This window comes from Calliopsis andreniformis, unplaced genomic scaffold (genome assembly GCF_051401765.1).
Source record: "Calliopsis andreniformis isolate RMS-2024a unplaced genomic scaffold, iyCalAndr_principal scaffold0015, whole genome shotgun sequence".
Classification (NCBI taxonomy): Eukaryota; Metazoa; Arthropoda; class Insecta; order Hymenoptera; family Andrenidae; genus Calliopsis; species Calliopsis andreniformis.
Window position 1 is genome coordinate 7,281,527 of NW_027480428.1, and position 72,089 is coordinate 7,353,615.

A 72,089-nucleotide genomic window follows, 5' to 3' on the forward strand; every position below is an offset into this window, starting at 1 on the left:
AGAATAAAATACAATATAAACATAACAGTTTTTCTATCGAATAACACGAATAATAGCAACCTGTGTGAAAGTTATGGTCATTTCAACGTTCCGGGCAATCTAGGCTTCACTTTAGGGCGTTGGTCCACCAGATCAATCAGTTAGGGCCTTAGAAGTCAACGCTCGAACCATAAAATGCAAAATAAATAGAACAGTTTTTCCATTGCATAAAACGAATAATTGCTACCAGTGTAAAAGTTATGGTCATCTCTACGTTCCGGGCAACCTAGGCTTCACTCTAGGGCGTTGCTCCACCAGATCGACTAGTTAGGGCCTTCGAAATCCACGCCAGAAGCGTAAAATACGATAAAGATGCAACAGTTTTTCCATCGTATAAAACGAATGATTGCAACCAGTGTGAAATTTATGGTCATTCCTACATTCCGAGCAGCCTAGGCTTCACTCTAGAGCGTTGCTCCACAAGGTCGAATAGTTAGGTCCTCAGACGTCAACGCCAGAAGCATAAAATACGATATAAATACAACAGTTTGTCCATCGTAGAACAGGAATAATTGCAACCAGTGTGAAAGTTATGGTCATTTCTGCGTTCCGGGCAACCTAGGCTTCACCCTAGGGCGTTGCTCCACCTGATCAAACAGTTAGGGCCTTAGAAGTCAATGCCCGAAGCATAAAATACAATATAAATACAACAGTTTTTCCATCGAATAAAACGAATAATTGCAACCAGTGTGAAAGTTAACGTCATTTCTACTTTCCGGGCAACCTAGGCTTCACCCTAGGGCGTTGCTCCAACAGATTGAATAGTTAGGGCCGTAGAAGTCAATGCCCGAAGAATAAAATGCAATAAATATACAACAGCTTTTCCATCATATAACAGGAATAATTGCAACCAGTGTGAAAGTAATGGTCATTTCTACGTTCCGGGCAACCTAGGCTTCACCCTAGGGCGTTGTTCCACCAGATCGAATAGTTAGGGCCTAAGAAGTGAGCGCCAGAAGCATAAAATACAATATAAATACAACAGTTTTTCCATCATATAAAACGAATAATTGCAACCAGTATGAAAGTTATGGTCATTTCTACTTTCCGGGAAACCTAGGCTTCACCCTAGGGCGTTGCTCGAACCGATGGAATAGCTAGGGCCTTAGAAGTCAATGCCCGACGCATAAAATGCAATAAAAATACAACAGATTTTACATCCTATAACAGGAATAATTGCTACCAGTGTGAAAGTTATGGCCATTTCTACGTTCCGGCCCACCTAGGCTTCACTCTAAGGCGTTGCTCGACCAGATCGAATAGGTAGGGACTTAGAAGTCAACGCCCGAAGCATAAAATACAAAATAAATAGAACAGTTTTTCCATCATATAAAACGAATAATTGCTACCAGTGTGAAAGTTATGGTCATTGCTACGTTCCGCGGAACCTAGGCTTCACCCAAGGTCGTTGTTCCACCAGATGGAATAGCTAGGGCCTAAGAAGACAACGCCAGAAGCATAAAATACGATATAAATGCAACAGCTTTTCCATAGTATAAAACGAATAATTGCAACCAGTGTTAATGTAATGGTCATTTCTACGTTCCGGGCAACCTAGGCTTCACTCTAGGGCGCTGCTCCACCACATCGAATAGTTAGGGCCTTAGAAATCAACGCCAGAAGCATAAAATACAATAAAGATGCAACAGTTTTTCCATCCTATAACAGGAATAACTGCAAACAGTGTGAAAGTAATGGTCATTTCTACGTTCCGGGCAACGTAGGTTTCACTCTAGGGCGTTGATCCACAAGAGGGAATAGTTAGGGCCCAAGGAGTCAACGCCAGAAGCATAAAATACAATATAAATACAACAGCTTTTCAATCGTATAGAACGAATAATTGCAACCAGTGTGAAATTTATGGTCATACCTACATTCCGAGCAACCTAGACTTCACTCTAGAGCGTTTCTCCACCAGATCGAATAGTTAGGTCCTTAGTAGTCAACGCCAGCAGCATAAAATACGATATAAATACAACAGTTTGTCCATCGTAGAACAGGAGTAATTGCAACCAGTGTGAAGGTAATGGTCATTTCTGCGTTCCGGGCAACCTAGGCTCCACTCTAGGCCGTTGCTCCACCAGATCGAATAGTTAGGGCCTTCGAAGTCCACGCCAGAAGCGTAAAATACGATAAAGATGCAACAGTTTTTCCATCGTATAAAACGAATGATTGCAACCAGTGTGAAATTTATGGCCATTCCTACATTCCGAGCAACCTAGGCTTCACTCTAGGGCGTTGTTCCGCCAGATCGAATAGTTAGGGCCTAAGAAGTCAACGCCAGAAGCATAAAATACAATACAAGTATAACAGTTTTTCCATCGTAGAAAACGAATAATAGCAACCAGTGTGAAAGTTATGGTCATTTCTACGTTCAGGGCAACCTAGGCTTCACTCTAGGGCGTTGCTCCACCTGATCAAACAGTTAGGGCCTTAGAAGTCAACGCCCGAAGCATTAAATACAAAATAAATAGAACAGTTTTTTCATTGTATAAAACGAATAATTGCTACCAGTGTAATAGTTATGGTCATTTCTACGTTCCGGGCAACCTAGGCTCCACCCTAGGCCGTTGTTCCACCTGATCGCATAGTTAGGGCCTAAGAAGTGAACGCCAGAAGCATAAAATACAATATAAATACAACAGTTTTTCCATCATATATAACGAATAATTGCAACCAGTATGAAAGTTATGGTCATTTTTACTTTCCGGGCTACCTAGGCTTCACCCTAGGGCGTTGCTCCAACAGATTGAATAGTTAGGGCCTTAGAAGTCAATGCTCGAAGCATAAAATGCAATAAAAATACAACAGTTTTTCCATTATATAACAGGAATAATTGCAACCAGTTCGAAAGTGATGGCCAATTCTACGTTCCGGGCAAGCTAGGCTTCACTCTAGGGCATTGCTCCACCAGATCGAATAGTTAGTGCCTTAGAAGTCAACGCCAGAAGCATAAAATACAATATAAATACAACAGCTTTTCCATCGTATAAAACGAATAATTGCAACCAGTAAGAAACGTATGGTCATTTCTACTTTCCGAGCAACCTAGGCTTCACCCTAGGGCGTTGCTCCACCAGACCGAATAGTTACGGCCTAAGAAGTCAACGCCAGAAGCATAAAAAACGATATAAATACAACAGCTTTTCCATCGTACAAAACGAATAATTGCAACCAGTGTGAAAGTAATTGTCATTTCTACGTTCCGAGCACCCTAGGCGTCACTCTAGGGCGTTGCTCCACCACATCTAATAGCTACGGCCTTAGAAGTCAACGCCAGAGGCATAAAATACAATATAAATACAACTGCGTTTCCATCGTATAAAACGAATAATTGCAACCAGTGTGAAAGTTATGGTCATTTCTACATTCCGAGCAACCTAGGCTTCACTCTAGGGCGATGCTCCACCAGATCGAATTGTTAGGTCCTTGGAAGTAAACGCCAGAAGCATAAAATACGATATAAGTACAACAGCTTTTCCATCGTATAAAAGGATTAATTGCAACCAGTTTGAAAGTGATGGTCATTTCTCCTTTCCGGGCAACCTCGGCTTCACTCTAGGGCGTTGCTCCACCAGATCGAATAGTTAGTGCCTTAGAAGTCAACGCCAGATGTATAAAATACAATATAAGTACAACAGTTTTTCCATCGTACAAAACGAATAATTGTAACCAGTTTGAAGGTGATGGCCAATTCTACCTTCCGGGCAACCTAGGCTTCACTCTAGGGCGTTGCTCCACCAGATCGAATAGATAGTGCCTTAGAAGTCAACGCCAGAAGCATAAAATACAATATAAATGCGACAGTTTTTCCATCGTATAAAACGAATAATTGCAACCAGTATGAAACTTATGGTCATTTCTACTTTCCGAGCAACCTAGGCTTCACCCTAGGGCGTTGCTCCAACAGATTGAATAGTTAGGGCCTTAGAAGTCAACGAACGAAGCATAAAATTGCAATAAAAATGCAACAGTGTTTCCATCATATAACAGGAATAATTGCGACCAGTTTGAAAGTGATGGCCAATTCTACGTTCCGGGCAACCTAGGCTTCACTCTAGGGCGTTGCTCCACCAGATCGAATAGTTAGTGCCTTAGAAGTCAACGCCAGAAGCATAAAATACAATATAAATCCAACAGTTTTTCCATCGTATGAAACAAATAATTGCATCCAGTATGAAACTTATGGTTATTTCTACTTTCCGAGCAACCTAGGCTTCACCCTAGGGCGTAGCTCCAACGGATTGAATAGTTAGGGCCTTAGAAGTCAACGCCCGAAGCATAAAATACGAAATAAATAGAACAGTTTTTTCACTGTATAAAACGAATAATTGCTACCAGTGTAAAAGTTATGGTCATTTCTACGTTCCGGGCAACCTAGGCTCCACCCTAGGCCGTTGTTCCACCTGATCGAATAGTTAGGGCCTAAGAAGTGAACGCCAGAAGCATAAAATACAATATAAATACAATAGTTTTTCCATCATATATAACGAATAATTGCAACCAGTATGAAAGTTATGGTCATTTTTACTTTCCGGGCAACCTAGGCTTCACCCTAGGGCGTTGCTCCAACAGATTGAATAGTTAGGGCCTTAGAAGTCAATGCTCGAAGCATAAAATGCAATAAAAATACAACAGTTTTTCCATCATATAACAGGAATAATTGCAACCAGTTTGAAAGTGATGGCCAAATCTACGTTCCGGGCAACCTAGGCTTCACTCTAGGCCGTTGCTCCACCAGATCGAATAGTTAGTGCCTTAGAAGTCAACGCCAGAAGCATAAAATACAATATAAATACAACAGTTTTTCCATCGTATAAAACGAATAATTGCAACCAGTATGAAACTTATGGTCATTTCTACTTTCCGAGCAACCTAGGCGTTCACCCTAGGGCGTTGCTCCAACAGATTGAATAGTTAGGGTCTTACAAGTCAACGCCCGAACCATAAAATGCAAAAAAAATACAACAGTGCTTCCATCATATAACAGGAATAATTGCAACTAGTTTGAAAGTGATGGCCAATACTACGTTCCGGGCAACCTAGGCTTCACTCTAGGGCGTTGCTCCACCAGATCGAATAGCTAGTGCCTTAGAAGTTAACGCCAGAAGCATAAAAAACACTATAAATGCAACAGCTTTTCCATCGTATAAAACGAATAATTGCAACCAGTATGAAACTTATGGTCATTTCTACTTTCCGAGCAACCTAGGCTTCACCCTAGGGCGTTGCTCCAACGGATTGAATAGTTAGGGCCTTAGAAGTCAACGCCCGAACTATAAAATTCAAAAAAAATACAGCAGTGTTTCCATCATATAACAGGTATAATTGCAGCCAGTTTGAAATTGATGGCCAATTCTACGTTCCGGGCAACCTAGGCATCACTCTCTTGCGTTGCTGCACCAGATCGAATAGTTAGTGCCTAAGAGGTCAACGCCAGAAGCATAAAATAGGATATAAATACAACAGCTTTTCCATCGTATAAAACGAATAATTGCAACCAGTATGAAACTTATGGTCATTTCTACTTTCCGAGCAACCTAGGCTTCACGCTAGGGCGTTGCTCCAGCAGATCGAATAGTTACGGCCTAAGAAGTCAACGCCAGAAGCATAAAAAACGATATAAATACAACAGTGTATCCATCATATAACAGGAATAATTGCAACCAGTGTGAAAGTAATGGTCATTTCTACGTTCCGAGCACCCTAGGCGTCACTCTAGGGCGTTGCTCGACCACATCTAATACCTACGGAATTAGAAGTCTACGCCACAGGCATAAAATACAATATAAATACAACAGCGCTTCCATCGTATAAAACGAATAATTGCAACCAGTGTGAAATTTATGGTCATTTCTACATTCCGAGCAACCTAGGATTCACTCTAGGGCGTTGCTCCACCAGATCGAATAGTTAGGTCCTTAGAAGTAAACGCCAGAAGCATAAAATACGATATAAATACAACAGCTTTTCCATCGTATAAAAGGATTAATTGCAACCAGTTTGAAAGTGATGGTCATTTCGACGTTCCGGGCAACCTAGACTTCACTCTAGGGCGTTGCTCCACTAGATCGAATAGCTAGGGCCTTAGAATACAACGCCATAGGCATAAAATACAATATAAATACAACAGCTTTTCCATTGTAAAAAACGAATAATTGCAACCAGTGTGAAACTTATGCTTATTTCTACATTCGGAGCAACCTAGGCTTCACTCTAGGGCGTTGCTCCACCAGATCGAATAGTTAGGTCCTTAGAAGTCAACGCCAGAAGCATAAAATACGATATAAATACAACAACTTTTGCATCGTTTAAAAGGAATTATTGCAAACAGTGTGAAAGTAATTGTAATTTCTACGTTCCGGGCAACCTAGGCTTCACCCTAGGGCGTTGTTCCACCAGATCGAATAGTCAGGGCCTAAGAAGTGAACGCCAGAAGCATAAAATGCAATAAAAATACAACCGTCTTTCCATCCTATAAAAGGAATAATTGCAACCCGTGTGAAAGTGATGGTCATTTGTACGTTCCAGGGAACCTAGGCTTCACTCTAGGGCGTTGCTCCACCAGATCGAATAGTTAGGGCCAAAGAAGTCAACGCCCGAAGCATAAAATACAAAATAAATAGAACAGATTTTCCATTGTATAAAACGAATAATTGCAACCAGTTTGAAAGTGATGGCCAATTCTACCTTCCGGGCAACCTAGGCTTCACTCTAGGGCGTTTCTCCACCAGATCGAATAGTTAGTGCCTTAGAAGTCAACGCCAGAAGCATAAAATACAATATAAATACAACAGTTTTTCCATCGTATAAAACGAATATAGCAACCAGTATGAAACTTATGGTCATTTCTACTTTCCGAGCAACCTAGGCTTCACGCTAGGGCGTTGCTCCAGCAGATTGAATAGTTAGGGCCTTAGAAGTCAACGCCCGAACCATAAAAAGCAATAAAAATACAACAGTGTATCCATCATATAACAGGAATAATTGCAACCAGTTTGAAAGTGATGGCCAATTCTACGTTCCGGGCAACCTAGGCTTCACTCTAGGGCGTTGCTCCACCAGATCGAATAGTTACGGCCTAAGAAGTCAACGCCAGAAGCATAAAAAACGATATAAATACAACAGCTTTTCCATCGTATAAAACGAATAATTGCAACCAGTGTGAAAGTAATGGTCATTTCTACGTTCCGAGCACCCTAGGCGTCACTCTAGGGCGTTGCTCGACCACATCTAATACCTACGGAATTAGAAGTCTACGCCACAGGCATAAAATACAATATAAATACAACAGCGCTTCCATCGTATAAAACGAATAATTGCAACCAGTGTGAAATTTATGGTCATTTCTACATTCCGAGCAACCTAGGATTCACTCTAGGGCGTTGCTCCACCAGATCCTATAGTTAGGTCCTTAGAAGTAAACGCCAGAAGCATAAAATACGATATAAATACAACAGCTTTTCCATCGTATAAAACGAATAATTGCAACCAGTGTGAAAGTAATGGTCATTTCTACGTTCCGAGCACCCTAGGCGTCACTATAGGGCGTTGCTGCACCACATCTAATAGCTACGGCCTTAGAAGTCAACGCCAGAGGCATAAAGTACAATACATATACAACAGCGTTTCCATCGTATAAAACGAATAATTGCAACCAGTGTGAAAGTTATGGTCATTTCTACATTCCGAGCAACCTAGGATTCACTCTAGGGCGTTGCTCCACCAGATCGAATAGTTAGGTCCTTAGAAGTAAACGCCAGAAACATAAAATACGATATAAATACAACAGCGTTTCCATCGTATAAAACGAATAATTGCAGTCAGTGTGAAAGTTATGGTCATTTCTACATTCCGAGCAACCTAGGATTCACTCTAGGGTGTTGCTCCACCAGATCGAATAGTTAGGTCCTTAGAAGTAAACGCCAGAAGCATAAAATACGATATATATACAACAGCGTTTCCATCGTATAAAACGAATAATTGCAACCAGTGTGAAAGTTATGGTCATTTCTCCTTTCCGGGCAACCTAGGCTTCACTCTAGGGCGTTACTCCGCTAGATCGAATAGCTAGGGCCTTAGAAGTCAACGCCAGAAGCATAAAATACAATATAAATACAACAGTTTTTCCATCGGATAAAACGATTAATTGCAACCAGTATGAAACTGATGGTCATTTCTACTTTCCGAGCATCCTAGGCTTCACCCTAGGGCGTTGCTCCACCAGATCGTATAGTTAGGTCCTTAGAAGTAAACGCCAGAAGCATAAAATACGATATAAATACAACAGCTTTTCCATTGTATAAAACGAATAATTGCAACCAGTGTGAAAGTAATGGTCATTTCTACGTTCCGAGCACCCTAGGCTTCACGCTAGGGCGTTGCTCCAGCAGATTGAATAGTTAGGGCCTTAGAAGTCAACGCCCGAACCATAAAAAGCAATAAAAATACAACAGTGTATCCATCATATAACAGGAATAATTGCAACCAGTTTGAAAGTGATGGCCAATTCTACGTTCCGGGCAACCTAGGCTTCACTCTAGGGCGTTGCTCCACCAGATCGAATAGTTACGGCCTAAGAAGTCAACGCCAGAAGCATAAAAAACGATATAAATACAACAGCTTTTCCATCGTATAAAACGAATAATTGCAACCAGTGTGAAAGTAATGGTCATTTCTACGTTCCGAGCACCCTAGGCGTCACTCTAGGGCGTTGCTCGACCACATCTAATACCTACGGAATTAGAAGTCTACGCCACAGGCATAAAATACAATATAAACACAACAGCGCTTCCATCGTATAAAACGAATAATTGCAACCAGTGTGAAATTTATGGTCATTTCTACATTCCGAGCAACCTAGGATTCACTCTAGGGCGTTGCTCCACCGGATCGTATAGTTAGGTCCTTAGAAGTAAACGCCAGAAGCATAAAATACGATATAAATACAACAGCTTTTCCAACGTATAAAACGAATAATTGCAACCAGTGTGAAAGTAATGGTCATTTCTACGTTCCGAGCACCCTAGGCGTCACTATAGGGCGTTGCTGCACCACATCTAATAGCTACGGCCTTAGAAGTCAACGCCAGAGGCATAAAGTACAATACATATACAACAGCATTTCCATCGTATAAAACGAATAATTGCAACCAGTGTGAAAGTTATGGTCATTTCTACATTCCGAGCAACCTAGGATTCACTCTAGGGCGTTGCTCCACCAGATCGAATAGTTAGGTCCTTAGAAGTAAACGCCAGAAGCATAAAATTCGATATATATACAACAGCGTTTCCATCGTATAAAACGAATAATTGCAACCAGTGTGAAAGTTATGGTCATTTCTCCTTTCCGGGCAACCTAGGCTTCACTCTAGGGCGTTACTCCGCTAGATCGAATAGCTAGGGCCTTAGAAGTCAACGCCAGAAGCATAAAATACAATATAAATACAACAGTTTTTCCGTCGGATAAAACGATTAATTGCAACCAGTATGAAACTGATGGTCATTTCTACTTTCCGAGCATCCTACGCTTCACCCTAGGGCGTTGCTCCAACAGATTGAATAGTTAGGGCCTGAGAAGTCAACGCCCGAAGCATAAAATGCAATAAAAATAAAACAGTGTTTCCATCGTATAAAACGAATAATTGCAACCAGGATGAAACTTATGGTCATTTCTACTTTCCGAGCAAGCTAGGCTTCACCCTAGGGCGTTGCTCCAAAAGATTGAATAGCTAGGACCTTAGAAGTGATCGCCCGAACCATAAAATGCAAAAAAAATACAACAGTTTTTCCATCATATAAAAGGAATAATTGCAACCAGTTTGAAAGTGATGGCCAATTCTACGTTCCGGGCAACCTAGGCTTCTCTCTAGGGCGTTGCTCCACCAGATCGAATAGATAGTGCCTTAGAAGTCAACGCCAGAAGCATAAAATACAATATAAATACAACAGTTTTTCCATCGTATAAAGCGAATAATTGCAACCAGTATGAAACTTATGGTCATTTCTACTTTCCGAGCAACCTAGGCTTCACCCTAGGGCATAGCTCCAACGGATTGAATAGTTAGGGCCTTAGAAGTCAACGCCCGAGCCATAAAATGCAAAAAAAATACAACAGTGTTTCCATCATATAACAGGAGTAATTGCAACCAGTTTGAAAGTGATGGCCAATTCTACGTTCCTGGCAACCTAGGTTTCACTCCAGGGCGTTGCTCCACCAGACCGAATAGTTACGGCCTAAGAAGTCAACGCCAGAAGCATAAAATACGATACAAATACAACAGCTTTTCCATCGTATAAAACGAATAATTGCAACCAGTGTGAAAGTAATGGTCATTTCTACGTTCCGAGCACCCTAGGCGTCACTATAGGGCGTTGCTGCACCACATCTAATAGCTACGGCCTTAGAAGTCAACGCCAGAGGCATAAAGTACAATACATATACAACAGCCTTTCCATCGTATAAAACGAATAATTGCAACCAGTGTGAAAGTTATGGTCATTTCTACATTCCGAGCAACCTAGGATTCACTCTAGGGCGTTGCTCCACCAGATCGAATAGTTAGGTCCTTAGAAGTAAACGCCAGAAACATAAAATACGATATAAATACAACAGCGTTTCCATCGTATAAAACGAATAATTGCAGTCAGTGTGAAAGTTATGGTCATTTCTACATTCCGAGCAACCTAGGATTCACTCTAGGGTGTTGCTCCACCAGATCGAATAGTTAGGTCCTTAGAAGTAAACGCCAGAAGCATAAAATACGATATATATACAACAGCGTTTCCATCGTATAAAACGAATAATTGCAACCAGTGTGAAAGTTATGGTCATTTCTCCTTTCCGGGCAACCTAGGCTTCACTTTAGGGCGTTACTCCGCTAGGTCGAATAGCTAGGGCCTTAGAAGCCAACGCCAGAAGCATAAAATACAATATAAATACAACAGTTTTTCCATCGGATAAAACGATTAATTGCAACCAGTATGAAACTGATGGTCATTTGTACTTTCCGAGCATCCTAGGCTTCACCCTAGGGCGTTGCTCCAACAGATTGAATAGTTAGGGCCTGAGAAGTCAACGCCCGAAGCATAAAATGCAATAAAAATAAAACAGTGTTTCCATCGTATAAAACGAATAATTGCAACCAGGATGAAACTTATGGTCATTTCTACTTTCCGAGCAAGCTAGGCTTCACCCTAGGGCGTTGCTCCAAAAGATTGAATAGCTAGGACCTTAGAAGTGATCGCCCGAACCATAAAATGCAAAAAAAATACAACAGTGTTTCCATCATATAAAAGGAATAATTGCAACCAGTTTGAAAGTGATGGCCAATTCTACGTTCCGGGCAACCTAGGCTTCTCTCTAGGGCGTTGCTCCACCAGATCGAATAGATAGTGCCTTAGAAGTCAACGCCAGAAGCATAAAATACAATATAAATACAACAGCTTTTCCATCGTATAAAACGAATAATTGCAACCAGTATGAAACTTACGGTCATTTTTACTTTCCGAGCAACCTAGGCTTCACCCTAGGCCGTTGCTCCAACAGATTGAATAGTTAGGGCCTTAGAAGTCAACGCCCGAAGCATAAAATGCAATAAAAATACAAGAGTGTTTCCATTGTATAACAGGAATAATTGCAACCAGTTTGAAAGTGACGGCCAATTCTACGTTCCGGGCAACCTAGGTTTCACTCCAGGGCGTTGCTCCACCAGACCGAATAGTTACGGCCTAAGAAGTCAACGCCAGAAGCATAAAATACAATATAAATACAACAGCTTTTCCATCGTATAAAACGAATAATTGCAACCAGTGTGAAAGTAATGGTCATTTCTACGTTCCGAGCACCCTAGGCGTCACTCTAGGGCGTTGCTCGACCACATCTAATACCTACGGAATTAGAAGTCTACGCCACAGGCATAAAATACAATATAAATACAACAGCGCTTCCATCGTATAAAACGAATAATTGCAACCAGTGTGAAATTTATGGTCATTTCTACATTCCGAGCAACCTAGGATTCACTCTAGGGCGTTGCTCCACCAGATCGAATAGTTAGGTCCTTAGAAGTAAACGCCAGAAGCATAAAATACGATATAAATACAACAGCGTTTCCATCGTATAAAACGAATAATTGCAACCAGTGTGAAAGTTATGGTCATTTCTACATTCCGAGCAACCTAGGATTCACTCTAGGGCGTTGCTCCACCAGATCGAATGGTTAGGTCCTTAGAAGTAAACGCCAGAAACATAAAATACGATATAAATACAACAGCGTTTCCATCGTATAAAACGAATAATTGCAGTCAGTGTGAAAGTTATGGTCATTTCTACATTCCGAGCAACCTAGGATTCACTCTAGGGTGTTGCTCCACCAGATCGAATAGTTAGGTCCTTAGAAGTAAACGCCAGAAGCATAAAATACGATATATATACAACAGCGTTTCCATCGTATAAAACGAATAATTGCAACCAGTGTGAAAGTTATGGTCATTTCTCCTTTCCGGGCAACCTAGGCTTCACTCTAGGGCGTTACTCCGCTAGATCGAATAGCTAGGGCCTTAGAAGTCAACGCCAGAAGCATAAAATACAATATAAATACAACAGTTTTTCCGTCGGATAAAACGATTAATTGCAACCAGTATGAAACTGATGGTCATTTCTACTTTCCGAGCATCCTAGGCTTCACCCTAGGGCGTTGCTCCAACAGATTGAATAGTTAGGGCCTGAGAAGTCAACGCCCGAAGCATAAAATGCAATAAAAATAAAACAGTGTTTCCATCGTATAAAACGAATAATTGCAACCAGGATGAAACTTATGGTCATTTCTACTTTCCGAGCAAGCTAGGCTTCACCCTAGGGCGTTGCTCCAAAAGATTGAATAGCTAGGACCTTAGAAGTGATCGCCCGAACCATAAAATGCAAAAAAAATACAACAGTTTTTCCATCATATAAAAGGAATAATTGCAACCAGTTTGAAAGTGATGGCCAATTCTACGTTCCGGGCAACCTAGGCTTCTCTCTAGGGCGTTGCTCCACCAGATCGAATAGATAGTGCCTTAGAAGTCAACGCCAGAAGCATAAAATACAATATAAATACAACAGTTTTTCCATCGTATAAAGCGAATAATTGCAACCAGTATGAAACTTATGGTCATTTCTACTTTCCGAGCAACCTAGGCTTCACCCTAGGGCATAGCTCCAACGGATTGAATAGTTAGGGCCTTAGAAGTCAACGCCCGAGCCATAAAATGCAAAAAAAATACAACAGTGTTTCCATCATATAACAGGAGTAATTGCAACCAGTTTGAAAGTGATGGCCAATTCTACGTTCCTGGCAACCTAGGTTTCACTCCAGGGCGTTGCTCCACCAGACCGAATAGTTACGGCCTAAGAAGTCAACGCCAGAAGCATAAAATACGATACAAATACAACAGCTTCTCCATCGTATAAAACGAATAATTGCAACCAGTGTGAAAGTAATGGTCATTTCTACGTTCCGAGCACCCTAGGCGTCACTATAGGGCGTTGCTGCACCACATCTAATAGCTACGGCCTTAGAAGTCAACGCCAGAGGCATAAAGTACAATACATATACAACAGCCTTTCCATCGTATAAAACGAATAATTGCAACCAGTGTGAAAGTTATGGTCATTTCTACATTCCGAGCAACCTAGGATTCACTCTAGGGCGTTGCTCCACCAGATCGAATAGTTAGGTCCTTAGAAGTAAACGCCAGAAACATAAAATACGATATAAATACAACAGCGTTTCCATCGTATAAAACGAATAATTGCAGTCAGTGTGAAAGTTATGGTCATTTCTACATTCCGAGCAACCTAGGATTCACTCTAGGGTGTTGCTCCACCAGATCGAATAGTTAGGTCCTTAGAAGTAAACGCCAGAAGCATAAAATACGATATATATACAACAGCGTTTCCATCGTATAAAACGAATAATTGCAACCAGTGTGAAAGTTATGGTCATTTCTCCTTTCCGGGCAAACTAGGCTTCACTTTAGGGCGTTACTCCGCTAGGTCGAATAGCTAGGGCCTTAGAAGCCAACGCCAGAAGCATAAAATACAATATAAATACAACAGTTTTTCCATCGGATAAAACGATTAATTGCAACCAGTATGAAACTGATGGTCATTTCTACTTTCCGAGCATCCTAGGCTTCACCCTAGGGCGTTGCTCCAACAGATTGAATAGTTAGGGCCTGAGAAGTCAACGCCCGAAGCATAAAATGCAATAAAAATAAAACAGTGTTTCCATCGTATAAAACGAATAATTGCAACCAGGATGAAACTTATGGTCATTTCTACTTTCCGAGCAAGCTAGGCTTCACCCTAGGGCGTTGCTCCAAAAGATTGAATAGCTAGGACCTTAGAAGTGATCGCCCGAACCATAAAATGCAAAAAAAATACAACAGTGTTTCCATTGTATAACAGGAATAATTGCAACCAGTTTGAAAGTGACGGCCAATTCTACGTTCCGGGCAACCTAGGTTTCACTCCAGGGCGTTGCTCCACCAGACCGAATAGTTACGGCCTAAGAAGTCAACGCCAGAAGCATAAAATACAATATAAATACAACAGCTTTTCCATCGTATAAAACGAATAATTGCAACCAGTGTGAAAGTAATGGTCATTTCTACGTTCCGAGCACCCTAGGCGTCACTCTAGGGCGTTGCTCGACCACATCTAATACCTACGGAATTAGAAGTCTACGCCACAGGCATAAAATACAATATAAATACAACAGCGCTTCCATCGTATAAAACGAATAATTGCAACCAGTGTGAAATTTATGGTCATTTCTACATTCCGAGCAACCTAGGATTCACTCTAGGGCGTTGCTCCACCAGATCGAATAGTTAGGTCCTTAGAAGTAAACGCCAGAAGCATAAAATACGATATAAATACAACAGCTTTTCCATCGTATAAAAGGATTAATTGCAACCAGTTTGAAAGTGATGGTCATTTCTCCTTTCCGGGCAACCTCGGCTTCACTCTAGGGCGTTGCTCCACTAGATCGAACAGTTAGGGCCTTAGAAGTCAACGCTAGAAGCATAAAATACAATATAAATACAACAGCTTTTTCCATCGTATAAAACGAGTAATTGCAACCACTATGAAACTTATGGTCATTTCTACATTCCGAGCAACCTAGGCTTCACCTTAGGGCGTTGCTCCAACAGATTGAGTAGTCAGGGCCTTAGAAGTCAACGCCCGAAGCATAAAATGCAATAAAAATACATCAGTGTTTCCATCATATAACAGGGATAATTGCAACCAGTTTGAAAGTGATGGCCAATTCTACGTTCCGGGCAACCTAGGCTTCACTCTAGGGCGTTGCTCCACCAGATCGAATAGTTAGTGCCTTAGAAGTCAACGCCAGAAGCATAAAATACAATATAAATACAACAGTGTTTCCATCGTATAACAGGAATAATTGCAACCAGTTTGAAAGTGACGGCCAATTCTACGTTCCGGGCAACCTAGGTTTCACTCCAGGGCGTTGCTCCACCAGACCGAATAGTTACGGCCTAAGAAGTCAACGCCAGAAGCATAAAATACAATATAAATACAACAGTTTTTCCATCGTATAAAACGAATAATTGCAACCAGTATGAAACTTATGGACATTTCTACTTTCCGAGCAACCTAGGCTTCACCCTAGGGCGTTGCTCCACATGATCAAACAGTTAGGGCCTTAGAAGTCAACGCCCGAAGTATAAAATACAATAAAAATACAGCAGTGTTTCCATCATATAACAGGTATAATTGCAGCCAGTTTGAAATTGATGGCCAATTCTACGTTCCGGGCAACCTAGGCATCACTCTCTGGCGTTGCTGCACCAGATCGAATAGTTAGTGCCTAAGAAGTCAACGCCAGAAGCATAAAAAACGATATAAATACAACAGCTTTTCCATCGTATAAAACGGATAATTGCAACCAGTGTGATAGTAATGGTTATTTCTACGTTCCGAGCACCATAGGCATCACTCTAGGGCGTTGCTCCACCACATCTAATAGCTACGGCCTTAGAAGTCAACGCCAGAGGTATAAAATATAATATAAATACAACAGCGTTTCCATCGTATAAAACGAATAATTGCAAGCAGTGTGATAGTTATGGTCATTTCTACATTCCGAGCAACCTAGGCTTCACTCTAGGGCGTTGCTCCACCAGATCGAATAGTCAGGTCCTTAGAAGTAAACGCCAGAAGCATAAAATACGATATAAATACAACAGCTTTTCCATCGTATAAAACGAATAATTGCAACCAGTGTGAAAGTAATTGTCATTTCTACGTTCCGAGCACCCTAGGCGTCACTCTAGGGCGTTGCTCCACCACATCTAATACCTACGGCCTTAGAAGTCAACGCCAGAGGCATAAAATACAATATAAATACAACTGCGTTTCCATCGTATAAAAGGATTAATTGCAACCAGTTTGAAAGTGATGGTCATTTCTCCTTTCTGGGCAACCTCGGCTTCACACTAGGGCGTTGCTCCAACAGATTGAATAGTTAGGGTCTTAGAAGTCAACGCCCGCACCATAAAATGCAAAAAAAATACAACAGTGTTTCCATCATATAACAGGAATAATTGCAACCAGTTTGAAGGTGATGGCCAATTCTACGTTCCGGGCAACCTAGGTTTCACTCCAGGGCGTTGCTCCACCAGACCGAATAGTTACGGCCTAAGAAGTCAACGCCAGAAGCATAAAAAACGATATAAATACAACAGCTTTTCCATCGTATAAAACGAATAATTGCAACCAGTGTGAAAGTAATGGTCATTTCTACGTTCCGAGCACCCTAGGCGTCACTCTAGGGCGTTGCTCGACCACATCTAATAGCTTCGGAATTAGAAGTCTACGCCAGAGGCATAAAATACAATATAAATACAACAGCGTTTCCATCGTATAAAACGAATAATTGCAACCAGTGTGAAATTTATGGTCATTTCTACATTCCGAGCAACCTAGGATTCACTCTACGGCGTTGTTCCACCAGATCGAATAGTTAGGTCCTTAGAAGTAAACGCCAGAAGCATAAAATACGATATAAATACAACAGCTTTTTCCATCGTATGAAACGAGTAATTGCAACCAGTATGAAACTTATGGTCATTTCTACTTTCCGAGCAACCTAGGCTTCGCCCTAGGGCGTTGCTCCAACGGATTGAATAGTTAGGGCCTTAGAAGTCAACGCCCGAACTATAAAATTCAAAAAAAATACAGCAGTGTTTCCATCATATAACAGGTATAATTGCAGCCAGTTTGAAATTGATGGCCAATTCTACGTTCCGGGCAACCTAGGCATCACTCTCTTGCGTTGCTGCACCAGATCGAATAGTTAGTGCCTAAGAGGTCAACGCCAGAAGCATAAAATAGGATATAAATACAACAGTTTTTCCATCGTATAAAACGAATAATTGCAACCAGTATGAAACTTATGGTCATTTCTACTTTCCGAGCAACCTAGGCTTCACGCTAGGGCGTTGCTCCAGCAGATTGAATAGTTAGGGCCTTAGAAGTCAACGCCCGAACCATAAAAAGCAATAAAAATACAACAGTGTATCCATCATATAACAGGAATAATTGCAACCAGTTTGAAAGTGATGGCCAATTCTACGTTCCGGGCAACCTAGGCTTCACTCTAGGGCGTTGCTCCAACAGATCGAATAGTTACGGCCTAAGAAGTCAACGCCACAGGCATAAAATACAATATAAATACAACAGCGCTTCCATCGCATAAAACGAATAATTGCAACCAGTATGAAACTTATGGTCATTTCTACTTTCCGAGCAACCTAGGCTTCGCCCTAGGGCGTTGCTCCAACAGATTGAATAGTCAGGGCCTTAGAAGTCAACGCCAGAAGCATAAAATACGATATAAATACAACAGCTTTTCCATCGTATAAAAGGATTAATTGCAACCAGTTTGAAAGTGATGGTCATTTCTACTTTCCGAGCAACCTAGGCTTCACCCTAGGGCGTTGCTCCAACAGATTGAATAGTTAGGGTCTTAGAGGTCAACGCCCGAAGCATAAAATGCAATAAAAATACAACAGTGTTTCCATCATATAACAGGAATAATTGCAACCAGTTTGAAAGTTATGGCCAATTCTACGTTCCGGGCAAGCTAGGCTTCACTCTAGGGCGTTGCTCCACCAGATCGAATAGTTGGTGCCTTAGAAGTCAACGCCAGAAGCATAAAATACGATATAAATACAACAGCTTTTCCATCGTATAAAACGAATAATTGCAACCAGTGTGAAAGTAATTGTCATTTCTACGTTCCGAGCACCCTAGGCGTCACTCTAGGGCGTTGCTCCACCACATCTAATACCTACGGCCTTAGAAGTCAACGCCAGAGGCATAAAATACAATATAAATACAACTGCGTTTCCATCGTATAAAACGAATAATTGCAACCAGTGTGAAAGTTATGGTCATTTCTACATTCCGAGCAACCTAGGCTTCGCTCTAGGGCGATGCTCCACCAGACCGAATAGTTACGGCCTAAGAAGTCAACGCCAGAAGCATAAAATACAATATAAATACAGCAGTTTTTCCATCGTATAAAACGAATAATTGCAACCAGTTTGAAAGTGATGGCCAATTCTACCTTCCGGGCAACCTAGGCTTCACTCTAGGGCGTAGCTCCACCAGATCGAATAGATAGTGCCTTAGAAGTCAACGCCAGAAGCATAAAATACAATATAAATACAACAGCTTTTCCATCGTATAAAACGAATAATTGCAACCAGTATGAAACTTACGGTCATTTCTACATTCCGAGCAACCTAGGCTTCACCCTAGGGCGTTGCTCCAACAGATTGAATAGTTAGGACCTTAGAAGTCAACGCCCGAACCGTAAAATGCAAAAAAAATACAACAGTGTTTCCATCATATAACAGGAATAATTGCAACCAGCTTGAAAGTGATGGCCAATTCTACGTTCCGGGCAAGCTAGGCTTCGCTCTAGGGCGTAGCTCCACCAGATCGAATAGATAGTGCCTTAGAAGTCAACGCCAGAAGCATAAAATACAATATAAATACAACAGCTTTTCCATCGTATAAAACGAATAATTGCAACCAGTATGAAACTTACGGTCATTTTTACTTTCCGAGCAACCTAGGCTTCACCCTAGGCCGTTGCTCCAACAGATTGAATAGTTAGGGCCTTAGAAGTCAACGCCCGAAGCATAAAATGCAATAAAAATACAAGAGTGTTTCCATTGTATAACAGGAATAATTGCAACCAGTTTGAAAGTGACGGCCAATTCTACGTTCCGGGCAACCTAGGTTTCACTCCAGGGCGTTGCTCCACCAGACCGAATAGTTACGGCCTAAGAAGTCAACGCCAGAAGCATAAAATACAATATAAATACAACAGCTTTTCCATCGTATAAAACGAATAATTGCAACCAGTGTGAAAGTAATGGTCATTTCTACGTTCCGAGCACCCTAGGCGTCACTCTAGGGCGTTGCTCGACCACATCTAATACCTACGGAATTAGAAGTCTACGCCACAGGCATAAAATACAATATAAATACAACAGCGCTTCCATCGTATAAAACGAATAATTGCAACCAGTGTGAAATTTATGGTCATTTCTACATTCCGAGCAACCTAGGATTCACTCTAGGGCGTTGCTCCACCAGATCGAATAGTTAGGTCCTTAGAAGTAAACGCCAGAAGCATAAAATACGATATAAATACAACAGCTTTTCCATCGTATAAAAGGATTAATTGCAACCAGTTTGAAAGTGATGGTCATTTCTCCTTTCCGGGCAACCTCGGCTTCACTCTAGGGCGTTGCTCCACTAGATCGAACAGTTAGGGCCTTAGAAGTCAACGCTAGAAGCATAAAATACAATATAAATACAACAGCTTTTTCCATCGTATAAAACGAGTAATTGCAACCACTATGAAACTTATGGTCATTTCTACATTCCGAGCAACCTAGGCTTCACTCTAGGGCGTTGCTCCACCAGATCGAATAGTTAGTGCCTTAGAAGTCAACGCCAGAAGCATAAAATACAATATAAATACAACAGTGTTTCCATCGTATAACAGGAATAATTGCAACCAGTTTGAAAGTGACGGCCAATTCTACGTTCCGGGCAACCTAGGTTTCACTCCAGGGCGTTGCTCCACCAGACCGAATAGTTACGGCCTAAGAAGTCAACGCCAGAAGCATAAAATACAATATAAATACAACAGTTTTTCCATCGTATAAAACGAATAATTGCAACCAGTATGAAACTTATGGACATTTCTACTTTCCGAGCAACCTAGGCTTCACCCTAGGGCGTTGCTCCACATGATCAAACAGTTAGGGCCTTAGAAGTCAACGCCCGAAGTATAAAATACAATAAAAATACAGCAGTGTTTCCATCATATAACAGGTATAATTGCAGCCAGTTTGAAATTGATGGCCAATTCTACGTTCCGGGCAACCTAGGCATCACTCTCTGGCGTTGCTGCACCAGATCGAATAGTTAGGTCCTTAGAAGTAAACGCCAGAAGCATAAAATACGATATAAATACAACAGCTTTTCCATCGTATAAAACGAATAATTGCAACCAGTGTGAAAGTAATTGTCATTTCTACGTTCCGAGCACCCTAGGCATCACTCTAGGGCGTTGCTCCACCACATCTAATACCTACGGCCTTAGATGTCAACGCCAGAGGCATAAAATACAATATAAATACAACTGCGTTTCCATCGTATAAAAGGATTAATTGCAACCAGTTTGAAAGTGATGGTCATTTCTCCTTTCTGGGCAACCTCGGCTTCACACTAGGGCGTTGCTCCAACAGATTGAATAGTTAGGGTCTTAGAAGTCAACGCCCGCACCATAAAATGCAAAAAAAATACAACAGTGTTTCCATCATATAACAGGAATAATTGCAACCAGTTTGAAGGTGATGGCCAATTCTACGTTCCGGGCAACCTAGGTTTCACTCCAGGGCGTTGCTCCACCAGACCGAATAGTTACGGCCTAAGAAGTCAACGCCAGAAGCATAAAAAACGATATAAATACAACAGCTTTTCCATCGTATAAAACGAATAATTGCAACCAGTGTGAAAGTAATGGTCATTTCTACGTTCCGAGCACCCTAGGCGTCACTCTAGGGCGTTGCTCGACCACATCTAATAGCTTCGGAATTAGAAGTCTACGCCAGAGGCATAAAATACAATATAAATACAACAGCGTTTCCATCGTATAAAACGAATAATTGCAACCAGTGTGAAATTTATGGTCATTTCTACATTCCGAGCAACCTAGGATTCACTCTACGGCGTTGTTCCACCAGATCGAATAGTTAGGTCCTTAGAAGTAAACGCCAGAAGCATAAAATACGATATAAATACAACAGCTTTTTCCATCGTATGAAACGAGTAATTGCAACCAGTATGAAACTTATGGTCATTTCTACTTTCCGAGCAACCTAGGCTTCGCCCTAGGGCGTTGCTCCAACGGATTGAATAGTTAGGGCCTTAGAAGTCAACGCCCGAACTATAAAATTCAAAAAAAATACAGCAGTGTTTCCATCATATAACAGGTATAATTGCAGCCAGTTTGAAATTGATGGCCAATTCTACGTTCCGGGCAACCTAGGCATCACTCTCTTGCGTTGCTGCACCAGATCGAATAGTTAGTGCCTAAGAGGTCAACGCCAGAAGCATAAAATAGGATATAAATACAACAGTTTTTCCATCGTATAAAACGAATAATTGCAACCAGTATGAAACTTATGGTCATTTCTACTTTCCGAGCAACCTAGGCTTCACGCTAGGGCGTTGCTCCAGCAGATTGAATAGTTAGGGCCTTAGAAGTCAACGCCCGAACCATAAAAAGCAATAAAAATACAACAGTGTATCCATCATATAACAGGAATAATTGCAACCAGTTTGAAAGTGATGGCCAATTCTACGTTCCGGGCAACCTAGGCTTCACTCTAGGGCGTTGCTCCAACAGATCGAATAGTTACGGCCTAAGAAGTCAACGCCAGAAGCATAAAAAACGATATAAATACAACAGCTTTTCCATCGTATAAAACGAATAATTGCAACCAGTGTGAAAGTAATGGTCATTTCTACGTTCCGAGCACCCTAGGCGTCACTCTAGGGCGTTGCTCGACCACATCTAATACCTACGGAATTAGAAGTCTACGCCACAGGCATAAAATACAATATAAATACAACAGCGCTTCCATCGCATAGACGAATAATTGCAACCAGTATGAAACTTATGGTCATTTCTACTTTCCGAGCAACCTAGGCTTCGCCCTAGGGCGTTGCTCCAACAGATTGAATAGTCAGGGCCTTAGAAGTCAACGCCAGAAGCATAAAATACGATATAAATACAACAGCTTTTCCATCGTATAAAAGGATTAATTGCAACCAGTTTGAAAGTGATGGTCATTTCTACTTTCCGAGCAACCTAGGCTTCACCCTAGGGCGTTGCTCCAACAGATTGAATAGTTAGGGTCTTAGAGGTCAACGCCCGACGCATAAAATGCAATAAAAATACAACAGTGTTTCCATCATATAACAGGAATAATTGCAACCAGTTTGAAAGTTATGGCCAATTCTACGTTCCGGGCAAGCTAGGCTTCACTCTAGGGCGTTGCTCCACCAGATCGAATAGTTGGTGCCTTAGAAGTCAACGCCAGAAGCATAAAATACGATATAAATACAACAGCTTTTCCATCGTATAAAACGAATAATTGCAACCAGTGTGAAAGTAATTGTCATTTCTACGTTCCGAGCACCCTAGGCGTCACTCTAGGGCGTTGCTCCACCACATCTAATACCTACGGCCTTAGAAGTCAACGCCAGAGGCATAAAATACAATATAAATACAACTGCGTTTCCATCGTATAAAACGAATAATTGCAACCAGTGTGAAAGTTATGGTCATTTCTACATTCCGAGCAACCTAGGCTTCGCTCTAGGGCGATGCTCCACCAGACCGAATAGTTACGGCCTAAGAAGTCAACGCCAGAAGCATAAAATACAATATAAATACAGCAGTTTTTCCATCGTATAAAACGAATAATTGCAACCAGTTTGAAAGTGATGGCCAATTCTACCTTCCGGGCAACCTAGGCTTCACTCTAGGGCGTAGCTCCACCAGATCGAATAGATAGTGCCTTAGAAGTCAACGCCAGAAGCATAAAATACAATATAAATACAACAGCTTTTCCATCGTATAAAACGAATAATTGCAACCAGTATGAAACTTACGGTCATTTTTACTTTCCGAGCAACCTAGGCTTCACCCAAGGGCGTTGCTCCAACAGATTGAATAGTTAGGGCCTTAGAAGTCAACGCCCGAAGCATAAAATGCAATAAAAATACAAGAGTGTTTCCATTGTATAACAGGAATAATTGCAACCAGTTTGAAAGTGACGGCCAAGTCTACGTTCCGGGCAACGTAGGTTTCACTCCAGGGCGTTGCTCCACCAGACCGAATAGTTACGGCCTAAGAAGTCAACGCCAGAAGCATAAAATACAATATAAATACAACAGTTTTTCCATCGTATAAAACGAATAATTGCAACCAGTTTGAAAGTGATGGCCAAATCTACCTTCCGGGCAACCTAGGCTTCACTCTAGGGCGTTTCTCCAGCAGATCGAATAGTTAGTGCCTTAGAAGTCAACGCCCGAAGCATAAAATGCAATAAAAATATAACAGTGTTTCCATCGTATAAAACGAATAATTGCAACCAGGATGAAACTTATGGTCATTTCTACTTTCCGAGCAAGCTAGGCTTCACCCTAGGGCGTTGCTCCAAAAGATTGAATAGCTAGGACCTTGGAAGTGATCGCCCGAACCATAAAATGCAAAAAAAATACAACAGTGTTTCCATCATATAACAGGAACAATTGCAACCAGTTTGAAAGTGATGGCCAATTCTACGTTCCGGACAACCTAGGTTTCCCACCAGGGCGTTGCTCGTCCAGACCGAATAGTTACGGCCTAAGAAGTCAACGCCAGAAGCATAAAATGCAATAAAAATACAACAGCTTTCCCATCGTATAAAACGAATAATTGCAACCAGTATGAAACTTATGGTCATTTCTACTTTCCGAGCAAGCTAGGCTTCACCCTAGGGCGTTGCTCGAACAGATTGAATAGTTATTGCCTTAGAAGTCAACGCCCGAACCATAAAACGCAAAAAAAATAAAACAGTGTTCCCACCATATATCAGGAATAATTGCAACCAGTTTGAAAGTGATGGCGAATTCTACGTTCCGGGCAACCTAGGTTTCACTCCAGGGCGTTGCTCCACCAGACCGAATAGTTACGGTCTAAGAAGTCAACGCCAGAAGCATAAAATACGATATAAATACAACAGCTTTTCCATCGTATAAAACGAATAATTGCAACCAGTATGTAACTTATGGTCATCTCTACTTTCCGAGCAAGCTAGGCTTCACCCTAGGGTGTTGGTCCAACAGATTGTATAGTTAGGGCCTTAGAAGTCAACACCCGAAGCATAAAATGCAATAAAAATACAACAGTGTATCCATCATATAACAGGAATAATTGCAACCAGTTTGAAAGTGATGGCCAATTCTACATTCCGGGCAACCTAGGCCTCACACTAGGGTGATGCTCCACCAGATCGAATAGCTAGTGCCTTAGAGGTCAACGCCAGAAGCATAAAATACAATATAAATACAACAGTTTTTCCATCGTATAAAACGAATAATTGCAACCAGTATGAAACTTATGGTCATTTCTACTTCCCGAGCAACCTAGGCTTCACCCTAGGGCGTTGCTCCAACAGATTGAATAGTTAGGACCTTAGAAGTCAACGCCCGAACCATAAAATGCAAAAAAAATTCAACAGTGTTTCCATCATATAACAGGAATAATTGCAACCAGTTTGAAAGTGATGGCCAATTCTACGTTCCGGGCAACCTAGGTTTCACTCCAGGGCGTTGATCCACCAGACCGAATAGTTACGGCCTAAGAAGTCAACGCCAGAAGCATAAAATACGATATAAATACAACAGCTTTTCCACCGTATAAAACGACTAATTGCAACCAGTATGAAACTTATGGTCATTTCTACTTCCCGAGCAAGCTAGGCTTCACCCTAGGGCGTTGCTCCAACAGATTGAATAGCTGGGTCCTTAGAAGTAAACGCCAGAAGCATAAAATACGATATAAATACAACAGCGTTTCCATCGTATAAAACGAATAATTGCAATCAGTGTGAAAGTTATGGTCATTTCTACATTCCGAGCAACCTAGGATTCACTCTAGGGTGTTGCTCCACCAGATCGAATAGTTAGGTCCTTAGAAGTAAACGCCAGAAGCATAAAATACGATATAAATACAACAGCGTTTCCATCGTATAAAACGAATAATTGCAACCAGTGTGAAAGTTATGGTCATTTCTACATTCCGAGCAACCTAGGATTCACTCTAGGGCGTTGCTCCACCAGATCGAATAGTTAGGTCCTTAGAAGTAAACGCCAGAAGCATAAAATACGATATAAATACAACAGCTTTTCCATCGTATAAAAGGAATAATTGCAAACAGTGTGAAAGTAATGGTCATTTCTACGTTCCCGGCAAGCTAGGCTTCACCCTAGGCTGTTGTTTCACCAGATCGAATAGTTAGGGCCTAAGAAGTGAACGCCAGAAGCATAAAATGCAATAAAAATACAACAGATTTTCCATCGTATAACAGGATTAATTGCAACCAGTTTGAAAGTGATGGCCAATTCTACGTTCCGGGCAACCTAGGTTTCACTCCAGGGCGTTGCTCCACCAGACCGAATAGTTCCGGCCTATGAAGTCAACGCCAGAAGCATAAAATACGATATAAATACAACAGCTTTTCCATCGTATAAAACGAATAATTGCAACCAGTATGAAACTTATGGTCATCTCTACATTCCGAGCAAGCTAGGCTTCACCCTAGGGCGTTGGTCCAACAGATTGAATAGTTAGGGCATTAGAAGTCAGCGCCCGAAGCATAAAATGCAATAAAAATACAACACTGTATCCATCATATAACAGAAATAATTGCAACCAGTTTGAAAGTGATGGCCAATTCTACGTTCCGGGGAACCGAGGCCTCACTCTAGGGCGTTGCTCCACCAGATCGAATAGCTAGTGTCTTAGAAGTCAGCGCCAGAAGCATAAAATACAATATAAATACAACAGTTTTTCCATCGTATAAAACGAATAATTGCAACCAGTATGAAACTTATGGTCATTTCTACATTCCGAGCAACCTAGGCTTCACCCTAGGGCGTTGCTCCAACAGATTGAATAGTTAGGACCTTAGAAGTCAACGCCCGAGCCATAAAATGCAAAAAAAATACAGCAGTGTTTCCATCATATAACAGGAATAATTGCAACCAGCTTGAAAGTGATGGCCAATTCTACTTTCCGAGCAACCTAGGCTTCACCCTAGGGCGTTGCTCCAACGGATTGAATAGTTAGGGCCTTAGAAGTCATCGCCCGAACCATAAAATGCAAAAAAAATACAACAGTGTTTCCATCATATAACAGGAATAATTGCAACCAGTTTGAAAGTGATGGCCAATTCTACGTTCCGGGCAACCTAGGCTTCGCTCTAGGGCGTTGCTTCACCAGATCGAAAAGATAGTGCCTTAGAAGTCAACGCCAGAAGCATAAAATGCGATATAAATACAACAGTTTTTCCATCGTAAGAAACAAATAATTGCAACCAGTGTGAAAGTAATGGTCATTTCTACGTTCCGAGCACCCTAGGCGTCACTCTAGGGCGTTGCTCCACCACATCTAATAGCTACGACCTTAGAAGTCAACGCCAGAGGCATAAAGTACAATACAAATACAACAGCGTTTTCATCGTATAAAACGAATAATTGCAACCAGTGTGAAAGTTATGGTCATTTCTACATTCCGAGCAACCTAGGATTCACTCTAGGGCGTTGCTCCACCAGATCGAATAGTTAGGTCCTTAGAAGTATACGCCAGAAACATAAAATACGATATAAAAACAACAGCGTCTCCATCGTATAAAACTAATAATTGCAATCAGTGTGAAAGTTATGGTCATTTCTACATTCCGAGCAACCTAGGATTCACTCTAGGGCGTTGCTCCACCAGATCGAATAGTGAGGTCCTTAGAAGCAAACGCCAGAAGCATAATATACGATATAAATACAACAGCTTTTCCATCGTATAAAAGGAATAATTGCAAACAGTGTGAAAGTATTGGTCATTTCTACGTTCCCGGCAAGCTAGGCTTCACCCTAGGCCGTTGTTTCACCGGATCGAATAGTTAGGGCCTAAGAACTGAACGCCAGAAGCATAAAATGCAATAAAAATACAACAGTTTTTCCATCGTATAACAGGATTAATTGCAACCAGTTTGAAGGTGATGGCCAATTCTACCTTCCGGGCTACCTAGGCTTCACTCTAGGGCGTTGCTCCACCAGATCGAATAGATAGTGCCTTAGAAGTCAACGCCAGAAGCATAAAATACAATATAAATACAACAGTGTTTCCATCGTATAAAACGAATAATTGCAACCAGGATGATACTTATGGTCATTTCTACTTTCCGAGCAAGCTAGGCTTCACCCTAGTGCGTTGCTCCAAAAGATTGAACAGTTAGGACCTTAGAAGTGATCGCCCGAACCATAAAATGCAAAAAAAATACAACAGTGTTTCCATCATATAACAGGAATAATTGCAACCAGTTTGAAAGTGATGGCCAATTCTACGTTCCGGGCAACCTAGGCTTCGCTCTAGGGCGTTGCTTCACCAGATCGAAAAGATAGTGCCTTAGAAGTCAACGCCAGAAGCATAAAATGCGATATAAGTACAACAGTTTTTCCATCGTAAGAAACAAATAATTGCAACCAGTATGAAACTTATGGTCATTTCTACCTTCCGAGTAACCTAGGCTTCACCCTAGGTCGTAGCTCCAACGGATTGAATAGTTAGGGCCTTAGAAGTCTACGCCCGAACCATAAAATGCAAAAAAAATACAACAGTGTTTCCATCATATAACAGGAATAATTGCGACCAGTTTGAAAGTGATGGCCAATTCTACGTTCCGGGCAACCTAGGTTTCACTCCAGGGCGTTGCTCCACCAGGCCGAATAGTTACGGCCTAAGAAGTCAACGCCAGAAGCATAAAATACGATATAAATACAACAGCTTTTCCATCGTATAAAACGAATAATTGCAACCAGTGTGAAAGTAATGGTCATTTCTACGTTCCGAGCACCCTAGGCGTCACTCTAGGGCGTTGCTCCACCACATCTAATAGCTACGACCTTAGAAGTCAACGCCAGAGGCATAAAGTACAATACAAATACAACAGCGTTTTCATCGTATAAAACGAATAATTGCAACCAGTGTGAAAGTTATGGTCATTTCTACATTCCGAGCAACCTAGGATTCACTCTAGGGCGTTGCTCCACCAGATCGAATAGTTAGGTCCTTAGAAGTAAACGCCAGAAGCATAAAATACGATATAAATACAACAGCTTTTCCATCGTATAAAAGGAATAGTTGCAAACAGTGTGAAAGTAATGGTCATTTCTACGTTCCCGGCAAGCTAGGCTTCACCCTAGGCCGTTGTTTCACCAGATCCAATAGTTAGGGCCTAAGAAGTGAACGCCAGAAGCATAAAGTGCAATAAAAATACAACAGTTTTTCCATCGTATAACAGGATTAATTGCAACCAGTTTGAAAGTGATGGTCATTTCTCCTTTCCGGGCAACCTAGGCTTCACTCTAGGGCGTTACTCCACTAGATCGAATAGCTAGGGCCTTAGAAGTCAACGCCAGAAGCATAAAATACAATATAAATACAACAGTTTTTCCATCGGATAAAACGATTAATTGCAACCAGTATGAAACTGATGGTCATTTCTACTTTCCGAGCAAGCTAGGCTTCACCCTAGGGCGTTGCTCGAACAGATTGAATAGTTATTGCCTTAGAAGTCAACGCCCGAACCATAAAACGCAAAAAAAATACAACAGTGTTTCCATCATATAACAGGAATAATTGCAACCAGTTTGAAAGTGATGGCCGATTCTACGTTCCGGGCAACCTAGGTTTCACTCCAGGGCGTTGATCCACCAGACCGAATAGTTACGGCCTAAGAAGTCAACGCCAGAAGCATAAAATACGATATAAATACAACAGCTTTTCCACCGTATAAAACGACTAATTGCAACCAGTATGAAACTTATGGTCATTTCTACTTTCCGAGCAAGCTAGGCTTCACCCTAGGGCGTTGCTCCAACAGATTGAATAGTTAGGTCCTTAGAAGTAAACGCCAGAAACATAAAATACGATATTAATACAACAGCGTTTCCGTCGTATAAAACGAATAATTGCAATCAGTGTGAAAGTTATGGTCATTTCTACATTCCGAGCAACCTAGGATTCACTCTAGGGTGTTGCTCCACCAGATCGAATAGTTAGGTCCTTAGAAGTAAAAGCCAGAAGCATAAAATACGATATAAATACAACAGCGTTTCCATCGTATAAAACGAATAATTGCAACCAGTGTGAAAGTTATGGTCATTTCTACATTCCGAGCAACCTAGGATTCACTCTAGGGCGTTGCTCCACCAGATCGAATAGTTAGGTCCTTAGAAGTAAACGCCAGAAGCATAAAATACGATATAAATACAACAGCTTTTCCATCGTATAAAAGGAATAGTTGCAAACAGTGTGAAAGTAATGGTCATTTCTACGTTCCCGGCAAGCTAGGCTACACCCTAGGCCGTTGTTTCACCAGATCGAATAGTTAGGGCCTAAGAAGTGAACGCCAGAAGCATAAAATGCAATAAAAATACAACAGTTTTTCCATCGTATAACAGGATTAATTGCAACCAGTTTGAAAGTGATGGTCATTTCTCCTTTCCGGGCAACCTAGGCTTCACTCTAGGGCGTTACTCCACTAGATCGAATAGCTAATGCCTTAGAAGTCAACGCCAGAAGCATAAAATACAATATAAATACAACAGTTTTTCCATCGGATAAAACGATTAATTGCAACCAGTATGAAACTGATGGTCATTTCTACTTTCCGAGCAAGCTAGGCTTCACCCTAGGGCGTTGCTCGAACAGATTGAATAGTTATTGCCTTAGAAGTCAACGCCCGAACCATAAAACGCAAAAAAAATACAACAGTGTTTCCATCATATAACAGGAATAATTGCAACCAGTTTGAAAGTGATGGCCAATTCTACGTTCCGGGCAACCTAGGCTTCACTCTAGGGCGTTGCTCCACCAGATCGAATAGTTAGTGCCTTAGAAGTCAACGCCAGAAGCATAAAATACAATATAAATACAACAGCTTTTCCATCGTATAAAACGAATAATTGCAACCAGTATGAAACTTACGGTCATTTCTACTTTCCGAGCAACCTAGGCTTCACCCTAGGGCGTTGCTCCAACAGATTGAATAGTTAGGGCCTTAGAAGTCAACGCCCGAAGCATAAAATGCAATAAACATACAACAGTGTTTCCATCGTATAACAGGAATAATTGCAACCAGTTTGAAAGTGACGGCCAATTCTACGTTCCGGGCAACCTAGGTTTCACTCCAGGGCGTTGCTCCACCAGACCGAATAGTTACGGCCTAAGAAGTCAACGCCAGAAGCATAAAATACAATATAAATACAACAGTTTTTCCATCGTATAAAACGAATAATTGCAACCAGTTTGAAAGTGATGGCCAATTCTACCTTCCGGGCAACCTAGGCTTCACTCTAGGGCGTTTCTCCACCAGATCGAATAGTTAGTGCCTTAGAAGTCAACGCCAGAAGCATAAAATACAATATAAATACAACAGTTTTTCCATCGTATAAAACGGATAATTGCAACCAGTATGAAACTTATGGTCATTTCTACTTTCCGAGCAACCTAGGCTTCACCCTAGGGCGTTGCTCCAACAGATTGAATAGTTAGGGCCTTAGAAGTCAACGCCCGAACCCTAAAATATAAAAAAAATACAGCAGTGTTTCCATCATATAACAGGAATAATTATAACCAGTTTGAAAGTGATGGCCAATTCTACGTTCCGGGCAACCTAGGTTTCACTCCAGGGCGTTCCTCCACCAGACCGAATAGTGACGGCCTAAGCAGTCAACGCCAGAACCATAAAAAACGATATAAATACAACAGCTTTTCCATCGTATAAAACGAATAATTGCAACCAGTGTGAAGGTAATGGTCATTTCTACGTTCCGAGCACCCTAGGCGTCACTGTAGGCCGTTGCTCCACCACATCTAATAGCTACGGCCTTAGAAGTCAACGCCAGGGGCATAAAATACAATATAAATACAACAGCGTTTCCATCGTATAAAACGAATAATTGCAAGCAGTGTGAAAGTTATGGTCATTTCTACATTCCGAGCAACCTAGGCTTCACTCTAGGGCGTTGCTCCACCAGATCGAATAGTTAGGTCCTTAGAAGTAAACGCCAGAAGCATAAAATACGATATAAATACAACAGCTTTTCCATCGTATAACAGGATTAATTGCAACCAGTTTGAAAGTGATGGCCAATTCTACGTTCCGGGCAACCTAGGTTTCACTCCAGGGCGTTGCTCCACCAGACCGAATAGTTCCGGCCTATGAAGTCAACGCCAGAAGCATAAAATACGATATAAATACAACAGCTTTTCCATCGTATAAAACGAATAATTGCAACCAGTATGAAACTTATGGTCATCTCTACATTCCGAGCAAGCTAGGCTTCACCCTAGGGCGTTGGTCCAACAGATTGAATAGTTAGGGCATTAGAAGTCAGCGCCCGAAGCATAAAATGCAATAAAAATACAACACTGTATCCATCATATAACAGAAATAATTGCAACCAGTTTGAAAGTGATGGCCAATTCTACGTTCCGGGGAACCGAGGCCTCACTCTAGGGCGTTGCTCCACCAGATCGAATAGCTAGTGTCTTAGAAGTCAGCGCCAGAAGCATAAAATACAATATAAATACAACAGTTTTTCCATCGTATAAAACGAATAATTGCAACCAGTATGAAACTTATGGTCATTTCTACATTCCGAGCAACCTAGGCTTCACCCTAGGGCGTTGCTCCAACAGATTGAATAGTTAGGACCTTAGAAGTCAACGCCCGAGCCATAAAATGCAAAAAAAATACAGCAGTGTTTCCATCATATAACAGGAATAATTGCAACCAGCTTGAAAGTGATGGCCAATTCTACTTTCCGAGCAACCTAGGCTTCACCCTAGGGCGTTGCTCCAACGGATTGAATAGTTAGGGCCTTAGAAGTCATCGCCCGAACCATAAAATGCAAAAAAAATACAACAGTGTTTCCATCATATAACAGGAATAATTGCAACCAGTTTGAAAGTGATGGCCAATTCTACGTTCCGGGCAACCTAGGCTTCGCTCTAGGGCGTTGCTTCACCAGATCGAAAAGATAGTGCCTTAGAAGTCAACGCCAGAAGCATAAAATGCGATATAAATACAACAGTTTTTCCATCGTAAGAAACAAATAATTGCAACCAGTATGAAACTTATGGTCATTTCTACCTTCCGAGTAACCTAGGCTTCACCCTAGGTCGTAGCTCCAACGGATTGAATAGTTAGGGCCTTAGAAGTCTACGCCCGAACCATAAAATGCAAAAAAAATACAACAGTGTTTCCATCATATAACAGGAATAATTGCGACCAGTTTGAAAGTGATGGCCAATTCTACGTTCCGGGCAACCTAGGTTTCACTCCAGGGCGTTGCTCCACCAGGCCGAATAGTTACGGCCTAAGAAGTCAACGCCAGAAGCATAAAATACGATATAAATACAACAGCTTTTCCATCGTATAAAACGAATAATTGCAACCAGTGTGAAAGTAATGGTCATTTCTACGTTCCGAGCACCCTAGGCGTCACTCTAGGGCGTTGCTCCACCACATCTAATAGCTACGACCTTAGAAGTCAACGCCAGAGGCATAAAGTACAATACAAATACAACAGCGTTTTCATCGTATAAAACGAATAATTGCAACCAGTGTGAAAGTTATGGTCATTTCTACATTCCGAGCAACCTAGGATTCACTCTAGGGCGTTGCTCCACCAGATCGAATAGTTAGGTCCTTAGAAGTATACGCCAGAAACATAAAATACGATATAAAAACAACAGCGTCTCCATCGTATAAAACTAATAATTGCAATCAGTGTGAAAGTTATGGTCATTTCTACATTCCGAGCAACCTAGGATTCACTCTAGGGCGTTGCTCCACCAGATCGAATAGTGAGGTCCTTAGAAGCAAACGCCAGAAGCATAATATACGATATAAATACAACAGCTTTTCCATCGTATAAAAGGAATAATTGCAAACAGTGTGAAAGTATTGGTCATTTCTACGTTCCCGGCAAGCTAGGCTTCACCCTAGGCCGTTGTATCACCGGATCGAATAGTTAGGGCCTAAGAACTGAACGCCAGAAGCACAAAATGCAATAAAAATACAACAGTTTTTCCATCGTATAACAGGATTAATTGCAACCAGTTTGAAGGTGATGGCCAATTCTACCTTCCGGGCTACCTAGGCTTCACTCTAGGGCGTTGCTCCACCAGATCGAATAGATAGTGCCTTAGAAGTCAACGCCAGAAGCATAAAATACAATATAAATACAACAGTGTTTCCATCGTATAAAACGAATAATTGCAACCAGGATGATACTTATGGTCATTTCTACTTTCCGAGCAAGCTAGGCTTCACCCTAGTGCGTTGCTCCAAAAGATTGAACAGTTAGGACCTTAGAAGTGATCGCCCGAACCATAAAATGCAAAAAAAATACAACAGTGTTTCCATCATATAACAGGAATAATTGCAACCAGTTTGAAAGTGATGGCCAATTCTACGTTCCGGGCAACCTAGGCTTCGCTCTAGGGCGTTGCTTCACCAGATCGAAAAGATAGTGCCTTAGAAGTCAACGCCAGAATCATAAAATGCGATATAAATACAACAGTTTTTCCATCGTAAGAAACAAATAATTGCAACCAGTATGAAACTTATGGTCATTTCTACCTTCCGAGTAAGCTAGGCTTCACCCTAGGTCGTAGCTCCAACGGATTGAATAGTTAGGGCCTTAGAAGTCTACGCCCGAACCATAAAATGCAAAAAAAATACAACAGTGTTTCCATCATATAACAGGAATAATTGCGACCAGTTTGAAAGTGATGGCCAATTCTACGTTCCGGGCAACCTAGGTTTCACTCCAGGGCGTTGCTCCACCAGGCCGAATAGTTACGGCCTAAGAAGTCAACGCCAGAAGCATAAAATACGATATAAATACAACAGCTTTTCCATCGTATAAAACGAATAATTGCAACCAGTGTGAAAGTAATGGTCATTTCTACGTTCCGAGCACCCTAGGCGTCACTCTAGGGCGTTGCTCCACCACATCTAATAGCTACGACCTTAGAAGTCAACGCCAGAGGCATAAAGTACAATACAAATACAACAGCGTTTTCATCGTATAAAACGAATAATTGCAACCAGTGTGAAAGTTATGGTCATTTCTACATTCCGAGCAACCTAGGATTCACTCTAGGGCGTTGCTCCACCAGATCGAATAGTTAGGTCCTTAGAAGTAAACGCCAGAAGCATAAAATACGATATAAATACAACAGCTTTTCCATCGTATAAAAGGAATAGTTGCAAACAGTGTGAAAGTAATGGTCATTTCTACGTTCCCGGCAAGCTAGGCTTCACCCTAGGCCGTTGTTTCACCACATCGAATAGTTAGGGCCTAAGAAGTGAACGCTAGAAGCATAAAATGCAATAAAAATACAACAGTTTTTCCATCGTATAACAGGATTAATTGCAACCAGTTTGAAAGTGATGGTCATTTCTCCTTTCCGGGCAACCTAGGCTTCACTCTAGGGCGTTACTCCACTAGATCGAATAGCTAGGGCCTTAGAAGTCAACGCCAGAAGCATAAAATACAATATAAATACAACAGTTTTTCCATCGGATAAAACGATTAATTGCAACCAGTATGAAACTGATGGTCATTTCTACTTTCCGAGCAAGCTAGGCTTCACCCTAGGGCGTTGCTCGAACAGATTGAATAGTTATTGCCTTAGAAGTCAACGCCCGATCCATAAAACGCAAAAAAAATACGACAGTGTTTCCATCATATAACAGGAATAATTGCAACCAGTTTGAAAGTGATGGCCGATTCTACGTTCCGGGCAACCTAGGTTTCACTCCAGGGCGTTGATCCACCAGACCGAATAGTTACGGCCTAAGAAGTCAACGCCAGAAGCATAAAATACGATATAAATAGAACAGCTTTTCCACCGTATAAAACGACTAATTGCAACCAGTATGAAACTTATGGTCATTTCTACTTTCCGAGCAAGCTAGGCTTCACCCTAGGGCGTTGCTCCAACAGATTGAATAGTTAGGTCCTTAGAAGTAAACGCCAGAAACATAAAATACGATATTAATACAACAGCGTTTCCGTCGTATAAAACGAATAATTGCAATCAGTGTGAAAGTTATGGTCATTTCTACATTCCGAGCAACCTAGGATTCACTCTAGGGTGTTGCTCCACCAGATCGAATAGTTAGGTCCTTAGAAGTAAAAGCCAGAAGCATAAAATACGATATAAATACAACAGCGTTTCCATCGTATAAAACGAATAATTGCAACCAGTGTGAAAGTTATGGTCATTTCTACATTCCGAGCAACCTAGGATTCACTCTAGGGCGTTGCTCCACCAGATCGAATAGTTAGGTCCTTAGAAGTAAACGCCAGAAGCATAAAATACGATATAAATACAACAGCTTTTCCATCGTATAAAAGGAATAGTTGCAAACAGTGTGAAAGTAATGGTCATTTCTACGTTCCCGGCAAGCTAGGCTACACCCTAGGCCGTTGTTTCACCAGATCGAATAGTTAGGGCCTAAGAAGTGAACGCCAGAAGCATAAAATGCAATAAAAATACAACAGTTTTTCCATCGTATAACAGGATTAATTGCAACCAGTTTGAAAGTGATGGTCATTTCTCCTTTCCGGGCAACCTAGGCTTCACTCTAGGGCGTTACTCCACTAGATCGAATAGCTAGGGCCTTAGAAGTCAACGCCAGAAGCATAAAATACAATATAAATACAACAGTTTTTCCATCGGATAAAACGATTAATTGCAACCAGTATGAAACTGATGGTCATTTCTACTTTCCGAGCAAGCTAGGCTTCACCCTAGGGCGTTGCTCGAACAGATTGAATAGTTATTGCCTTAGAAGTCAACGCCCGAACCATAAAACGCAAAAAAAATACAACAGTGTTTCCATCATATAACAGGAATAATTGCAACCAGTTTGAAAGTGATGGCCAATTCTACTTTCCGAGCAACCTAGGCTTCACCCTAGGGCGTTGCTCCTACAGATTGAATAGTTAGGGTCTTAGAGGTCAACGCCCGAAGCATAAAATGCAATAAAAATACAACAGTGTTTCCATCATATAACAGGAATAATTGCAACCAGTTTGAAAGTTATGGCCAATTCTACGTTCCGGGCAAGCTAGGCTTCACTCTAGGGCGTTGCTCCACCAGATCGAATAGTTGGTGCCTTAGAAGTCAACGCCAGAAGCATAAAATACGATATAAATACAACAGCTTTTCCATCGTATAAAACGAATAATTGCAACCAGTGTGAAAGTAATTGTCATTTCTACGTTCCGAGCACCCTAGGCGTCACTCTAGGGCGTTGCTCCACCACATCTAATACCTACGGCCTTAGAAGTCAACGCCAGAGGCATAAAATACAATATAAATACAACTGCGTTTCCATCGTATAAAACGAATAATTGCAACCAGTGTGAAAGTTATGGTCATTTCTACATTCCGAGCAACCTAGGCTTCGCTCTAGGGCGATGCTCCACCAGACCGAATAGTTACGGCCTAAGAAGTCAACGCCAGAAGCATAAAATACAATATAAATACAACAGTTTTTCCATCGTATAAAACGAATAATTGCAACCAGTTTGAAAGTGATGGCCAAATCTACCTTCCGGGCAACCTAGGCTTCACTCTAGGGCGTTTCTCCACCAGATCGAATAGTTAGTGCCTTAGAAGTCAACGCCAGAAGCATAAAATACAATATAAATACAACAGTTTTTCCATCGTATAAAACGAATAATTGCAACCAGTATGAAACTTATGGTCATTTCTACTTTCCGAGCAACCTAGGCTTCACCCTAGGGCGTTGCTCCAACAGATTGAATAGTTAGGGCCTTAGAAGTCAACGCCCGAACCCTAAAATATAAAAAAAATACAGCAGTGTTTCCATCATATAACAGGAATAATTATAACCAGTTTGAAAGTGATGGCCAATTCTACGTTCCGGGCAACCTAGGTTTCACTCCAGGGCGTTCCTCCACCAGACCGAATAGTGACGGCCTAAGCAGTCAACGCCAGAACCATAAAAAACGATATAAATACAACAGCTTTTCCATCGTATAAAACGAATAATTGCAACCAGTGTGAAGGTAATGGTCATTTCTACGTTCCGAGCACCCTAGGCGTCACTCTAGGGCGTTGCTCCACCACATCTAATACCTACGGCCTTAGAAGTCAACGCCAGAGGCATAAAATACAATATAAATACAACTGCGTTTCCATCGTATAAAACGAATAATTGCAACCAGTGTGAAAGTTATGGTCATTTCTACATTCCGAGCAACCTAGGCTTCGCTCTAGGGCGATGCTCCACCAGATCGAATTGTTAGGTCCTTAGAAGTAAACGCCAGAAGTATAAAATACGATATAAATACAACAGCTTTTACATCGTATAAAAGGATTAATTGCAACCAGTTTGAAAGTGATAGTCATTTCTCCTTTCCGGGCAACCTCGGCTTCACTCTAGGGCGTTGCTCCACCAGATCGAATAGTTAGTGCCTTAGAAGTCAACGCCAGATGTATAAAATACAATATAAGTACAACAGTTTTTCCATCGTATAAAACGAATAATTGCAACCAGTTTGAAGGTGATGGCCAATTCTACCTTCCGGACAACCTAGGCTTCACTCTAGGGCGTTGCTCCACCAGATCGAATAGATAGTGCCTTAGAAGTCAACGCCAGAAGCATAAAATACAATATAAATACAACAGTTTTTCCATCGGATAAAACGATTAATTGCAACCAGTATGAAACTGATGGTCATTTCTACTTTCCGAGCATCCTAGGCTTCACCCTAGGGCGTTGCTCCAACAGATTGAATAGTTAGGGCCTGAGAAGTCAACGCCCGAAGCATAAAATGCAATAAAAATAAAACAGTGTTTCCATCGTATAAAACGAATAATTGCAACCAGGATGAAACTTATGGTCATTTCTACTTTCCGAGCAAGCTAGGCTTCACCCTAGGGCGTTGCTCCAAAAGATTGAATAGGTAGGACCTTAGAAGTGATCGCCCGAACCATAAAAAAAAAAAAAATACAACAGTGTTTCCATTATATAGAAGGAATAATTGCAACCAGTTTGAAAGTGATGGCCAATTCTACGTTCCGGGCAACCTAGGCTTCTCTCTAGGGCGTTGCTCCACCAGATCGAATAGATAGTGCCTTAGAAGTCAACGCCAGAAGCATAAAATACAATATAAATACAACAGTTTTTCCATCGTATAAAGCGAATAATTGCAACCAGTATGAAACTTATGGTCATTTCTACTTTCCGAGCAACCTAGGCTTCACCCTAGGGCATAGCTCCAACGGATTGAATAGTTAGGGCCTTAGAAGTCAACGCCCGAGCCATAAAATGCAAAAAAAAATACAACAGTGTTTCCATCATATAACAGGAATAATTGCAACCAGTTTGAAAGTGATGGCCAATTCTACGTTCCTGGCAACCTAGGTTTCACTCCAGGGCGTTGCTCCACCAGACCGAATAGTTACGGCCTAAGAAGTCAACGCCAGAAGCATAAAATACGATACAAATACAACAGCTTTTCCATCGTATAAAACGAATAATTGCAACCAGTGTGAAAGTAATGGTCATTTCTACGTTCCGAGCACCCTAGGCGTCACTATAGGACGTTGCTGCACCACATCTAATAGCTACGGCCTTAGAAGTCAACGCCAGAGGCATAAAGTACAATACATATACAACAGCGTTTCCATCGTAGAAAACGAATAATTGCAACCAGTGTGAAAGTTATGGTCATTTCTACATTCCGAGCAACCTAGGATTCACTCTAGGGCGTTGCTCCACCAGATCGAATAGTTAGGTCCTTAGAAGTAAACGCCAGAAACATAAAATACGATATAAATACAACAGCGTTTCCATCGTATAAAACGAATAATTGCAACCAGTGTGAAAGTTATGGTCATTTCTCCTTTCCGGGCAACCTAGGCTTCACTCTAGGGCGTTACTCCGCTAGATCGAATAGCTAGGGCCTTAGAAGCCAACGCCAGAAGCATAAAATACAATATAAATACAACAGTTTTTCCATCGGATAAAACGATTAATTGCAACCAGTATGAAACTGATGGTCATTTCTACTTTCGGAGCATCCTAGGCTTCACCCTAGGGCGTTGCTCCAACAGATTGAATAGTTAGGGCCTGAGAAGTCAACGCCCGAAGCATAAAATGCAATAAAAATAAAACAGTGTTTCCATCGTATAAAACGAATAATTGCAACCAGGATGAAACTTATGGTCATTTCTACTTTCCGAGCAAGCTAGGCTTCACCCTAGGGCGTTGCTCCAAAAGATTGAATAGCTAGGACCTTAGAAGTGATCGCCCGAACCATAAAATGCAAAAAAAATACAACAGTGTTTCCATCATATAAAAGGAATAATTGCAACCAGTTTGAAAGTGATGGCCAATTCTACGTTCCGGGCAACCTAGGCTTCTCTCTAGGGCGTTGCTCCACCAGATCGAATAGATAGTGCCTTAGAAGTCAACGCCAGAAGCATAAAATACAATATAAATACAACAGTTTTTCCATCGTATAAAGCGAATAATTGCAACCAGTATGAAACTTATGGTCATTTCTACTTTCCGAGCAACCTAGGCTTCACCCTAGGGCCTTGATCCTGCAGATTGAATAGTTAGGGCCTTAGATGTCAACGCCCGAACCATAAAATGCAAAAAAAATACAACAGTGTTTCCATCATATATCAGGAATAATTGCAACCAGTTTGAAAGTGATGGCCAATTCTACGTTCCGGGCTACCTAGGTTTCACTCCAGGGCGTTGCTCCACCAGACCGAGTAGTTACGGCCTAAGAAGTCAACGCCAGAAGCATAAAATACGATATAAATACAACAGCTTTTCCATCGTATAAAACGACTAATTGCAACCAGTATGAAACTTATGGGCATTTCTACTTTCCCAGCAAGCTAGGCTTCACCCTAGGGCGTTGCTCCAACAGATTGAAAAGTGAGGGCCTTAGAAGTCAACGCCAGAAGCATAAAATACAATATAAATACAACAGCTTTCCCATCGTATAAAACGAATAATTGCAACCAGTATGAAACTTATGGTCATTTCTACTTTCCGAGCAAGCTAGGCTTCACCCTAGGGCGTTGCTCGAACAGATTGAATAGTTAGGGCCTTAGAAGTCTACGCCCGAACCATAAAATGCAAAAAAAATACAACAGTGTTTCCATCATATAACAGGAATAATTGCAACCAGTTTGAAAGTGATGGCCGATTCTACGTTCCGGGCAACCTAGGTTTCACTCCAGGGCGTTGATCCACCAGACCGAATAGTTACGGCCTAAGAAGTCAACGCCAGAAGCATAAAATACGATATAAATACAACAGCTTTTCCACAGTATAAAACGACTAATTGCAACCAGTATGAAACTTATGGTCATTTCTACTTTCCGAGCAAGCTAGGCTTCACCCTAGGGCGTTGCTCCAACAGATTGAATAGTTAGGTCCTTAGAAGTAAACGCCAGAAACATAAAATACGATATGAATACAACAGCGTTTCCATCGTATAAAACGAATAATTGCAATCAGTGTGAAAGTTATGGTCATTTCTACATTCCGAGCAACCTAGGATTCACTCTAGGGTGTTGCTCCACCAGATCGAATAGTTAGGTCCTTAGAAGTAAAAGCCAGAAGCATAAAATACGATATAAATACAACAGCGTTTCCATCGTATAAAACGAATAATTGCAACCAGTGTGAAAGTTATGGTCATTTCTACATTCCGAGCAACCTAGGATTCACTCTAGGGCGTTGCTCCACCAGATCGAATAGTTAGGTCCTTAGAAGTAAACGCCAGAAGCATAAAATACGATATAAATACAACAGCTTTTCCATCGTATAAAAGGAATAGTTGCAAACAGTGTGAAAGTAATGGTCATTTCTACGTTCCCGGCAAGCTAGGCTTCACCCTAGGCCGTTGTTTCACCAGATCGAATAGTTAGGGCCTAAGAAGTGAACGCCAGAAGCATAAAATGCAATAAAAATACAACAGTTTTTCCATCGTATAACAGGATTAATTGCAACCAGTTTGAAAGTGATGGTCATTTCTCCTTTCCGGGCAACCTAGGCTTCACTCTAGGGCGTTACTCCACTAGATCGAATAGCTAGGGCCTTAGAAGTCAACGCCAGAAGCATAAAATACAATATAAATACAACAGTTTTTCCATCGGATAAAACGATTAATTGCAACCAGTATGAAACTGATGGTCATTTCTACTTTCCGAGCAAGCTAGGCTTCACCCTAGGGCGTTGCTCGAACAGATTGAATAGTTATTGCCTTAGAAGTCAACGCCCGAACCATAAAACGCAAAAAAAATACAACAGTGTTTCCATCATATAACAGGAATAATTGCAACCAGTTTGAAAGTGATGGCCGATTCTACGTTCCGGGCAACCTAGGTTTCACTCCAGGGCGTTGATCCACCAGACCGAATAGTTACGGCCTAAGAAGTCAACGCCAGAAGCATAAAATACGATATAAATACAACAGCTTTTCCACCGTATAAAACGACTAATTGCAACCAGTATGAAACTTATGGTCATTTCTACTTTCCGAGCAAGCTAGGCTTCACCCTAGGGCGTTGCTCCAACAGATTGAATAGTTAGGTCCTTAGAAGTAAACGCCAGAAACATAAAATACGATATTAATACAACAGCGTTTCCGTCGTATAAAACGAATAATTGCAATCAGTGTGAAAGTTATGGTCATTTCTACATTCCGAGCAACCTAGGATTCACTCTAGGGTGTTGCTCCACCAGATCGAATAGTTAGGTCCTTAGAAGTAAACGCCAGAAGCATAAAATACGATATAAATACAACAGCGTTTCCATCGTATAAAACGAATAATTGCAACCAGTGTGAAAGTTATGGTCATTTCTACATTCCGAGCAACCTAGGATTCACGCTAGGGCGTTGCTCCACCAGATCGAATAGTTAGGTCCTTAGAAGTAAACGCCAGAAGCATAAAATACGATATAAATACAACAGCTTTTCCATCGTATAAAAGGAATAATTGCAACCAGTATGAAACTTATGGTCATCTCTACATTCCGAGCAAGCTAGGCTTCACCCTAGGGCGTTGGTCCAACAGATTGAATAGTTAGGGCATTAGAAGTCAGCGCCCGAAGCATAAAATGCAATAAAAATACAACACTGTATCCATCATATAACAGGAATAATTGCAACCAGTTTGAAAGTGATGGCCAATTCTACGTTCCGGGGAACCGAGGCCTCACTCTAGGGCGTTGCTCCACCAGATCGAATAGCTAGTGCCTTAGAAGTCAACGCCAGAAGCATAAAATACAATATAAATACAACAGTTTTTCCATCGTATAAAACGAATAATTGCAACCAGTATGAAACTTATGGTCATTTCTACTTTCCGAGCAACCTAGGCTTCACCCTAGGGCGTTGCTCCAACAGATTGAATAGTTAGGACCTTAGAAGTCAACGCCCGAACCATAAAATGCAAAAAAAATACAACAGTGTTTCCATCATATAACAGGAATAATTGCAACCAGTTTGCAAGTGATGGCCGATTCTACGTTCCGGGCAACCTAGGTTTCACTCCAGGGCGTTGATCCACCAGACCGAATAGTTACGGCCTAAGAAGTCAACGCCAGAAGCATAAAATACGATATAAATACAACAGCTTTTCCACAGTATAAAACGACTAATTGCAACCAGTATGAAACTTATGGTCATTTCTACTTTCCGAGCAAGCTAGGCTTCACCCTAGGGCGTTGCTCCAACAGATTGAATAGTTAGGTCCTTAGAAGTAAACGCCAGAAACATAAAATACGATATGAATACAACAGCGTTTCCATCGTATAAAACGAATAATTGCAATCAGTGTGAAAGTTATGGCCATTTCTACGTTCCGAGCACCCTAGGCGTCACTCTAGGGCGTTGCTCCACCACATCTAATAGCTACGACCTTAGAAGTCAACGCCAGAGGCATAAAGTACAATACAAATACAACAGCGTTTTCATCGTATAAAACGAATAATTGCAACCAGTGTGAAAGTTATGGTCATTTCTACATTCCGAGCAACCTAGGATTCACTCTAGGGCGTTGCTCCACCAGATCGAATAGTTAGGTCCTTAGAAGTATACGCCAGAAACATAAAATACGATATAAAAACAACAGCGTCTCCATCGTATAAAACTAATAATTGCAATCAGTGTGAAAGTTATGGTCATTTCTACATTCCGAGCAACCTAGGATTCACTCTAGGGCGTTGCTCCACCAGATCGAATAGTGAGGTCCTTAGAAGCAAACGCCAGAAGCATAATATACGATATAAATACAACAGCTTTTCCATCGTATAAAAGGAATAATTGCAAACAGTGTGAAAGTATTGGTCATTTCTACGTTCCCGGCAAGCTAGGCTTCACCCTAGGCCGTTGTTTCACCGGATCGAATAGTTAGGGCCTAAGAACTGAACGCCAGAAGCATAAAATGCAATAAAAATACAACAGTTTTTCCATCGTATAACAGGATTAATTGCAACCAGTTTGAAGGTGATGGCCAATTCTACCTTCCGGGCTACCTAGGCTTCACTCTAGGGCGTTGCTCCACCAGATCGAATAGATAGTGCCTTAGAAGTCAACGCCAGAAGCATAAAATACAATATAAATACAACAGTGTTTCCATCGTATAAAACGAATAATTGCAACCAGGATGATACTTATGGTCATTTCTACTTTCCGAGCAAGCTAGGCTTCACCGTAGTGCGTTGCTCCAAAAGATTGAACAGTTAGGACCTTAGAAGTGATCGCCCGAACCATAAAATGCAAAAAAAATACAACAGTGTTTCCATCATATAACAGGAATAATTGCAACCAGTTTGAAAGTGATGGCCAATTCTACGTTCCGGGCAACCTAGGCTTCGCTCTAGGGCGTTGCTTCACCAGATCGAAAAGATAGTGCCTTAGAAGTCAACGCCAGAAGCATAAAATGCGATATAAATACAACAGTTTTTCCATCGTAAGAAACAAATAATTGCAACCAGTATGAAACTTATGGTCATTTCTACCTTCCGAGTAACCTAGGCTTCACCCTAGGTCGTAGCTCCAACGGATTGAATAGTTAGGGCCTTAGAAGTCTACGCCCGAACCATAAAATGCAAAAAAAATACAACAGTGTTTCCATCATATAACAGGAATAATTGCGACCAGTTTGAAAGTGATGGCCAATTCTACGTTCCGGGCAACCTAGGTTTCACTCCAGGGCGTTGCTCCACCAGGCCGAATAGTTACGGCCTAAGAAGTCAACGCCAGAAGCATAAAATACGATATAAATACAACAGCTTTTCCATCGTATAAAACGAATAATTGCAACCAGTGTGAAAGTAATGGTCATTTCTACGTTCCCAGCACCCTAGGCGTCACTCTAGGGCGTTGCTCCACCACATCTAATAGCTACGACCTTAGAAGTCAACGCCAGAGGCATAAAGTACAACACAAATACAACAGCGTTTTCATCGTATAAAACGAATAATTGCAACCAGTGTGAAAGTTATGGTCATTTCTACATTCCGAGCAACCTAGGATTCACTCTAGGGCGTTGCTCCACCAGATCGAATAGTTAGGTCCTTAGAAGTATACGCCAGAAACATAAAATACGATATAAAAACAACAGCGTCTCCATCGTATAAAACTAATAATTGCAATCAGTGTGAAAGTTATGGTCATTTCTACATTTCGAGCAACCTAGGATTCACTCTAGGGTGTTGCTCCACCAGATCGAATAGTTAGGTCCTCAGAAGTAAACGCCAGAAGCATAAAATACGATATAAATACAACAGCGTTTCCATCGTATAAAACGAATAATTGCAACCAGTGTGAAAGTTATGGTCATTTCTCCTTTCCGGGCAACCTAGGCTTCACTCTAGGGCGTTACTCCGCTAGATCGAATAGCTAGGGCCTTAGAAGTCAACGCCAGAAGCATAAAATACAATATAAATACAACAGCTTTTCCATCGGATAAAACGATTAATTGCAACCAGTATGACACTGATGGTCATTTCTACTTTCCGAGCATCCTAGGCTTCACCCTAGGGCGTTGCTCCAACAGATTGAATAGTTAGGGCCTGAGAAGTCAACGCCCGAAGCATAAAATGCAATAAAAATACAACAGTGTTGACATCGTATAAAACGAATAATTGCAACCAGGATGAAACTTATGGTCATTTCTACTTTCCGAGCAAGCTAGGCTTCACCCTAGGGCGTTGCTCCAAATGATTGAATAGCTAGGACCTTAGAAGTGATCGCCCGAACCATAAAATGCAAAAAAAATACAACAGTGTTTCCATCATATAACAGGAACAATTGCAACCAGTTTGAAAGTGATGGCCAATTCTACGTTCCGGACAACCTAGGTTTCCCACCAGGGCGTTGCTCGTCCAGACCGAATAGTTACGGCCTAAGAAGTCAACGCCAGAAGCATAAAATGCAATAAAAATACAACGGCTTTCCCATCGTATAAAACGAATAATTGCAACCAGTATGAAACTTATGGTCATTTCTACTTTCCGAGCAAGCTAGGCTTCACCCTAGGGCGTTGCTCGAACAGATTGAATAGTTATTGCCTTAGAAATCAACGCCCGAACCATAAAACGCAAAAAAAATACAACAGTGTTTCCATCATATAACAGGAGTAATTGCAACCAGTTTGAAAGTGATGGCCAATTCTACGTATCCGGGCAACCTAGGCTTCACTCTATTGCGTTGCTCCACCAGATCGAATAGTTAGTGCCTTAGAAGTCAACGCCAGAAGCATAAAATACGATATAAATACAACAGCTTTTCCATCGTATAAAACGAATAATTGCAACCAGTATGTAACTTATGGTCATCTCTACTTTCCGAGCAAGCTAGGCTTCACCCTAGGGTGTTGGTCCAACAGATTGTATAGTTAGGGCCTTAGAAGTCAACACCCGAAGCATAAAATGCAATAAAAATACAACAGTGTATCCATCATATAACAGGAATAATTGCAACCAGTTTGAAAGTGATGGCCAATTCTACATTCCGGGCAACCTAGGCCTCACACTAGGGTGTTGCTCCACCAGATCGAATAGCTAGTGCCTTAGAAGTCAACGCCAGAAGCATAAAATACAATATAAATACAACAGTTTTTCCATCGTATAAAACGAATAATTGCAACCAGTATGAAACTTATGGTCATTTCTACTTTCCGAGCAACCTAGGCTTCACCCTAGGGCGTTGCTCCAACAGATTGAATAGTTAGGACCTTAGAAGTCAACGCCCGAACCATAAAATGCAAAAAAAATACAACAGTGTTTCCATCATATAACAGGAATAATTGCAACCAGTTTGAAAGTGATGGCCGATTCTACGTTCCGGGCAACCTAGGTTTCACTCCAGGGCGTTGATCCACCAGACCGAATAGTTACGGCCTAAGAAGTCAACGCCAGAAGCATAAAATACGATATAAATACAACAGCTTTTCCACCGTATAAAACGACTAATTGCAACCAGTATGAAACTTATGGTCATTTCTACTTTCCGAGCAAGCTAGGCTTCACCCTAGGGCGTTGCTCCCTCAGATTGAATAGTTAGGACCTTAGAAGTCAACGCCCGAACCATAAAATGCAAAAAAAATTCAACAGTGTTTCCATCATATAACAGGAATAATTGCAACCAGTTTGAAAGTGATGGCCAATTCTACGTTCCGGGCAACCTAGGTTTCACTCCAGGGCGTTGATCCACCAGACCGAATAGTTACGGCCTAAGAAGTCAACGCCAGAAGCATAAAATACGATATAAATACAACAGCTTTTCCACCGTATAAAACGACTAATTGCAACCAGTATGAAACTTATGGTCATTTCTACTTTCCGAGCAAGCTAGGCTTCACCCTAGGGCGTTGCTCCAACAGATTGAATAGCTGGGTCCTTAGAAGTAAACGCCAGAAGCATAAAATACGATATAAATACAACAGCGTTTCCATCGTATAAAACGAATAATTGCAATCAGTGTGAAAGTTATGGTCATTTCTACATTCCGAGCAACCTAGGATTCACTCTAGGGTGTTGCTCCACCAGATCGAATAGTTAGGTCCTTAGAAGTAAACGCCAGAAGCATAAAATACGATATAAATACAACAGCGTTTCCATCGTATAAAACGAATAATTGCAACCAGTGTGAAAGTTATGGTCATTTCTACATTCCGAGCAACCTAGGATTCACGCTAGGGCGTTGCTCCACCAGATCGAATAGTTAGGTCCTTAGAAGTAAACGCCAGAAGCATAAAATACGATATAAATACAACAGTTTTTCCATCGTATAAAACGAATAATTGCAACCAGTATGAAACTTATGGTCATTTCTACCTTCCGAGCAACCTAGGCTTCACCCTAGGGCGTTGCTCCAACAGATTGAATAGTTAGGACCTTAGAAGTCAACGCCCGAACCATAAAATGCAAAAAAAATTCAACAGTGTTTCCATCATATAACAGGAATAATTGCAACCAGTTTGAAAGTGATGGCCAATTCTACGTTGCGGGCAACCTAGGTTTCACTCCAGGGCGTTGATCCACCAGACCGAATAGTTACGGCCTAAGAAGTCAACGCCAGAAGCATAAAATACGATATAAATACAACAGCTTTTCCACCGTATAAAACGACTAATTGCAACCAGTATGAAACTTATGGTCATTTCTACTTTCCGAGCAAGCTAGGCTTCACCCTAGGGCGTTGCTCCAACAGATTGAATAGCTGGGTCCTTAGAAGTAAACGCCAGAAGCATAAAATACGATATAAATACAACAGCGTTTCCATCGTATAAAACGAATAATTGCAATCAGTGTGAAAGTTATGGTCATTTCTACATTCCGAGCAACCTAGGATTCACTCTAGGGTGTTGCTCCACCAGATCGAATAGTTAGGTCCTTAGAAGTAAACGCCAGAAGCATAAAATACGATATAAATACAACAGCGTTTCCATCGTATAAAACGAATAATTGCAACCAGTGTGAAAGTTATGGTCATTTCTACATTCCGAGCAACCTAGGATTCACGCTAGGGCGTTGCTCCACCAGATCGAATAGTTAGGTCCTTAGAAGTAAACGCCAGAAGCATAAAATACGATATAAATACAACAGCTTTTCCATCGTATAAAAGGAATAATTGCAACCAGTATGAAACTTATGGTCATCTCTACATTCCGAGCAAGCTAGGCTTCACCCTAGGGCGTTGGTCCAACAGATTGAATAGTTAGGGCATTAGAAGTCAGCGCCCGAAGCATAAAATGCAATAAAAATACAACACTGTATCCATCATATAACAGGAATAATTGCAACCAGTTTGAAAGTGATGGCCAATTCTACGTTCCGGGGAACCGAGGCCTCACTCTAGGGCGTTGCTCCACCAGATCGAATAGCTAGTGCCTTAGAAGTCAACGCCAGAAGCATAAAATACAATATAAATACAACAGTTTTTCCATCGTATAAAACGAATAATTGCAACCAGTATGAAACTTATGGTCATTTCTACTTTCCGAGCAACCTAGGCTTCACCCTAGGGCGTTGCTCCAACAGATTGAATAGTTAGGACCTTAGAAGTCAACGCCCGAACCATAAAATGCAAAAAAAATACAACAGTGTTTCCATCATATAACAGGAATAATTGCAACCAGTTTGCAAGTGATGGCCGATTCTACGTTCCGGGCAACCTAGGTTTCACTCCAGGGCGTTGATCCACCAGACCGAATAGTTACGGCCTAAGAAGTCAACGCCAGAAGCATAAAATACGATATAAATACAACAGCTTTTCCACAGTATAAAACGACTAATTGCAACCAGTATGAAACTTATGGTCATTTCTACTTTCCGAGCAAGCTAGGCTTCACCCTAGGGCGTTGCTCCAACAGATTGAATAGTTAGGTCCTTAGAAGTAAACGCCAGAAACATAAAATACGATATGAATACAACAGCGTTTCCATCGTATAAAACGAATAATTGCAATCAGTGTGAAAGTTATGGCCATTTCTACGTTCCGAGCACCCTAGGCGTCACTCTAGGGCGTTGCTCCACCACATCTAATAGCTACGACCTTAGAAGTCAACGCCAGAGGCATAAAGTACAATACAAATACAACAGCGTTTTCATCGTATAAAACGAATAATTGCAACCAGTGTGAAAGTTATGGTCATTTCTACATTCCGAGCAACCTAGGATTCACTCTAGGGCGTTGCTCCACCAGATCGAATAGTTAGGTCCTTAGAAGTATACGCCAGAAACATAAAATACGATATAAAAACAACAGCGTCTCCATCGTATAAAACTAATAATTGCAATCAGTGTGAAAGTTATGGTCATTTCTACATTCCGAGCAACCTAGGATTCACTCTAGGGCGTTGCTCCACCAGATCGAATAGTGAGGTCCTTAGAAGCAAACGCCAGAAGCATAATATACGATATAAATACAACAGCTTTTCCATCGTATAAAAGGAATAATTGCAAACAGTGTGAAAGTATTGGTCATTTCTACGTTCCCGGCAAGCTAGGCTTCGCTCTAGGGCGTTGCTTCACCAGATCGAAAAGATAGTGCCTTAGAAGTCAACGCCAGAAGCATAAAATGCGATATAAATACAACAGTTTTTCCATCGTAAGAAACAAATAATTGCAACCAGTATGAAACTTATGGTCATTTCTACCTTCCGAGTAACCTAGGCTTCACCCTAGGTCGTAGCTCCAACGGATTGAATAGTTAGGGCCTTAGAAGTCTACGCCCGAACCATAAAATGCAAAAAAAATACAACAGTGTTTCCATCATATAACAGGAATAATTGCGACCAGTTTGAAAGTGATGGCCAATTCTACGTTCCGGGCAACCTAGGTTTCACTCCAGGGCGTTGCTCCACCAGGCCGAATAGTTACGGCCTAAGAAGTCAACGCCAGAAGCATAAAATACGATATAAATACAACAGCTTTTCCATCGTATAAAACGAATAATTGCAACCAGTGTGAAAGTAATGGTCATTTCTACGTTCCCAGCACCCTAGGCGTCACTCTAGGGCGTTGCTCCACCACATCTAATAGCTACGACCTTAGAAGTCAACGCCAGAGGCATAAAGTACAACACAAATACAACAGCGTTTTCATCGTATAAAACGAATAATTGCAACCAGTGTGAAAGTTATGGTCATTTCTACATTCCGAGCAACCTAGGATTCACTCTAGGGCGTTGCTCCACCAGATCGAATAGTTAGGTCCTTAGAAGTATACGCCAGAAACATAAAATACGATATAAAAACAACAGCGTCTCCATCGTATAAAACTAATAATTGCAATCAGTGTGAAAGTTATGGTCATTTCTACATTTCGAGCAACCTAGGATTCACTCTAGGGTGTTGCTCCACCAGATCGAATAGTTAGGTCCTCAGAAGTAAACGCCAGAAGCATAAAATACGATATAAATACAACAGCGTTTCCATCGTATAAAACGAATAATTGCAACCAGTGTGAAAGTTATGGTCATTTCTCCTTTCCGGGCAACCTAGGCTTCACTCTAGGGCGTTACTCCGCTAGATCGAATAGCTAGGGCCTTAGAAGTCAACGCCAGAAGCATAAAATACAATATAAATACAACAGCTTTTCCATCGGATAAAACGATTAATTGCAACCAGTATGACACTGATGGTCATTTCTACTTTCCGAGCATCCTAGGCTTCACCCTAGGGCGTTGCTCCAACAGATTGAATAGTTAGGGCCTGAGAAGTCAACGCCCGAAGCATAAAATGCAATAAAAATACAACAGTGTTGACATCGTATAAAACGAATAATTGCAACCAGGATGAAACTTATGGTCATTTCTACTTTCCGAGCAAGCTAGGCTTCACCCTAGGGCGTTGCTCCAAAAGATTGAATAGCTAGGACCTTAGAAGTGATCGCCCGAACCATAAAATGCAAAAAAAATACAACAGTGTTTCCATCATATAACAGGAACAATTGCAACCAGTTTGAAAGTGATGGCCAATTCTACATTCCGGGCAACCTAGGCCTCACACTAGGGTGTTGCTCCACCAGATCGAATAGCTAGTGCCTTAGAAGTCAACGCCAGAAGCATAAAATACAATATAAATACAACAGTTTTTCCATCGTATAAAACGAATAATTGCAACCAGTATGAAACTTATGGTCATTTCTACTTTCCGAGCAACCTAGGCTTCACCCTAGGGCGTTGCTCCAACAGATTGAATAGTTAGGACCTTAGAAGTCAACGCCCGAACCATAAAATGCAAAAAAAATACAACAGTGTTTCCATCATATAACAGGAATAATTGCAACCAGTTTGAAAGTGATGGCCGATTCTACGTTCCGGGCAACCTAGGTTTCACTCCAGGGCGTTGATCCACCAGACCGAATAGTTACGGCCTAAGAAGTCAACGCCAGAAGCATAAAATACGATATAAATACAACAGCTTTTCCACCGTATAAAACGACTAATTGCAACCAGTATGAAACTTATGGTCATTTCTACTTTCCGAGCAAGCTAGGCTTCACCCTAGGGCGTTGCTCCAACAGATTGAATAGTTAGGTCCTTAGAAGTAAACGCCAGAAACATAAAATACGATATGAATACAACAGCGTTTCCATCGTATAAAACGAATAATTGCAATCAGTGTGAAAGTTATGGTCATTTCTACATTCCGAGCAACCTAGGATTCACTCTAGGGTGTTGCTCCACCAGATCGAATAGTTAGGTCCTTAGAAGTAAAAGCCAGAAGCATAAAATACGATATAAATACAACAGCGTTTCCATCGTATAAACCGAATAATTGCAACCAGTGTGAAAGTTATGGTCATTTCTACATTCCGAGCAACCTAGGATTCACTCTAGGGCGTTGCTCCACCAGATCGAATAGTTAGGTCCTTAGAAGTAAACGCCAGAAGCATAAAATACGATATAAATACAACAGCTTTTCCATCGTATAAAAGGAATAGTTGCAAACAGTGTGAAAGTAATGGTCATTTCTACGTTCCCGGCAAGCTAGGCTTCACCCTAGGCCGTTGTTTCACCAGATCGAATAGTTAGGGCCTAAGAAGTGAACGCCAGAAGCATAAAATGCAATAAAAATACAACAGTTTTTCCATCGTATAACAGGATTAATTGCAACCAGTTTGAAAGTGATGGTCATTTCTCCTTTCCGGGCAACCTAGGCTTCACTCTAGGGCGTTACTCCACTAGATCGAATAGCTAGGGCCTTAGAAGTCAACGCCAGAAGCATAAAATACAATATAAATACAACAGTTTTTCCATCGGATAAAACGATTAATTGCAACCAGTATGAAACTGATGGTCATTTCTACTTTCCGAGCAAGCTAGGCTTCACCCTAGGGCGTTGCTCGAACAGATTGAATAGTTATTGCCTTAGAAGTCAACGCCCGAACCATAAAACGCAAAAAAAATACAACAGTGTTTCCATCATATAACAGGAATAATTGCAACCAGTTTGAAAGTGATGGCCGATTCTACGTTCCGGGCAACCTAGGTTTCACTCCAGGGCGTTGATCCACCAGACCGAATAGTTACGGCCTAAGAACTGAACGCCAGAAGCATAAAATGCAATAAAAATACAACAGTTTTTCCATCGTATAACAGGATTAATTGCAACCAGTTTGAAGGTGATGGCCAATTCTACCTTCCGGGCTACCTAGGCTTCACTCTAGGGCGTTGCTCCACCAGATCGAATAGATAGTGCCTTAGAAGTCAACGCCAGAAGCATAAAATACAATATAAATACAACAGTGTTTCCATCGTATAAAACGAATAATTGCAACCAGGATGATACTTATGGTCATTTCTACTTTCCGAGCAAGCTAGGCTTCACCGTAGTGCGTTGCTCCAAAAGATTGAACAGTTAGGACCTTAGAAGTGATCGCCCGAACCATAAAATGCAAAAAAAATACAACAGTGTTTCCATCATATAACAGGAATAATTGCAACCAGTTTGAAAGTGATGGCCAATTCTACGTTCCGGGCAACCTAGGCTTCGCTCTAGGGCGTTGCTTCACCAGATCGAAAAGATAGTGCCTTAGAAGTCAACGCCAGAAGCATAAAATGCGATATAAATACAACAGTTTTTCCATCGTAAGAAACAAATAATTGCAACCAGTATGAAACTTATGGTCATTTCTACCTTCCGAGTAACCTAGGCTTCACCCTAGGTCGTAGCTCCAACGGATTGAATAGTTAGGGCCTTAGAAGTCTACGCCCGAACCATAAAATGCAAAAAAAATACAACAGTGTTTCCATCATATAACAGGAATAATTGCGACCAGTTTGAAAGTGATGGCCAATTCTACGTTCCGGGCAACCTAGGTTTCACTCCAGGGCGTTGCTCCACCAGGCCGAATAGTTACGGCCTAAGAAGTCAACGCCAGAAGCATAAAATACGATATAAATACAACAGCTTTTCCATCGTATAAAACGAATAATTGCAACCAGTGTGAAAGTAATGGTCATTTCTACGTTCCCAGCACCCTAGGCGTCACTCTAGGGCGTTGCTCCACCACATCTAATAGCTACGACCTTAGAAGTCAACGCCAGAGGCATAAAGTACAACACAAATACAACAGCGTTTTCATCGTATAAAACGAATAATTGCAACCAGTGTGAAAGTTATGGTCATTTCTACATTCCGAGCAACCTAGGATTCACTCTAGGGCGTTGCTCCACCAGATCGAATAGTTAGGTCCTTAGAAGTATACGCCAGAAACATAAAATACGATATAAAAACAACAGCGTCTCCATCGTATAAAACTAATAATTGCAATCAGTGTGAAAGTTATGGTCATTTCTACATTTCGAGCAACCTAGGATTCACTCTAGGGTGTTGCTCCACCAGATCGAATAGTTAGGTCCTCAGAAGTAAACGCCAGAAGCATAAAATACGATATAAATACAACAGCGTTTCCATCGTATAAAACGAATAATTGCAACCAGTGTGAAAGTTATGGTCATTTCTCCTTTCCGGGCAACCTAGGCTTCACTCTAGGGCGTTACTCCGCTAGATCGAATAGCTAGGGCCTTAGAAGTCAACGCCAGAAGCATAAAATACAATATAAATACAACAGCTTTTCCATCGGATAAAACGATTAATTGCAACCAGTATGACACTGATGGTCATTTCTACTTTCCGAGCATCCTAGGCTTCACCCTAGGGCGTTGCTCCAACAGATTGAATAGTTAGGGCCTGAGAAGTCAACGCCCGAAGCATAAAATGCAATAAAAATACAACAGTGTTGACATCGTATAAAACGAATAATTGCAACCAGGATGAAACTTATGGTCATTTCTACTTTCCGAGCAAGCTAGGCTTCACCCTAGGGCGTTGCTCCAAAAGATTGAATAGCTAGGACCTTAGAAGTGATCGCCCGAACCATAAAATGCAAAAAAAATACAACAGTGTTTCCATCATATAACAGGAACAATTGCAACCAGTTTGAAAGTGATGGCCAATTCTACGTTCCGGACAACCTAGGTTTCCCACCAGGGCGTTGCTCGTCCAGACCGAATAGTTACGGCCTAAGAAGTCAACGCCAGAAGCATAAAATGCAATAAAAATACAACGGCTTTCCCATCGTATAAAACGAATAATTGCAACCAGTATGAAACTTATGGTCATTTCTACTTTCCGAGCAAGCTAGGCTTCACCCTAGGGCGTTGCTCGAACAGATTGAATAGTTATTGCCTTAGAAATCAACGCCCGAACCATAAAACGCAAAAAAAATACAACAGTGTTTCCATCATATAACAGGAGTAATTGCAACCAGTTTGAAAGTGATGGCCAATTCTACGTATCCGGGCAACCTAGGCTTCACTCTATTGCGTTGCTCCACCAGATCGAATAGTTAGTGCCTTAGAAGTCAACGCCAGAAGCATAAAATACGATATAAATACAACAGCTTTTCCATCGTATAAAACGAATAATTGCAACCAGTATGTAACTTATGGTCATCTCTACTTTCCGAGCAAGCTAGGCTTCACCCTAGGGTGTTGGTCCAACAGATTGTATAGTTAGGGCCTTAGAAGTCAACACCCGAAGCATAAAATGCAATAAAAATACAACAGTGTATCCATCATATAACAGGAATAATTGCAACCAGTTTGAAAGTGATGGCCAATTCTACATTCCGGGCAACCTAGGCCTCACACTAGGGTGTTGCTCCACCAGATCGAATAGCTAGTGCCTTAGAAGTCAACGCCAGAAGCATAAAATACAATATAAATACAACAGTTTTTCCATCGTATAAAACGAATAATTGCAACCAGTATGAAACTTATGGTCATTTCTACTTTCCGAGCAACCTAGGCTTCACCCTAGGGCGTTGCTCCAACAGATTGAATAGTTAGGACCTTAGAAGTCAACGCCCGAACCATAAAATGCAAAAAAAATACAACAGTGTTTCCATCATATAACAGGAATAATTGCAACCAGTTTGAAAGTGATGGCCGATTCTACGTTCCGGGCAACCTAGGTTTCACTCCAGGGCGTTGATCCACCAGACCGAATAGTTACGGCCTAAGAAGTCAACGCCAGAAGCATAAAATACGATATAAATACAACAGCTTTTCCACCGTATAAAACGACTAATTGCAACCAGTATGAAACTTATGGTCATTTCTACTTTCCGAGCAAGCTAGGCTTCACCCTAGGGCGTTGCTCCAACAGATTGAATAGTTAGGTCCTTAGAAGTAAACGCCAGAAACATAAAATACGATATGAATACAACAGCGTTTCCATCGTATAAAACGAATAATTGCAATCAGTGTGAAAGTTATGGTCATTTCTACATTCCGAGCAACCTAGGATTCACTCTAGGGTGTTGCTCCACCAGATCGAATAGTTAGGTCCTTAGAAGTAAAAGCCAGAAGCATAAAATACGATATAAATACAACAGCGTTTCCATCGTATAAACCGAATAATTGCAACCAGTGTGAAAGTTATGGTCATTTCTACATTCCGAGCAACCTAGGATTCACTCTAGGGCGTTGCTCCACCAGATCGAATAGTTAGGTCCTTAGAAGTAAACGCCAGAAGCATAAAATACGATATAAATACAACAGCTTTTCCATCGTATAAAAGGAATAGTTGCAAACAGTGTGAAAGTAATGGTCATTTCTACGTTCCCGGCAAGCTAGGCTTCACCCTAGGCCGTTGTTTCACCAGATCGAATAGTTAGGGCCTAAGAAGTGAACGCCAGAAGCATAAAATGCAATAAAAATACAACAGTTTTTCCATCGTATAACAGGATTAATTGCAACCAGTTTGAAAGTGATGGTCATTTCTCCTTTCCGGGCAACCTAGGCTTCACTCTAGGGCGTTACTCCACTAGATCGAATAGCTAGGGCCTTAGAAGTCAACGCCAGAAGCATAAAATACAATATAAATACAACAGTTTTTCCATCGGATAAAACGATTAATTGCAACCAGTATGAAACTGATGGTCATTTCTACTTTCCGAGCAAGCTAGGCTTCACCCTAGGGCGTTGCTCGAACAGATTGAATAGTTATTGCCTTAGAAGTCAACGCCCGAACCATAAAACGCAAAAAAAATACAACAGTGTTTCCATCATATAACAGGAATAATTGCAACCAGTTTGAAAGTGATGGCCGATTCTACGTTCCGGGCAACCTAGGTTTCACTCCAGGGCGTTGATCCACCAGACCGAATAGTTACGGCCTAAGAAGTCAACGCCAGAAGCATAAAATACGATATAAATACAACAGCTTTTCCACCGTATAAAACAACTAATTGCAACCAGTATGAAACTTATGGTCATTTCTACTTTCCGAGCAAGCTAGGCTTCACCCTAGGGCGTTGCTCCAACAGATTGAATAGTTAGGTCCTTAGAAGTAAACGCCAGAAACATAAAATACGATATTAATACAACAGCGTTTCCATCGTATAAAACGAATAATTGCAATCAGAGTGAAAGTTATGGTCATTTCTACATTCCGAGCAACCTAGGATTCACTCTAGGGTGTTGCTCCACCAGATCGAATAGTTAGGTCCTTAGAAGTAAAAGCCAGAAGCATAAAATACGATATAAATACAACAGCGTTTCCATCGTATAAACCGAATAATTGCAACCAGTGTGAAAGTTATGGTCATTTCTACATTCCGAGCAACCTAGGATTCACTCTAGGGCGTTGCTCCACCAGATCGAATAGTTAGGTCCTTAGAAGTAAACGCCAGAAGCATAAAATACGATATAAATACAACAGCTTTTCCATCGTATAAAAGGAATAGTTGCAAACAGTGTGAAAGTAATGGTCATTTCTACGTTCCCGGCAAGCTAGGCTTCACCCTAGGCCGTTGTTTCACCAGATCGAATAGTTAGGGCCTAAGAAGTGAACGCCAGAAGCATAAAATGCAATAAAAATACAACAGTTTTTCCATCGTATAACAGGATTAATTGCAACCAGTTTGAAAGTGATGGTCATTTCTCCTTTCCGGGCAACCTAGGCTTCACTCTAGGGCGTTACTCCACTAGATCGAATAGCTAGGGCCTTAGAAGTCAACGCCAGAAGCATAAAATACAATATAAATACAACAGTTTTTCCATCGGATAAAACGATTAATTGCAACCAGTATGAAACTGATGGTCATTTCTACTTTCCGAGCAAGCTAGGCTTCACCCTAGGGCGTTGCTCGAACAGATTGAATAGTTATTGCCTTAGAAGTCAACGCCCGAACCATAAAACGCAAAAAAAATACAACAGTGTTTCCATCATATAACAGGAATAATTGCAACCAGTTTGAAAGTGATGGCCGATTCTACGTTCCGGGCAACCTAGGTTTCACTCCAGGGCGTTACTCCACTAGATCGAATAGCTAGGGCCTTAGAAGTCAACGCCAGAAGCATAAAATACAATATAAATACAACAGTTTTTCCATCGGATAAAACGATTAATTGCAACCAGTATGAAACTGATGGTCATTTCTACTTTCCGAGCAAGCTAGGCTTCACCCTAGGGCGTTGCTCGAACAGATTGAATAGTTATTGCCTTAGAAGTCAACGCCCGAACCATAAAACGCAAAAAAAATACAACAGTGTTTCCATCATATAACAGGAATAATTGCAACCAGTTTGAAAGTGATGGCCAATTCTACGTTCCGTGCAACCTAGGCTTCACTCTATTGCGTTGCTCCACCAGATCGAATAGTTAGTGCCTTAGAAGTCAACGCCAGAAGCATAAAATACAATATAAATACAACACTTTTTCCATCGTATAAAACGAGTAATTGCAACCAGTATGAAACTTATGGACATTTCTACTTTCCGAGCAACCTAGGCTTCACCCTAGGGCGTTGCTCCAACAGATTGAATAGTTAGGGCCTTAGAAGTCAACGCCCGAACCATAAAATGCAAAAAAAAATACAACAGTGTTTCCACCATATATCAGGAATAATTGCAACCAGTTTGAAAGTGATGGCGAATTCTACGTTCCGGGCAACCTAGGTTTCACTCCAGGGCGTTGCTCCACCAGACCGAATAGTTACGGCCTAAGAAGTCAACGCCAGAAGCATAAAATACGATATAAATACAACAGCTTTTCCATCGTATAAAACGAATAATTGCAACCAGTATGAAACTTATGGTCATCTCTGCTTTCGGAGCAAGCTAGGCTTCACCCTAGGGTGTTGGTCCAACAGATTGAATAGTTAGGGCCTTAGAAGTCAACGCCCGAAGCATAAAATGCAATAAGAATACAACAGTGTATCCATCATATAACAGGAATAATTGCAACCAGTTTGAAAGTGATGGCCAATTCTACGTTCCGGGCAACCTAGGCCTCACACTAGGGCGTTGCTCCACCAGATCGAATAGCTAGTGCCTTAGAGGTCAACGCCAGAAGCATAAAATACAATATAAATACAACAGTTTTTCCATCGTATAAAACGAATAATTGCAACCAGTATGAAACTTATGGTCATTTCTACCTTCCGAGCAACCTAGGCTTCACCCTAGGGCGTTGCTCCAACAGATTGAATAGTTAGGACCTTAGAAGTCAACGCCCGAACCATAAAATGCAAAAAAAATTCAACAGTGTTTCCATCATATAACAGGAATAATTGCAACCAGTTTGAAAGTGATGGCCAATTCTACGTTCCGGGCAACCTAGGTTTCACTCCAGGGCGTTGATCCACCAGACCGAATAGTTACGGCCTAAGAAGTCAACGCCAGAAGCATAAAATACGATATAAATACAACAGCTTTTCCACCGTATAAAACGACTAATTGCAACCAGTATGAAACTTATGGTCATTTCTACTTTCCGAGCAAGCTAGGCTTCACCCTAGGGCGTTGCTCCAACAGATTGAATAGCTGGGTCCTTAGAAGTAAACGCCAGAAGCATAAAATACGATATAAATACAACAGCGTTTCCATCGTATAAAACGAATAATTGCAATCAGTGTGAAAGTTATGGTCATTTCTACATTCCGAGCAACCTAGGATTCACTCTAGGGTGTTGCTCCACCAGATCGAATAGTTAGGTCCTTAGAAGTAAACGCCAGAAGCATAAAATACGATATAAATACAACAGCGTTTCCATCGTATAAAACGAATAATTGCAACCAGTGTGAAAGTTATGGTCATTTCTACATTCCGAGCAACCTAGGATTCACGCTAGGGCGTTGCTCCACCAGATCGAATAGTTAGGTCCTTAGAAGTAAACGCCAGAAGCATAAAATACGATATAAATACAACAGTTTTTCCATCGTATAAAACGAATAATTGCAACCAGTATGAAACTTATGGTCATTTCTACCTTCCGAGCAACCTAGGCTTCACCCTAGGGCGTTGCTCCAACAGATTGAATAGTTAGGACCTTAGAAGTCAACGCCCGAACCATAAAATGCAAAAAAAATTCAACAGTGTTTCCATCATATAACAGGAATAATTGCAACCAGTTTGAAAGTGATGGCCAATTCTACGTTCCGGGCAACCTAGGCCTCACACTAGGGCGTTGCTCCACCAGATCGAATAGCTAGTGCCTTAGAGGTCAACGCCAGAAGCATAAAATACAATATAAATACAACAGTTTTTCCATCGTATAAAACGAATAATTGCAACCAGTATGAAACTTATGGTCATTTCTACCTTCCGAGCAACCTAGGCTTCACCCTAGGGCGTTGCTCCAACAGATTGAATAGTTAGGACCTTAGAAGTCAACGCCCGAACCATAAAATGCAAAAAAAATTCAACAGTGTTTCCATCATATAACAGGAATAATTGCAACCAGTTTGAAAGTGATGGCCAATTCTACGTTCCGGGCAACCTAGGTTTCACTCCAGGGCGTTGATCCACCAGACCGAATAGTTACGGCCTAAGAAGTCAACGCCAGAAGCATAAAATACGATATAAATACAACAGCTTTTCCACCGTATAAAACGACTAATTGCAACCAGTATGAAACTTATGGTCATTTCTACTTTCCGAGCAAGCTAGGCTTCACCCTAGGGCGTTGCTCCAACAGATTGAATAGCTGGGTCCTTAGAAGTAAACGCCAGAAGCATAAAATACGATATAAATACAACAGCGTTTCCATCGTATAAAACGAATAATTGCAATCAGTGTGAAAGTTATGGTCATTTCTACATTCCGAGCAACCTAGGATTCACTCTAGGGTGTTGCTCCACCAGATCGAATAGTTAGGTCCTTAGAAGTAAACGCCAGAAGCATAAAATACGATATAAATACAACAGCGTTTCCATCGTATAAAACGAATAATTGCAACCAGTGTGAAAGTTATGGTCATTTCTACATTCCGAGCAACCTAGGATTCACGCTAGGGCGTTGCTCCACCAGATCGAATAGTTAGGTCCTTAGAAGTAAACGCCAGAAGCATAAAATACGATATAAATACAACAGTTTTTCCATCGTATAAAACGAATAATTGCAACCAGTATGAAACTTATGGTCATTTCTACCTTCCGAGCAACCTAGGCTTCACCCTAGGGCGTTGCTCCAACAGATTGAATAGTTAGGACCTTAGAAGTCAACGCCCGAACCATAAAATGCAAAAAAAATTCAACAGTGTTTCCATCATATAACAGGAATAATTGCAACCAGTTTGAAAGTGATGGCCAATTCTACGTTCCGGGCAACCTAGGCCTCACTCTAGGGCGTTGCTCCACCAGATCGAATAGCTAGTGCCTTAGAAGTCAGCGCCAGAAGCATAAAATACAATATAAATACAACAGTTTTTCCATCGTATAAAACGAATAATTGCAACCAGTATGAAACTTATGGACATTTCTACTTTCCGAGCAACCTAGGCTTAACCCTAGGGCGTTGCTCCAACAGATTGAATAGTTAGGACCTTAGAAGTCAACGCCCGAACCATAAAATGCAAAAAATATACAACCGTGTTTCCATCATATAACAGGAGTAATTGCAACCAGTTTGAAAGTAATGGCCAATTCTACGTTCCGGGCAACCTAGGCTTCGCCCTAGGGCGTTGCTCCACCAGATCGAAAAGATAGTGCCTTAGAAGTCAACGCCAGAAGCATAAAATGCGATATAAATACAACAGTTTTTCCATCGTATAAAACGAATAATTGCAACCGGTATGAATCTTATGGTCATTTCTACTTTCCGAGCTACATAGGCTTCACCCTAGGGCGTTGCTCCAACAGATCGAATAGTTGGTGCCTTAGAAGTCAACGCCAGAAGCATAAAATGCGATATAAATACAACAGCTTTTCCATCGTATAAAACGAATAATTGCAACCAGTATGAAACTTATGGTCATTTCTACTTTACGAGCAAGCTAGGCTTCACCCTAGGGCGTTGCTCCAACAGATTGAATAGTTAGCGCCTTAGAAGTCAACGCCCGAAGCATAAAATGCAGTTAAAATACAACAGTGTTTCCATCATATAACAGGAATAATTGCAACCAGTTTGAAAGTGATAGCCAATTCTACGTTCCGGGCAACCTAGGCTTCGCTCTAGGGCGTTGCTCCACCAGATCGAAAAGATAGTGCCTTAGAAGTCAACGCCAGAAGCATAAAATGCGATATAAATACAACAGTTTTTCCATCGTATAAAACGAATAATTGCATCCAGTATGAAACTTATGGTCATTTCTACTTTCCGAGCAACCTAGGCATCACCCTAAGGCGTTGCTCCAACAGATTGAATAGTTAGGGCCTTAAAAGTCAACGCCCGAACCATAAAATGCAAAAAAAATACAACAGTGTTTCCATCATATAACAGGAATAATTGCAACCAGTTTGAAAGTGATGGCCAATTCTACGTTCCGGGCAACCTAACCTCCGCTCTAGGGCGTTGCTCCACCAGATCGAATAGTTAGTGCCTTAGAAGTCAACGCCAGAAGCATAAAATACAATATACATACAACAGTTTTTCCATCGTAAAAAACGAATAATTGCAACCAGTATGAAACTTATGGTCATTTCTGCTTTCCGGGCAACCTAGGCTTCACTCTAGGGCGTTGCTCCACCAGATCGAATAGTTAGTGCCTTAGAAGTCAACGCCAGAAGCATAAAATACAATATAAATACAACAGCTTTTCCACCGTATAAAACGAATAATTGCAACCAGTATGAAACTTATGGTCATTTCTACTTTCCGAGCAAGCTAGGCTTCACCCTAGGGCGTTGCTCCAACAGGTTGAATAGCTAGGGCCTTAGAAGTCAACGCCCGTACCATAAACCGCAAAAAAAATACAACAGTGTTGCCATCATATAACAGGAATAATTGCAACCAGTTTGAAAGTGATGGTCATTTCTGCTTTCCGGGCAACCTAGGCTTCACTCTAGGGCGTTGCTCCACCAGATCGAATAGCTAGTGCCTTAGAAGTCAACGCCAGAAGCATAAAATACAATATAAATACAACAGTTTTTCCATCGTAAAGAACGAATAATTGCAACCAGTATGAAACTTATGGACATTTGTACTTTCCGAGCAACCTAGGCTTCACCCTGGGGCGTTGCTCCAACAGATTGAATAGTTAGGGCCTTAGAAGTCAACGCCCGAACCATAAAATGCAAAAAAAATACAACAGTGTTTCCATCATATATCACGAATAATTGCAACCAGTTTGAAAGTGATGGCCAATTCTACGTTCCGGGCAACCTAGGTTTCACTCCAGGGCGTTGCTCCACCAGACCGAATAGTTCCGGCCTAAGAAGTCAACGCCAGAAGCATAAAATACAATATAAATACAACAGCTTCTCCATCGTATAAAACGAATAATTGCAACCAGTATGAAACTTATGGTCATTTCTACTTTCCGAGCAACCTAGGCTTCACCCTAGGGCGTTGCTCCAGCAGATTGAATAGTTAGGGCCTTAAAAGTCAACGCCCGAACCATAAAATGCAAAAAAAATAGAACAGTGCTTCCATCATATAACAGGAATAATTGCAACCAGTTTGAAAGTGATGGCCAATTCTACATTCCGGGCAACCTAGGCTTCACACTAGGGCGTTGCTCCACCAGATCGAATAGTCAGTGCCTTAGAAGTCAACGCCTGAAGCATAATATACAATATAAATACAACAGTTTTTCCATCGTATAAAGCAAATAATTGCAACCAGTATGAAACTTATGGTCATTTCTACCTTCCGAGCAACCTAGGCTTCACCCTAGGGCGTTTCTCCAACGGATTGAATAGTTTGGGCCTTAGAAGTCAACACCCGAAGCGTAAAATGCAGTTAAAATACAACAGTGTTTCCATCATATAACAGGAATAATTGCAACCATTTTGAAAGTGACGGCCAATTCAACGTTCCGGGCAACCTAGACTTCACTCTACGGCGTTGCTCCACCAGATCGAATAGTTAGTGCCTTAGAAGTCAACGCCAGAAGCATAAAATACAATATAAATACAACAGCTTCTCCATCGTATAAAACGAATAATTGCAACCAGTATGAAACTTATGGTCATTTCTACTTTCCGAGCAACCTAGGCTTCACCCTAGGGCATTGCTCCAGCAGATTGAATAGTTAGGGCCTTAAAAGTCAACGCCCGAACCATAAAATGCAAAAAAAATACAACAGTGCTTCCATCATATAACAGGAATAATTGCAACCAGTTTGAAAGTGATGGCCAATTCTACGTTCCGGGCAACCTAGGCTTCGCTCTAGGGCGTTGCTCCACCAGATCGAATAGTTAGTGCCTTAGAAGTCAACGCCTGAAGCATAATATACAATATAAATACAACAGTTTTTCCGTCGTATAAAACAAATAATTGCAACCAGTATGAAACTTATGGTCATTTCTACTTTCAGAGCAACCTAGGCTACACCCTAGGGCGTTGCTCCAACGGATTGAATAGTTAGGGCCCTAGAAGTCAACGCCCGAAACATAAAATGCAAAAAAAATACAACAGTGTTTCCATCATATAACAGGAATAATTGCAACCAGTTTGATAGTGATGGCCAATTCTACGTTCCGGGCAACCTAGGTTTCACACCAGGGCGTTGCTCCACCAGACCGAATAGTTACGGCCCAAGAAGTCAACGACAGAAGCATAAAATACGATATAAATGCAACAGCTTTTCCATCGTATAAAACGAGTAATTGCAACCAGTATGAAACTTATGGTCATTTCTACTTTCCGAGCAAGCTAGGCTTCACGCTAGGGCGTTGCTGCAACAGATTGAATAGTTAGGGCCTTAGAAGTCAACGCCCGAAGCATAAAATGCAGCAAAAATACAACAGTGTTTCCATCATATAACAGGAATAATTGCAACCAGTTTGAAAGTGATGGCCAATTCTACGTTCCGGGCAACCTAGGCTTCGCTCTACGGCGTTGCTCCACCAGATCGAAAAGATAGTGCCTTAGAAGTCAACGCCAGAAGCATAAAATGCGATATAAATACAACAGTTTTTCCATCGTATAAAACGAATAATTGCATCCAGTATGAAACTTATGGTCATTTCTACTTTCCGAGCAACCTAGGCTTCACCCTAGGACGTTGCTCCAACAGATTGAATAGTTAGGGCCTTAGAAGTCAACGCCCGAAGCATAAAATGCAATAAAAATACAACTGTGTTTCCATCATGTAACAGGAGTAATTGCAACCAGTTTGAAAGTGATGGCCAATTCTACGTTCCGGGCAATCTAGGTTTCACACCAGGGCGTTGCTTCTCCAGACCGAATAGTTACGGCCTAAGAAGTCAACGCCAGAAGCATAAAATACAATATAAATACAACAGCTTTTCCATCGTATAAAACGGATAATTGCAACCAGTATGAAACTTATGGTCATTTCTACTTTCCGAGCAACCTAGGCTTCACCCTAGGGAGTTGCTCCAGCGGATTGAATAGTTAGGGCCTTAGAAGTCAACGCCCGAACCATAAAATGCAAAAAAAATACAACACCGTTTCCATCATATAACAGGAATAATTGCAACCAGTTTGAAAGTGATGGCCAATTCTACGTTCCGGGCAACCTAGGTTTCACTCCAGGGCGTTGCTCCACTAGACCGAATAGTTACGGCCCATGAAGTGAACGCCAGAAGCATGAAATACGATATAAATGCAACAGCTTTTCCATCGTATAAAACGAGTAATTGCAACCAGTATGAAACTTATGGTCAATTCTACTTTCCGAGCAAGCTAGGCTTCACGCTAGGGCGTTGCTGCAACAGATTGAATAGTTAGGGCCTTAGAAGTCAACGCCCGAAGCATAAAATGCTGCAAAAATACAACAGTGTTTCCATCATATAACAGGAATAATTGCAACCAGTTTGAAAGTGATGGCCAATTCTACGTTCCGGGCAACCTAGGCATCACTCTATTGCGTTGCTCCACCAGATCGAATAGTTAGTGCCTTAGAAGTCAACGCCAGAAGCATAAAATACGATATAAATACAACAGTTTTTGCACCGTATAAAACGAATAATTGCAACCAGTTTGAAAGTTATGGTCATTTCTGCTTTCCGGGCAACCTAGGCTTCACTCTAGGGCGTTGCTCCACCAGATCGAATAGATAGCGCCTTAGAAGTCAACGCCAGAAGCATAAAATACAATATAAATCCAACAGTTTTTCCATCGTATAAAACGAATAATTGCAACCAGTATGAAACTTATGGACATTTCTACTTTCCGAGCAACCTAGGCTTCACCCTGGGGCGTTGCTCCACCTCATCTAATAGCTACGGCCATAGAAGTCAACGCCAGAGGCATAAAGTACAATATAAATACAACAGCGTTTCCATCGTGTAAAACGAATAAATGCAACCAGTGTGAAAGTTATGGTCATTTCCACATTCCGAGCAACCTAGGCTTCACTCTAGGGCGTTGCTCCACCAGATCGAATAGTTAGGTCCTCAGAAGTAAACGCCAGAAGCATAAAATACGATATAAATACAACAGCCTATTCATCGTATAAAAGGATTAATTGCAACCAGTTTGAACGTGATGGTCATTTCTCCTTTCCGGGCAACCTCGGCTTCACCCTAGGGCGTTGCTCCACTAGGTCGAACAGCTAGGGCCTTAGTAGTCAACGCCAGAAGCATAAGATACAATATAAATACAACAGTTTTTCCATCGTATAAAACGAATAATTGCAGCCAGTATGAAACTTATGGTCATTTCTACTTTCCGAGCAACCTAGGCTTCACCCTAGGGCGTTGCTCCAACAGATTGAATAGTTAGGGCCTTAGCAGTCAACGCCCGAAGCATAAAATGCAATTAAAATACAACAGTGTTTCCATAATATAACAGGAATAATTGCAACCAGTTTGAAAGTGATGGCCAATTCTACGTTCCGGGCAACCTAGGCTTCACTCTAGGGCGTTGCTCCACCAGATCGAATAGTTAGTGCCTTAGAAGTCAACGCCAGAAGCATAAAATACGATATAAATACAACAGCTTTTCCATCGTATAAAACGAATAATTGCAACCAGTGTGAAAGTAATGGTAATTTCTACGTTCCGCGCACCCTAGGCGTCACTCTAGGGCGTTACTCCACCACATCTAATAGCTACGGCCTTAGAAGTCAACGCCAGAGGCATAAAGTACAATATAAATACAACAGCGTTTCCATCGTATAAAACGAATAATTGCAACCAGTGTGAAAGTGATGGTCATTTCCACATTCCGAGCAACCTAGGCTTCACTCTAGGGCGTTGCTCCACCAGATCGAATAGTTAGGTCCTCAGAAGTAAACGCCAGAAGCATAAAATACGATATAAATACAACAGCCTTTCCATCGTATAAAAGGATTAATTGCAACCAGTTTGAACGTGATGGTCATTTCTCCTTTCCGGGCAACCTAGGCTTCACTCCAGGGCGTTGCTCCACTAGGTCGAACAGCTAGGGCCTTAGAAGTCAACGCCAGGAGCATAAGATACAATATAAATACAACAGTTTTTCCATCGTATAAAACGAATAATTGCAACCAGTATGAAACTTATGGTCATTTGTACTTTCCGAGCAACCTAGGCTTCACGCTAGGGCGTTGCTCCAACAGATTGAATAGTTAGGGCCTTAGAAAACAACGCCCGAAGCATATAATGCAATAAAAATACAACAGTGTTTCCATAATATAACAGGAATAATTGCAACCAATTTGGAAAGTGATGGCCAATTCTACGTTCCGGGCAACCTAGGCTTCACTCTAGAGCGTTGCTCCAGCATATCGAATAGTTAGTGCCTTAGAAGTCAACGCCAGAAGCATAAAATACAATATAAATACAACGGCTTTTCCATCGTATAAAACGAATAATTGCAACCAGTATGAAACTTATGGTCATTTCTACTTTCCTAGCAACTTAGGCTTCATCCTAGGGCGATGCTCCAACAGATTGAATAGTTAGGGCCTTAGAAGTCAACGCCCAAAGCATAAAATGCAATTAAAATACAACAGTGTTTCCATCATATAACAGGAATAATTGCAACCAGTTTGAAAGTGATGGCCAATTCTACGTTCCGGGCAAGCTAGGCTTCACCCTAGGCCGTTGTTCCACCAGATCGAATAGTTAGGGCCTAAGAAGTGAACACCAGAAGCATAAAATGCAATAAAAATACAACAGTTCTTCCAATGTATAACAGAATTAATTGCAGCCAGTTTGAAAGTGATGGTCATTTCTCCATTCCGGGCAACCTAGGCTTCACTGTAGGGCGTTGCTCCACTAGATCGAATAGCTAGGGCCTTAGAAGTCAACGCCAGAAGCATAAAATACAATATAAATACAACAGTTTTTCCATCGTATAAAACGAGTAATTGCAACCAGTATGAAACTGGTGGTCATTTCTACTATCCGAGCAACCTAGGCTTCACCCTAGGGCGTCGCTCCACCAGATCGAATAGTTAGTGCCTTAGAAGTCAACGCCAGAAGCATAAAATACAATATAAATACAACAGTTTTTCCATCGTATAAAACGAATAATTGCAACCAGTATGAAACTTATGGTCATTTCTACTTTCCGAGCAAACTAGGCTTCACCCTAGGGCGTTGCTCTAACGGATTGAATAGTTAGGACCTTAGAAGTCAACGCCCGAACCATAAAATGCAATAAAAATACAACAGTGTTTCCATCATATAACAGCAATAATTGCAACCAGTTTGAAAGTGATGGCCAATTCTACGTTCCGGGCAACCTAGGTTTCACTCCAGGGCGTTGCTCCACCAGACCGAATAGTTACGGCCTAAGAAGTCAACGCCAGAAGCATAAAGTACGATATAAATACAACAGCTTTTCCATCGTATAAAAGGAATAATTGCAAACAGTGTGAAGGTAATGGTCATTTCTACGTTCCGGGCAAGCTAGGCTTCACCCTAGGCCGTTGTTCCACCAGATCGAATAGTTAGGGCCTTAGAAGTCAACGCCCGAACCATAAAATGCAAAAAAAATACAACAGTGTTTCCATCATATAACAGGAATAATTGCAACCAGTTTGAAAGTGATGGCCAATTCTACGTTCCGGGCAACCGAGGTTTCACTCCAGGGCGTTGCTCCACCAGACCGAATAGTTACGGCCTAAGAAGTCAACGCCAGAAGCATAAAATACGATATAAATACAACAGCTTTTCCATCGTATAAAACGAATAATTGCAACCAGTGTGAAAGTAATGGTTATTTCTACGTTCCGAGCACCCTAGGCGTCACTCTAGGGCGTTGCTCCACCACATCTAATAGCTACGGCCTTAGAAGTCAACGCCAGAGGCATAAAGTACAATATAAATACAACAGCGTTTCCATCGTATAAAACGAATAATTGCATCCAGTGTGAAAGTTATGGTCATTTCTACATTCCGAGCAACCTAGGATCCACTCTTGGGCGTTGCTCCACCAGATCGAATAGTTAGGTCCTTAGAAGTAAACGCCAGAAGCATAAAATACGATATAAATACAACAGCGTTTGCATCGTATAAAACGAATAATTGCAGCCAGTATGTAAATGATGGTCATTTCTACTTTCCGAGCAACCTAGGCTTCACCGTAGGGCGTTGCTCCAACAGATTGAATAGTTAGGGCCCCAGAAGTCAACGCCCAAAGCATAAAATGCAATAAAAATACAACAGTGTTTCCATCGTATAAAACGAATAATTGCAAGCAGTATGAAACTTATGGTCATTTCTACTTTCCGAGCAAGCTAGGCTTCACCCTAGGGCGTTGCTCCAACAGATTCAATAGTTAGGACCTTAGAAGTGAACGCCCGAACCATAAAATGCAAAAAAAATACAACAGTGTTTCCATCATATAACAGGAATAATTGCAACCAGTTTGAAAGTGATGGCCAATTCAACCTTCCGGGCAACCTAGGCTTCACTCTAGGGCGTTGCTCCACCAGACCGAATAGTTAGTGCCTTAGAAGTCAACGCCAGAAGCATAAAATACGATATAAATACAACAGCGTTTCCATCGTATAAAACGAATAATTGCAACCAGTGTGAAAGTTATGGTCATTTCTACATTCCGAGCTACCCAGGATCCACTCTAGGGCGTTGCTCCACCAGATCGAATAGTTAGGTCCTTAGAAGTAAACGCCAGAAGCATAAAATACGATATAAATACAACAGCGTTTGCGTCGTATAAAACGAATATTTGCAGCCAGTGTGAAAGTTATGGTCATTTCTACATTCCGAGCAACCTAGGATTCACTCTAGGGCGTTGCTCCACCAGATCGAATAGTTAGGTCTTTAGAAGTAAACGCCTGAAGCATAAAATACGATATAAATACAACAGCTTTTCCATCGTATAAAAGGAATAATTGCAAACAGTGTGAAGGTAATGGTCATTTCTACGTTCCGGGCAAGCTAGGCTTCACCCTATGCCGTTGTTCCACCAGATCGTATAGTTAGGGCCTAAGAAGTGAACGCCAGAAGCATAAAATGCAATAAAAATACAACAGTTTTTCCAATGTATAACAGGATTAATTGCAACCAGTTTGAAAGTGATGGTCATTTCTCCTTTCCGGGCAACCTAGGCTTCACTCTGTGGCGTTGCCCCACTAGATCGAATAGCTATGGCCTTAGAAGTCAACGCCAGAAGCATAAAACACAATATAAATACAACAGTTTGTCCATTGTATAAAACGAATAATTGCAACCAGTATGTAACTTATGGTCATTTCTACTTTCCAAGCAACCTAGGCTTCACCCTAGGGCCTTGCTCCAACAGACTGAATAGTTAGGGCCTTAGAAGTCAACGCCCGAACCATAAAATGCAAAAAAAATACAACAGTGTTTCCATCATATATCAGGAATAACTGCAACCAGTTTGAAAGTGATGTCCAATTCTACGTTCCGGGCAACCTAGGTTTCACTCCATGGCGTTGCTCCACCAGACCGAATAGTTACGGCCTAAGAAGTCAGCGCCAGAAGCATAAAATACGATATAAATACAACAGCTTTTCCATCGTATAAAACGAATAATTGCAACCAGTATGAAACTTATGGTCATTGCTACGTTCCGCGCAACCTAGACTTCACTCTACGGCGTTGTTCCACCAGACCGAATAGTTAGGGCCTAAGAAGTGAACGCCAGAAGCATAAAACACAATATAAATATAACAGTCTTTCCATCCTATAACAGGAATAATTGCAACCCCTGTGAAAGTGATGGTCATTTCTACGTTCCGGGCAACCTAGGTTTCACTCCATGGCGTTGCTCCACCAGACCGAATAGTCACGGTCTATGAAGTCAACGCCAGAAGCATAAAATACGATATAAATACAACAGCTTTTCCATCGTATAAAACGAATAATTGCAACCAGTATGTAACTTATGGTCATTTCTACTTTCCAAGCAACCTAGGCTTCACCCTAGGGCCTTGCTCCAACAGACTGAATAGTTAGGGCCTTAAAAGTCAACGCCCGAACCATAAAATGCAAAAAAAATACAACAGTGTTACCACCATATATCAGGAATAACTGCAACCAGTTTGAAAGAGATGTCCAATTCTACGTTCCGGGCAACCTAGGTTTCACTCCATGGCGTTGCTCCACCAGACCGAATAGGTACGGCCTAAGAAGTCAGCGCCAGAAGCATAAAATACGATATAAATACAACAGCTTTTCCAT